The following is a 72,089-nucleotide window of genomic DNA, read 5'->3' on the forward strand; positions in this document are numbered from 1 at the left end:
GCTCACCACAACTATATTAACCATAATCCTTTTAGAAAGCAACTAGGAGGATTCAATTTCTCTCTCCTAGTATTTTTAGCTAGCAATGCTTATTTCTTAAGAAATGATTTCTTCCTCTTTGAACTTCTCCAATGAAGACTGCTCCTGCACCACGGTCTGCTCCTCCCAGAGGTGGTCCTGGAAGTTTCTGCAGGCAGTTTCCATTTCCTTCTTCAGAGGCTTGTGAAAAATGCTCCTTCAATGCATGAATTCTGCAGCACAGTAGTGAAATGATCAAGCTCTGGGAAGCTCCTTGCTTCAGACAGTTCTGACACCACAAACTACTTACAGGACTTCTTCCTCTGGCTCTCACCAGATTGGCGAAATTCACTTCACTTGCACAGGCCCAACAGAGCAGAATGACATTCTGAAGGCTGGGCAGGCTGTCAAGGTTTCAGCACAGCTATACATTGCTCTGTCTCTGAACATTAATGATTTGCTAGGAGTCATTATAAACAGTATGTACTTATAAAAAGATTTGTCAAAATCTATTTAGACATTTTTCATAAAAGAAGAAAGGAACAGCTTTTGCTAGAAATACATTTCACATTACATTGGTCTTAATATTAAATTTTATTTGCAGTCATTAATAAAAGACATTTACAGCTGAATTAAATTGAAAAAACAGAACAGGAACATTTACAACCAAGTAACAGACGAAAAACCAGAAAGACAAAAAAAAAGGAAAAAATGCCAGTTTTGGAAATATTTTTCTGTCTCTTTGAACTCCACAGGTCATCCATAGATGCTAACAATCTAAGAGCATCTAAGGCATTGTAATGCTAAGCATGAACATGTTCCAATATTAGCATCTGCCTAACTTGCTTCCAAATGAAAATCTATTTTAACACAAGGAAGCTACTCCAATGAAAATAATTTAGGGGTCAAAATAACTTTTGTAAGATATCCACCTCGAAGCTCTCAAAACTATTTACAGGAGGAAATCACAATTAATCCTATTCATATTTGCTATCCATCAATCCTGCTTGAAATAGGGATGAACTCTGAACTAAATCCTATTTTTTTTCTTGGAAACACAAAGTAAATGATTTTTTGATGTCCTTGATTTAACATCCAGTGGGACACTTCCTTGAGAAAGGCTTCTAATGAAGTTCATTGGCACAGTCTGTTCTTGCTTCCTGCTCTTCATTTTAACTCCTAGTGAAGAAAAAAATGCTATTAGAAACAGAGAGAAACTCCTTTAATAAACATAAGTAGACAGTAGCTGACATGGATCTCCTTTTCAGAATAGGTCTAGGAGTTTTTACACATTACTTTCCTTTACTGAAAGCCTCATTTTAATATGCAAATATGTAATCACTCTTAGCTGAGTAATGCAGTGTTTTAATTGTCTAGAAAGTCCCATGATTAGATGCTCAACTGACATGAGATGCTATTAAAAAAGCACCTTGGTCTATCAAAATATGTAGAAATACAAAAAAATGTTATTAATCCTTCTTATTATAGAATAGCATTGAAAAATAAACACTATGTTATTATAGAAAGTTTGGTCTTTTTAATCTGAAAACAACCCTTTCTCTTTGGTATTTGGTTAAGGTTTATTCTGCTCTTGTAATGCATGCTCTCAAAAATCACATCTATTTCATATTCAGTTCAATGCTGAATAATCAAAGTTTTATTCTCATTTCAAAATGTGCTTCTGCACTCCATAGCTCCTTAATTCCAGAGTTGGGATTGAAGAGTGGAACCTTCCTAACCTGGCCTGCTGGAGCAGACATTGGTACTGATATAACCCTGTCTGCAATCTACCTAATAAGTCACTTAGTTAGACAGAGCTTAGACTCAGATATTCAGTTTCCAGAAAGCTTGTTGTAACACAACCTCAACACTTCCACTGAATACAGAGTAAGACCTTTTCCCTCACATTCCCTCAGCAATTTTTACTTAAAAACATGTATGTGCTGTAAAAGCAGTGTATTGCTCATAGCATGGGAAAAAGCTATACAATGGAAATGTTTTCTCACATTGCTTTTCTATTTCATAAGAAAAGCAGACTAAAATTTAAAAACTAATATTGGATTTCCCCTAGATAGCCCATGGAGATTGTCAAGTGTATCTCTGAAGACAGAAATTTAGTACAGATTTAGCATATTAAAATCTGCGTCATATGCCAAGCAACTTGATGCCATGCACTAGAAAAGGCAGAGGTTTTTATAGAATTGTGAAGACATTTGTGAATATTGGCTGAAAAAATTATTCTAACTGATTTTATCACAGAAAAGATTTATGCACCTCATAGAGAAGCCATATAATTGACCAAACTCTCACACAACAGAACTTGCTAATATTATTATCAGCAGTATGTTAAAAGCAAAATAATTTTGCCTCTGTTATTGTTTCTGCCCAAAATAGCCCCAAATTTTAAGACCAATAAATCTCTGAAAATACATTTTAACTGTTAAAACAAATCAGTTTGGTGTTGTAAAATAAAGCAAAGAACTGAAAACTGGTATGGAAATTATTAGACAATTTTATTTCTTGATAAGCCACACTTGGGCAAAGACATAATTAGTAATAAAAATTTCTCAACAAGTTAATAAACTATTCTGATGGAAGACCTTGACACCTGGGAAAAAGCGTTTCCCAACAACCTTGCAATAATACTGAATTGAATTCTGATTACACTATCTGTATAACTGACATTCTGACTCTTTTTTTAAACAAAAAAGGATATGCTACTCAAACCAAAGGCTTAGTACACTGTTATAGCAACACGTGCTATTAAAGTGACAAAATGAATTGAGAGGCAAGTGCAAAATTAATTAACTTGTGCAAAATTAATTAACTTGTGCAATCACTGTTACCAAGGTGATGCCTGTCCCAGAAACTGACACCTTGTGCAGGCTGCCCTGGAGCAGAGGCTGGACAGAGCTACAGAATAAAGCAGGGATTGATTCAAAGCATCTCCTCCATGGATCCACCTTGGGCAGCACCAGAGCCCAGCCAGGGCTGCACCCAAGATGACCCAAAATGGCCCCAAAATGCACGAGCGCTCCCGGGCTCTCTCCCTGGGATCAGTTCTGCTCCATTTGCACCTTGCAGTTCATTGTCCCATTCCAGCTTTAGCCCAGGCACTCCCACCCTGCTTGTTTTTCTCTCTGCAGCCCACGGGGTTTGTGCTCTGGGGCTGAGATTGGGATCATTTGTCCTTGGTGCCCAGCTGGAGCAGGAATTGTTTTGTCTCCCTGCTCTGTGCACAGAGCTCACCATCCCTGAATGTGGAGCCCAGACCCACACACTGAAGCAGTACAGGATGTGAAAAACACCAAAGCCAAGGGCTGAGGCAGCCAAGGCAGTGTCCCCAGGCCAGCCCTGACACTCACCAGCCCCCTGGGGCACTCTCAGGGCTGCGTGGCTCAGCAGCACGTCCTGCCGAGAGCGCTTGGCAGCCACTGGCACCTGCAGGCTGCCCAGCACCGCGTTCGAGCTGGAGCTGCAAAAGAGCCACAAAGAGTTTGCCTTCAGTACAGCCACTGCTCACAGGGCTTCTGGCTTGCAATGTAGAAATACTTTAAATATTATCCAGTGTTTGCAGAATCATAACAGAACGCAAGGAATAAACTAATTTATTATGTATATCTATGGATACTTTGCCCTTTCTCCTTTTTAAAAATTTACAAGAATGCTTCAGCTGTGAAAATAAGAACTAATGTTGGCACTTGTATTCAAAGGCAGGACAATATGTCACAGTTTTGTTTGAAACCATAGAAGCCAGTTTGATGGCTATCACATACAAATTATACTAAGAAATAATCTTAAGGCATGTTACAAAATCCTTGAAATGACCAAGCTGTGTTTATTGAACAAATCACATTTTTTTATTGCTACAATAACTTTTCTACATCCTCCAACACAGTTGGAGGGGGTGGCTTCATAGCAGACAATACTTTTTAACTAAGCTACAAGAAAACTGTTACAGCTTCATATTCATTAAAACAAAACCTCTATATTTTATCCACAGCACTTTATGTGATGGACTTAAGGTCTACAGTGAAAATTATGAACCTATCTGATCTCACCCTTCTGCAATTGCCTCACAAACCTCCTCAGTTCCACTCTGCCAGACAGCCTCGTAAACAAGCTAATGGTATTTATGTCCCAAGTTCCTTGGCTTTTCCTATTCCTGTAATAAATATTGTATTATTTCCACTTTAGAGTCCCCTAACTCACACTTTCTTAATAATAATTTTCTGCCTAAATGAAAATATATAGCAAGGAGCAAAGACTAAGACTTTCCTTGTGCCAGTCCTAAAAATCTACTCATGCATGCCTCTTTCATGAGAACTTATGCCAATAAGAATATACCATTATTTGGTAAAATAGTCTCTTATGACTGACTTGCCCCTAATCCCTTGTCCTGAAAATACAACTGTTTCAAATTATACTCATAATGCAGACCATATGACTGAAATTTATATTTTTATTCTAGCATTAGTAGGAGATGAATGACTGGATTGAGCCACTTCAATTAGGGAAAGCATGGGGGAGAAAAGAGGGAAAAAGTAAAGAAGAGAAAGGAATGAAGGCACTCTGAAAAGTAAGAGCATACTCCTTTTCTCCTTCAGAAATGTGTTTTTATTCCTTCTCTTCATCACCAACTGCTAGACAAAACCAGAAAAAAATTAATTCTACAGGCAAGTTACTGAGGCACGACAATCTCTATAAAAGGAACAGAAGTTGTGGGATTTTTCTGTAGTGTACTGGGAAATAAGTTTGAGACACAGAAGAAACAAGGTGAACAGAAACAGCTACTCTTTTGGGAAGAAATAAGCATATATATAAATGCTTTAAAATTATTGCACAGTTATTACAAAAAAAAAAGTACCTCAAAAGCCTGTCTGAGAACTTTTACCTTAGGACTAGACAAATCAGGCTTCAAAAATTCCCTCACCTTTCCTTAGAGAGAAAGTAGAAAAAACTAGCTTGCCTTCAGAGAAGAGCTGATTCATTTTGCTAAATTCATAATCAGCTATTTGAAAAAGTGAGCAGCGCCTCCCTTCTCATTCTAGAGCAAAAGAATTTATTCCTCCTCCTAACAAGACAGTTTAGAACAGTAATTGATAACAATCACAACAGTTACATGAAACTAGACCAGATGACTGATCTTTGAGGATAATTCTCTATTTTAAAAGTGCTAATAAACAAAAAAGGCACTAAAGCTTCTTCCATGTCCTGTGATCTGTCTATAGCCTTGTCCCAACAGTCTAGAGATATTCTTTATAAGACCTGTGCAGTGGTAGCTCCACTCATGTCTAGCAACAGGTCATTTGTAACATGATTTTAAAAATGGTTGTATCAATTTCTGCTTTTGGAAATAGGAAAAAAAAGACCAGCTGTTTCACAGCTGATCAGGTTTAAATACAGTAAAAAAAACCCCAAAACCAATGAAGTACATACACAAAAAAATTACAATTCAACTTAATGTCTATTCAGTTTCAGCTTTTCTGGTGTTCCTGCTAATAAATCTCTTTTAGGGTCATAAACAAAAGTTCTTCCTAGAGCAGACTGCAAAAAATAAGTTGCAATATGAGACTGAAAATGAATTATCAGAAAATCAAAGTTGATCACCTAAGTATTGCCATGTATATTTTTTCCCCTGCTTTCTATTTTGGTAGTTTCTAATGTGCTCCAGCAAAGGTAGAACATTCTCAAAAAACTTAGATTTTTAATTGATGACAACATTTTTCTTTTCAGAATTATGTGCCATCTTTCTATTTTGAGCAGACAGCAGCTACACAAGACATGATATTAGTTTGTAATTATTAAAACAGAAGTTCTTAAACTAAGACTAAAGAAAAAAAAAAATCAACAGAAGTTACCCAGAAAAGGAACAAAAACATTCAATTGAATTCAAGCATATTTGAATCAGAACATGTCATATGCAGGTTCAAATGACTTTTATTAGAGGTTTTCAGATTTGAAATAGTAGAATGAAACTGAAATAAGAACATTAGAAATGAAAATTCATTTTGTATAAGATTTTGTATAGGATTTTTTTAAGGATTAATTTAATCTTACCTCAGTATCTTTCTTTTTCTCTGAGCAGATGAAGTCATTGCCATATATGAGGGCTTCTCAAATACTGGAGCAGAATTTTTGCTTCTTAGGGAAGAAAGATCAAGTCTGAAATAAAAGAATTCTAGTTTTGTAAAACATATCTCGGTAAAAGTCAAGTAAATTTGTTCTTAACTGTAAACATATATACGGTAAATTGAAAACTGAAACTGGAAATTAATTTCATTAATGTTATTTGAAGAAGCTTTGAAGACTGAGTTCTTTTCAAGAACTCGGCAGCTTTAAGCATGGCATTTCACAATGTGGAGAGGTTAAGTATCCATTTTACAAACAGAAAACATAAGGCTTAGAGAAAGTAACTTGCCTAAGGCATCACAATCAATTTAGAAAGTGCGTTTTTTTTTTTTTTGGTACGTATCTTCTAAAACAGGATAAGCTTTTGACCTCATTTGTTGTCACTAACATACTACTCTTTTAAAAATAATGGCAGAATTGAATTTGATGTTGATCAAAACTGAGGGTTTGATTTTCAAAATGTTAGGTGTATTTATAAAATGGATAGAAATGGAAAAACCCAGCTGTAAAGACAGGCAGGATTAAATGACTTGATAATGTTTCTCACCCATAAAAAAGGAAAATACCTTTGCACAATGCTATTGCTGCATGGCTGAGACTCCTTCACAGATGAGTAAGCAGACATTTCAGCTGTTTCATCTGTACCTTCATAGAGAATGATAGTGGAGTTCATGAGAGCTTGGTGGCTCTCTGGGATCACGTCACACGTGATGTCCATGATGCTGCCCTTCCTGGCAGCCACATCTGCACTGCAGGCACTGACTGTCCCCAGGCCTGCCAGGTGCAAAGTCTCCTGCAGCACAGCCTGAGCACAGAAGCTGTGCCCTGGCTTTTTGCAGGAGTCTGGAGTATCCACCAGAGGGTACACCTCCTTGGCCAGAGAATCCTCCAGGTGCTGCAAGCTGCACTGGCTGGAGGCAGGAGGGCTTGGAGCTACCACTGGAGAGTCAATGAGCTTCCTCCTCGTTCTCTTCTGTGGTGGTTCTGTGCATGCTGACACCTGTTGGGTACTGTTACTCATTTCTTGTGATGGTGTACCTAAAGAGGTGCCTGTAAAACATGAGTAATGATGGTTAGCACATCTAACTGCACATACAACTCACAGCTGGCTTTTCCCCTCCCCTCCCCTTCCCTAGTGAGACATTAGCAGAAATTATTACAAATACTGTTTATTTCATATACATATCAACTTGATCATGTAAGTGAAATTATTTCTATTGCAGCATTGTCTAAGATGGCATTTGCTGTGACACTCTGTTGCCATATTTCTCTTCACAGAGAAAAGCAAGGCACAATTCTTCCCAAAGATTTCTGAGATTCACATTCTCTGAACCTCAGAGAAAGGGAAAACACAATTCTTATCACTTGCTGTGCTTGTGTTGTGCCAAAGTAGAATGCAATATGGAGACTGTACACCCAAAGTGAGGATGTTTTGTTTCCTTGGCCTGTCAGGGCCAGCTGTGTGTGTGTGGGGGGACTGTCAGCTCACAGTCACGAGATTCTGGGCAGTGTGAGCAGGTGAGTGCAGAGTGACTGCTTGGCACATTCAGTTTAGAGGAAACGTATATAGTACAGGATAATAAAGTAATTAATTAGCTTTCTGATATCCACAGAGTCCTCTTCATCATTCTCTCCCCTTTGTTGGAGTCACCTTTGATTTACAATAAAACTCAAAATATTACAAACGTGCATAGGTTGGCATAGTTAACCCCAGAGGTTATAGAAATAATCACAACTCAGATGTGACACATGACAAGAGGGAATGCAAGAGTAAGAGTATTGAAAATTATTGTACCACCATGACAAAACTCCTACTTTAAGGTGGTACAATCACAATAACCTAGAGCTGACTCCTGACCACAGCAGTTTTTCCCCCAGCAAGTACCATGCAGAATAACGAGAAACTGTTGAAAAAGGAATGACACAGAACCATCTAGAAGGACAAAATCTTCTGACACTGCAAATGAGAAAGCAGTAAGGAGGCAAACAAAGAAGTTAAAGTTACTAGGATTCTGTCACCCTGCTGAATCAACTGTGGGGAGCAAGGCTCTTGACTAACAACTTCCCCCACCCTCAAAAATAAAGCAAGCAATACAGTGCAATTGGCCATTCTCATTCATCCTGATTTCAACTACTTTTCTTGAAGTGTCATAATGGTTTTATTTTCAAGTAAGTGGTAATAAAAGCAATGTCCAAAGCAAGACAGAAAAGGCCTTTCTCTTTCTCAAGCTTTCAGTGAAGGAGGATCATTTTAAGACACAGCTCACTGTTCAAATGGTGACTTAAACAGTTATAATACCAAAAAGCTGTGGAGTTGTTTTAAACAAATCAAGAGCGGGAGAGGACTGTCAAAACCCCAAGTGCTTCTATATTTAACTTCCAGTGTAAATTTAAGAAATGAAGCCTAGTATCCTTAAAATGCCTATGGATTGGATCCCCTTCAGCTGGCAGCCAGACTCATACTCCTCTTTTCTGCATTGCCTACTTCAAGCCTATGAGCAATTCAACTGCAAAAGAACTCCTGCTTCTTAAATTGATGCAAGTTACTCAGGAATTAGCTACAGTATTCCTACAACAGTGTTGATAAATATTTATTTCTTCTAAATTTCATTCTGTTTTTGCCTCAGACTAAGAAAGCTAGTTTGAACTCCTCAATCTGAATGCTTCTATAGTTCTCTGTCATGTGTTAACACTTAGGGCATTTTAACTGTTCCAAAAACATACTTTGAACACGACAAAGATTGATTAAGAACATGTATGCATGTTCTTAATGTATTACTTCACCTCCACAAGCTTGATTTGTTACAGAAATCAAGGCTTAAATAGTTGTAGCTTTTTCTCAGGCCCCATTTAATGTTGACCTCATTGCCCAGTTGCATCCAAACTTGCCAAGAGGCTTTACAAAAGCTGATTCCCCAAGCACAGAAATCTTGGGAAAAGGCCCAAGCAAGGTCCTCATGCAGAAAAGCCAAGGAGGGTTGAGCCCAACACTGGTTTTGGTACACACCTTGGAACCAGACATGCCATATGATGGGATACTCAGCTATGTGAGATGATGCCCAGTCAGAAGACAGAAAACAGAGCTGTAAAGGACAGCCAAGGATTTAACAACCACAGTGAGACGTAGACCTGTGCCAAGAGGATACAACAGGTAGTATCAAAGTATCTACAAGTACCAAGGAAATTGATACAGGCCACAAGTCTTTTTATGTTGTCACAACTTAATTCAATAATGAAACCATTGAAAAAACAAAGCAAACATTAATTCCTCACTCAGGGGCTCAGTGTCAGAATGAGAAATGTTTAAACTGCTCATGGGAAAAGCAGTGTGGACAATTACATGAACAATTCCAATTCCATGACATTGCCTGGAGCTTTGAAGAAAGCTTCCACATACATGGAAAACTTGGGCCTGAGAGGACTACCCGGCATGAAATAACTGAATTGTGAATTTGTCTAGGTGTGCTCTTATGAACGGCTCACTTAATGTATGTAAAGGACCTTTTCTTAGTTAAAATACAAAACATATTGTTATCTTTTACCACATCTAATCCACAGCCAGCTTTCACCAGGTGAAATGCAGCAGGTTGCTGAAATGCTGACTGTAATCTAAACATTAAACTAATTCAGGGCCTGAGTGTTCCCCAAATAATCTTCACTTCCACCCAAAATAAAGAAGGCCCACTGTGATAAAGACATACTTCTCCAAGACTTGGTTGGATTTAGCAACAAACAAGAAACTTATTTATGAACAATTTAGAACATCTACTCTCTGTCACTATCAACAATGTTTATTATGTATGTACTAACAACAAACTTTATTATGTACTTGCTCTTTAATTTTGTTTTAATAAGTAGAATATATATCTCAGTGTAATAGACTGAAACATCTTAAAAAAAATTCTAGTCATCACAACCAAAAATTGAATCCAAATCTTTTTTAAAAAGACTTAACATCTTATATTCTTAAATACAAGAATAAGGTTGATATAATCTAGTGTTTGACATAACTATCCATTAAATGACTCAGGACACATTTAAAATATTCATTTATTAGTTTTTACTCCTATTTATATGCATCTGAATGTCTCTTTCAGGAAAAATAATGGTTAGAATTCTATTAGTCCATTGCTACATTAGGACAGGGAGGTTTCAGTTTCACAAAGTTTGCTTACTGTAAGACACTGAGGTTTTGCTAATGTCCTAAAGTTACTAGAAGGAAGTCTGATGGAGAAACATTTTGGTGGGAGTGCCAAGGTTTAGAAGCTTCTACAGGCCTAAATATTGGAAGCATTTTCAAATTAACTGTAAATACCAGCATTTAAATCATTAACTAAATACATAAAGAACACAAAAGTACTGCCAACATAAATAATTTGATGAATTCCATCATACTGGAGAGCATTTTTACGGTAATACAAGTAAACTAATAATGATAGTTGCAGGAATTCTATAAAAGGCAAATATAAGCTATTAGTAAAAACAAAGACCTATTTTAAAATCTATTTATTTCTGGAATAAAACTCACTGTTAAACGAATTTAAAACACAACAAGCTTTTCTTGTCATAAAAGTGTTGGAAATAATACAAGATATTTAAGAAGTGTTCCTTCCCACAGCTTTTTGTGAGGATATTAGATTGCTCCTAACACCATAAACATGTAAACAAACCAGCAATATTGTATTTAACCTTCACTAAACAACATAAACCAAATATGATGTGACAAAAACAACTCCAAAATCCTAATTCCACTTTGGCTTCTTGTTCTACTGCATTAAGCTCCAATCAGTTATGACCTCAGGTAAATAAACATACAGCAAGAAAAACACTGAGATCCACAAAAGAAAGAATTGCCACTGTTGCTATTTCCACCTTACTGAGGAAGCAAGATACTGAAGCTAATTGATAACTTTTTGGCAAGTGCTTTTAATAGCTACTATGGAGTAGTTTATGCAAAAGGGACTCGGACAACAGAAGTTGCTACAGAAACTCTACTACTTCCATACATTCTTAAATACCTGGTACTGAGGACAATGCAGTGGAGAACCAAGTAGGGCTATTTATATTTCCTTAAAGTTCCTGAATGGATGGCTAATGGTAATCATTAAATATTGCCATTTTTTTCCTACTGAAAGATAAACAACATGCTCCAACCATAAAAAAAATAATTTCAAACATGTTCCATAATAAGGCAGGGATATTATGTTTATAGACTATATTTGCTTCATGTTTTATAGCTACTTCAATCTTTTGCATCAATATCATCATAGTACAGTAATATTTTTTATTTCATGTACAAAAATTAATCACTTATATGCTTTACAGAACAGCCACAGTTAACTTGATGAAGTAGCTTAAAAGAAAAACATGGAACTTTTATTTCCTTAACTAGTACTTTCACAGCTACAATGTATCACTTTAAAAACAAACATTATTCCAAATATATTTTAAAGAAGAGATCACATATTAGCTGATCCTTAATTTCAGGCTGATGTTTATAAAAGATAATTATCAAAATTCTTGAAGATACTATTTAAGAGATTCACTCAGAAATTAAACATAACAGCCATCACCCACTGATCAACCATCCCCACCCAGTGACATGAGGGGGTGTTGGTCCTGAGTCTGCTGTATCATTTGTCCCAAAAGACTACTCAGAAGTACTCATTTATCTGACAAGAAACAGCAATAGCAGATATTTACAGCCCTGGGCACTAATATCAGAAGCAGAATGCACTATGTGTGAAACATGAGTCACAGGAAAAGTGAGCAGAGCTCATGGCAACACAGCTCTGATGAATTGAGTTAGTTCTAATTGACATTAGGGACAAAATAATGGCCAAGACTTGTCTTCTTCTGCAACTCATGCTAATGCATGCAGAAGGGGATTATTTCTGGAAACTGTGCTAAATTAAGTCTAGCAGGTTGTTCTGCTAAAGTGAAATTAAATATTAATGTATTCATTTCAATAAACATTTCTGGGCTACCACTGATTGATCAAATTACAATTCTAATCATACATTTTCATTCCTTTAACAACTGACTCATGGAATTCCAAACTGCAAATGACGTCTAGTCAATGCATTTCAATTATTTCATATTCCTGTGACCCAAAGGCATCATCACTGTGATGGCAAGTTTCACAACAGGTTCACAAACAACAGCTGTGAACTGAAAAAGGCTCAAATCCAAGCTGCATTCTTGCAAGTCCCAGTGATCAGGTGTACTGCTTTACACAGCATGAGAAAAAACACTCAGAAGTCACCTAAGACAGTATGGAAGAGTTGCTTAGAGAAATCTTTCCTGTTCAAGGCACATGCTTTTCCTACTTTTTATTAAAATCTTTTACTATGTGCAACTATACCTCAATTTTTCCTGCCATACAAAATAAAAAATTGACTCTTCAGATCAGAACGTTTGTGACAAGGGGAGGCAATGGATTCCTTTTATTTTTTCCTATGCATCAATTGCATCCTCTCAGTGGTAATGTACAGTAAGGCTTCTGGAAATGGGATGCTTGAAACAATGCCAAGAACTTCCCCATTCAAAGAAATACTTGCAAATACCAGTCAGAGCTCTCCACCCATCAGGCTGAACTCTGAATACTCTATGGCTCCCCATGAATGAGCACTTAAGGCAGGGTTCCCAAATACATTCTTAAATGGACTTGTTTCCACAGCCTGTGCTTTCTTTGAGACAAACAGTTAAATTGTGCATGACATTGCATGCTTACAGTTACAATAAGCATACACACGCTTCACCTAAATTTTTAATCTATGTGGCAAAAAAAAGAGGATATTGGAAAGCCAGCATTTTCTGTAAAAAGCAACAAATCTAACTTCTAATTAAGGTCAGAATTTTACAAAAGGTGTTTAAAGATTTCAAAGGCTAAAGGAAAAAGAAGATAGAAGGAGGTCAAGTCCTGTAGTGAAGCCTTCCATGTGCTTTGGCAAAGCACATGAACTTTAATTAGCTTTCACTAGAAATCAAGAGCTGATTCACAAGAATTGACCACCTTGATAATTTGAACATAGAAACAGACATTGAATAAATGGACAGAAAACATCTTTATCTTTTCCTCCCATACTATGACTTTAATACTATTTAATATATGAGAGACCCTTTCCAAGGAAGTCATCTTCATTACAAACAAAGACTTGGGCATTACTGCAAATCAGCTGAAATTCTTTGCTATTTTGAAACTCCTGATTGGAAGAAGGATCTTACAACAAGATAATATCAAAATCAATTAATATAATAAAGTAAAAAATATTTAGAATTATATTCCAAGAACTTATCTCTAAAGAAGACTTTTAACAGAACTAGAATAAATCCCACCACCCTTTCACCTTTGCCATTCTTTTCTTTGCAATTTTCAGATTCTTTTCCCATGTCAATTACTAGGTTTGACTTTGCTCTTCAGGATCAGTTAAACAAATGTAATCAATTCCAAAGAAACACACAAGACTTTAAAGTCCTGCTTGCATAGTTTTACCCATTCTGCAGAAATTATGTAGCTGCTTTGACCTTTTGGAGAGTCAAAGTGCTTGTAATCAGAAAAGTTATTTGACTTAAAAGACCATAATTTTTAGGTAAACATAAAATTTTTATGAACATCTAATTTTTATGAAAGCATCCAATAACAATTAGCTTGCATTTGAATATTGTCATGGTTCTCTCAAAGAACCACAGGCAAAAGTTTATGTCATTAATAAAGTTTCTGCAATAATTACTGCAACACAAAGAATTCACATTGTCTAAATACTGATGGTTTCTTGCATCCCTTCCAATTTAAACACACAGTAACTAAAGAGGGACCTGTAGTTTGTTCATGACTGAAATTTCCAAATTGGATAAGGGGTGGATACTGCACACATCCCTAGATACTTCTGAGTATCACAAGTGATACAATTATTTATTCTGTAAGCCTACACTGAAGAGAAATGACCATTTTTCTCATAAAGCTTCGTGTTTTATACATTAGTGCTGTAATGTATAAAACACAATGCTACAATTTTTCAAAAAAACTGTCTTTCAAATGTGTTAACATAGGTTCAAAGCAACACCTGAGATTTGTTACTAGCAGACCTAGTACGCTGTCTTCCTCAATCTAAATGCTCCAGACTTACATTTCATAGCAAGGAATCATTGCATTCCCATCAAACAAACAGTTGAAGAGGAGCAATTTGGTTGTGTTTGTGCTGAACAGGAAAAAAATCCTCAAGCATTAGCAAGTGGGCCACTTTTTTCCTCCCCACTGGTATTGAAGTGATTGTATCAACACCATTAGTATTTTAGGTAACCTTTCCCTAAAGGTTGCAAAATTTGGAGAACAGTTGTTTCTACCATGTTATGATAGGGGGAAAAGAGTAACAGGAATGCCTCCTATTTCCTCTTCCAAAGAGCAAAAAGCAAATAAAAATACCACAAAAGTTTTTGTGATAATCTTCAGGCAAAGACAATTTACAACTGAAAAAAGTCTGTCTTAGCTGAAAACTGAAAATCATTTACCTACTTGAACATAAAGTTCAAGAACTTTAGGATAATAGAATAATTGGAAAACCTACACAGAAGGTTTTCAAGAAAACTCCTTAAATAGTGTCAAATGACTTAAATATAGTAAAATGTTAATGTTTTAATAGTGGAATTTAAATAAGAGTGGAATTTAAACAAGTATAATTTTAGTATTGATTTCACTAAGAACTGATGAGGCCTCTTCCTTTACAAAACTTCAAGAAAGGTACAAAAGAAGTAGATTAATCAAGAACTCTAACACAGCTTACTATCATCAGAAACTAAAATTCACAAGAATGGCAACCTACATATGACAAGACAGAATCATTACAATCAATATTTCCTTACAAAGGATATTACAGAGCTTCTGGATTAGTGTTCCTAGATATTCTGTCAGAAAAAAGAGTACCTGTACCCCAAAACCCCAGTATCTAAAACCATAAGCCTATGATTTAAACTGAATACCAGCTTTCACCCTTGCTGAATGAATCCCTGACTGACATGGGCAGAACAAGAAGTGTAAGCATGCAAATCTGCTAACTTTCTTTTCCTCCTCTCTGTGGCAAAAGAAGTAAGCACACATTAAAAAGAAAAACCAACTCAAACTAAAATCAAACCAATGCCACTCAGGAGTAAAACCCCTGAAACAACCAAAACACAAACAAAGCAAACCAAACAACTCCAACACAGTCTGAATTTGACACTGCAGACAGTGAAACACTGTGTATCAACTATTTGGTACCATCAACAGCAACAGAAACACGTGCCAAAAATCACAGATGCTCCCTATGAGGAGAGGGGCAATACATGGTTTTGATAAAATAATTCTCAAGCTACAGAGAAGAAGAAAGCTCCCAAAAGGAGGGAACTCATTTCACTCTTCACCAGGAGTCAATGCTCTTTTTGGGACTACCAGCTTTTGAGAAGCTGAAGTATTTTTGCAGCAGTATTTATCTCTTTTTGCCTAGTTACCTAGGGATGTCTGTCAGTTATGGATTACTGGCAGTAATGAGAAAGCCTCAGGGTGTTGAGTGCTCCCTGTCCACAGCACAAAACACAAGCATGGGCCCCACAGCAGTTGCACCATCAGGATGAAATTTGGCATGTAATCCATCAGAACAGTACCATCTAGAAGGATTCTTCATCCCTTTTTACCCAGACTATGCTCCACAGCAACTCCCTTCACAGCTAAAGAAGAAAAGCCAGCAATATAGAATTATGGGGAAAAATTGGGGCCATCAGGATATAGGACAAGTCAGTTCCATGGCAGATATGGTGAATCCTTTGATTCTTTGAAACAGAAACTCCTGAAATATTGTAGTAAATTGCTTCCAAGTGAACCTGTAATTAATAGTAAATCTCATCTCCCCCAAGGCTATTAGAAACTACAGAAAACTGTACCTGCTTAATGTTTCAAGTCACTTTAACAGAATTATAACCAACTAACACTGATTCCTTTCCCATCAATGTCACATGAAAGATTGAAATGCAATTTTTAATAGCACTCACAGGATCTATGAACATTGATACATGGGATACATTATAATAAGAAGAGGATGAATTCATCTGTTGCAGTGTGTGTCTAGTCATTGAAAAAGTAAATTACTTTCCCATATCCAATTAAGAATGGTGCAAAATTTATAGAAAGTAGGTCTGAGAATCAATTTTACATTTGGCTACAGTGTCTGCAGAAGTGCAATCTGTGTTTATAAATGATATCTGACTGTTGCAGGAGATATTTATAAGTACTTCCAACAAAGAAAAAATTAATGATGTACTTACTGCATGGGGTGTTTGGTCTGCTCACAAGCTGTGGGAATGAAAAGATAGCTGACATTTCTACTTCATGGTTTTGATTTTGATCCTTTTCTTCAGTCTGGTCAGCCCAAGCTACTGATTTTTGTCTTTGAATCAGCTGCTCAACCTCTACATATTCAGTCTCACTTAAGTCATTTGTCAGCCCAGCTTCTTTCAGCATCAGGTGCTGCTTGCGAAGCACTGGAAGTGCCGTATTTAGTACTCTGAAACAGCAAGAGGCAAGACAAGCTCCCTTGAGAAAACACAATTTTAACCCAGAAAACAAAAAGTTTGAGAAGAACCTTGCTTCTGTTTCAATTAAAACTAAATTCTCTAAACAGGTATTGTCAAGTTACAAGTCAGAATGTAAGTCTTATCCCACCTGCCATGAAACCATACTTACTTTTCTGTTTGCTTGTTATACTGATCTTGAAGAGACACCAGAGCCAACATGTGTTCAATCTGGGCTTTAAGGGCCTGAACTTCTAGATTTAAATGGCAATACTGCAGATCTTGACAAAGTTCCTTTAGGAAATTAGGAATAAAAATGAAAATCAAACAGCTGTACATCAAACTGGTAGAAAGAAACTAAAAATTCAACTAAAAATAATTAGATCAGTAAAGATGGAGTGGAGCTATATTATTATAATAATGTTTTACAGTAGAAAAGTATTAATTATTTGATTTTTATTTCCATGCATAAATATGAATTTGTAGATTCCTTTGACCAACAGTGTGTGTGTTCTGCAATCAGCATTAAAAGTCCAACAGGCCCACATGGATGCTTATCTATGCATGCCCAAACACGTTTGCCTCTTTCTGTAACCTCTTCCCATATACTTCATTTTATTTCAATTATTAAGCTGTTCCTAACTGAGAGGTTTTACCCTTTTTCCAGTTCTCCCCATCCCCAAGCATGACAAAGGGAAAGGTGTTTTACGTTTGGGATGCTCCCATCTGGACCCAGGAGGCGCATTTCATTCTCCACACGGTGCAGCCACTTGGTGTTCTCCTCAAAGAGATTGCTCTGCTCTTCCTTCTTCTTCTGCATGCGGACATAGTGGCTGTTCAGTGCTGAAAGCCTCAGATCCCGCTTGCAAGTGGCCTGAAAAAAAATCCCACCCCCCAAACCATCAGCATTTAAGGTGGAAACTTTCAAAGTATGTTCACCAAATTCTCTTTATATATAAAGACTTTTTTTTCCTTACTTTGATATAACATAACCAAATAATTCCTACTAAGTCGAGTATGTCCTACAAAAAGCCTACTAAAGGATAAAGCACTGAGTAAAAAGGAAAATCCTGTATGTTCAAATATCAAACTCTTCTGATGTTTGCACTGTTTCTGAAATATGCCAACTAGAAGGCACAAACCCAGCAAGAGCAAGCTGGATATAAGCAAGGCAGTGTCCTAACCAGGCAGAGGGTTCCCTTTTCTATTTAGAAAAGGACAATCATACTCTGCTCTTGACCTCAAAAATGAGATCATTACATCAACAGTCACAGAGGAGTGATAATCTGTGTTTCCCATTTGAAAGAAATATTTATGGATTAATTAATTACACAGTTACTTAAGAAAAATTAACACAATTATAACAAAATGAAGAGATGATACCCTGCACTACATTACAGAAAACTCACCTTTTCTACTCTTTCTTCAGAGCATATCAGTTGAATTTGTTCATGACATTGATTCTGATAATATTTCTTCAGTGTATTTTCTTTCAGTTTCTTTTCCACCTTGAGGTACTCTTTTCTGATTTCCTCACGATTTGTAAAAACATTTTTAAGTATTTCTTTGTACCTAAAACCAAAGCATAATAATTAATTATTTACTGAAGACTTTTTATGATCATCTCTTTGGTAAGGGAATTTTTAAATCTAAATTAATAAAACCAAAAAATGAAAAGGAAATGAGTAAAGCCTAATATAGATAGGCACTAAATAAAATGTCAGTACATCAGTAAGAATTTTATGTATTTGACCTGAAAATGGGATGGGAAATTTGGAAGGAGTCACTGAAAATAAATCCTGTTATAATTATGAAGACAACACGGGGATTTAAAAGGCTTATGTGAAGGAGTTTTAGATGCCTTTCTCTAACTCCAGAAGATACTAAATACCTATGTTCTCTACTTCAAACATCTATTTATTAAACAGATAAGACTACTGTTGCCATAGACACACATGGTGCTCAAAACCCCACAAGCTATCCTCAAAGAAAAAGAGAGCCACAAAGGTCTTTGGATGCTCACTTTCCCTCAAGGAGCTGTACAATTTCCATCACTTATGGAGGACAAAAATCAGAACATTCACCATGTTTTAACACCAGGAGGAAAACCAAACTGTGGAGGATGGTACTCGAGGAGTTATTGAGTAACCACTTCTCTGGGTACCCCTAGTCTGCCACACAAGCCAGAGTAACAAGAACAACTCCTGGAAGCATTGCCATACTGCCATGTAACTTTCACTGGTGGCACCTCTTCACTCCTGAATACTGAAAATGAACAGTACAGAATGGCCAAAAAGATACTGTACATATCAATAATTACCAACCACATACACAAAGTATTTCATTGTATCCTATCTTGTTAGAACTTTACACAAAAATCAAAGTTTAACATGCAAGTGTTCTAAAGACATGCAACATTTGAGGTTATGCAATTTTTAGTATTAAAAAGCCTCATAAAATTAGAGCTGTAAAAATGGTAAAAAAACCCATGTTCAACTCCAGAACAAGCTGAAGAGACATTCTTGTCATGCAATTGACTTCTTGCCAGTGTTTCAGAAGCAGCAATTCTATTTCACAGTCTAAAGTTTGAATAACTAAGTCTTTTATTCTATTCTGAGTGTTTTATCACTCACCTTTTAAAAAGAAACAGAATTAAGAAAATAATTCTTCTCCACAGATTTAGCAATACAAGAGCTTTTCACTGAGTGTCTAGAGGATGCTATCATATCTAGGTAAAAAAAAAGTGTACTAAAACACTCACAGAATTCATAAGAGCCATTTCTTTAAGGAACAATAACAGGTTAATGGTTGGAGTATATGATGTTTGAGGTCTTTTCTAACCTAAAAGATTCTATAATAATGCAACAGCCAGCTGCAGAGTATCAGAGCTTTACCCTACACTGCTCCTATCTATACAGCTTTACTACTGATTATACTGCCTGCAGAATTTTTGTCCTCCACAGAAACATGCTTCCTCCCAGCTGCTAGGCAAACACAGCAATAAGGGATCAAAGTGAATCCTCCCAGTTTCCATCACAGTAGAAAGTCGGGCATAATTCAGGTGAGGATGGAGATTCTGCTTCTTTTTACCCTCCTTATGGGGGGCCTCTGCTGTAAAACCAACCTTTTGTGTACTTCTATTCACCAGTGTTCCCAATACAACATCAAGTACAGAAGCCTTTGTGGATTCAGTCTTTCAATGAGCACATTCCTGTTCTTATGGAGTTACCTTTACCCTCTGGTGTGCACTGTAAAAATGACAAAGTCACCCTGTAGGCACACTGAGGGTATGAGCCCCCCTACACTACCTGGTGTCCAAGAGCTCAAAGACCTGCTGGTTGTAGTTATGGAGCCAGTGCCCACTGTCTACCCTAAGAGGCTCACGACTTGAAGGGCTGGCACACAACCCACCTCCAAGTTTTAGCAGAAGGATGAATGACTTTTAGGTTTGAAGAAGCAAGTGATGCTTCTTCAGTGATGCAAAAACCACGGGTGGATGGACCTAAACACCAGATCATGGACAAGGCTCTCTTCTCTGTCCCCACTAAAAGGGAGAAGGCAGCACAATACCTTCAAAAGCTGTAAATGAATGGGAGAAATCAATTCATTACCCACACCACAACAGTATGGTGAGCCTGGCAGGATACTCATGAGAAGGAAGAGAATGACACAGGCACATAATTCCTGACATCCAGAGGGACTGGGACAGGTCTACATTTGGCCCTTTGGATTTTCCATAACAAATATTCTCTGACCAGCAAACCTTGGCATAGAATACATCCGGCCTTTTGAAAGGATATTTTAGAGACCTTGCCCTTGACTGACTCTTCCCACACACAAAGAATGAAATAAAGGGCAAATCACAGGAAATAAATCAATCTTAAAGACATACAGTGCAAAAATATGCAGGAAAACTGTCAGAACTATCAACATGACTTAGAAGCCCACACTTCTTTTGAAAATTTAATTTAAATAACCTGAATGAAAGGGTTTATTGAAATGTCTGCAATGCCACTAAAATAAAATGCAGAGAATATCTTGCTTCGAATGAGTTCTTACTATACCTCAGAAAGCTTTCCAGGTTAAAAACCAGCATATTCAAAGGGCCAAATAAAAAAAAAAAAAAGTTAGCTGAATCAACTTAGGTGAGTAATTGTCAGAAAGATGAGATATGCAGAGACCATCCAGAAAGTCTTTCACTACAAAACCTACCCTCTTCATGGAATACAACGATTTCTGCAACAAATTGCTACTTCACATTTTAGTTTGTTACACTTTGTGTTCTCTCATGAGGCTGTCACAAGAGAAAAGATAGACAGGAACACTACCAAGAAGAAAAAGAGGCCAAGAAATATTAAAGCAATAGAAAATAAGGAATCTACAAACATAAAGTGATCCCTTTGTAGAAAAACTTCCAGGTTTTGTCTCTCTCAAGCCTTGCAGCAAAGATCCCACTTGAGCTAGTGCCTGCCAAGAGTGGCAGAGCTGCTGTCACTTATGCAAACGACATTCTGCCTACCCACAAACACAACCTGTTCAGGAGCTGTGCTGGGAGCCAGCACTCAGATGCTCCTTCCTGTCACATGGCATTTCCTACGTCCTCCCCTTTCGTTTTAAAACCACCAACAAGTTGTTCTGAACAGAAACAACACGTTGGGCAAAGCCATACCTAGATCTAAGTAAAGCAATGTTAAAATGGGAAAACCAATACTGGAAAGAGTAGGTTTGTTTTACAAATGCTTTTACAATTTAGACAAACTCCAGCTTGGAGGCAAATGTGATTCATTTACCTTTCTATTTCTATTTGCTGGTTGTTTGAAAGTTCTGCAGTATTATGATTTTCAGGAATGCTTGCTTGCTTTTCTTCGTATTCTCTCAGCTTCTCCTTCAACATTAGGATCTAAACCAAAAGAAGCACCCTTTAATAGAAATATGGTTTTTGGTTTATTTCCCAAAGTTGTCATTCTGTGCTGATATTGAACAGCCTTACAAATGGCAGCAGGTGATATTCCTCTTAGAAGACAAAATTTTCTTACTTCAAAATACATTAGACCCTTATAAATTTAATCCCATTAATTATTTTTTTATATTCAAAGTTAACAGTTAACCTTTTAACCTCTTAACAACAGATTTTTTATGTACCTCTTTCTTTTGTTCATTGCAAATTTTAGCATACTGGCTTATGTGACTGTCCAAACTCACAACGTTGCTCTTCAACTGGAAAGAAACAAATCAGAATTTAAAGGCAGCTCCTCAACGTTTTCATGCATAATAAGCACAGTGTGTATACGTAGCACATAGTTACACATTCACTATGTTGTGAGGAAAGAGATTAATACAATTCTGACTTGCACAATGAGAAAATGACTGTCAGCTTTTGCTGTCATCTGTTGCACACCCATGGCCAGGACATTTCCCTCAACAAACCAAGAATAATTACATTTACATACGCAAGCACATTTTGCATTTTTTCAGATTAGTTTAACTGCTTAAATGTCTGTCTTGTGCATTTTATTATAAAAGCTACCTTTAAGTACACAACAAATGGAAACTACCGTGAACCCTGTATTACATAAAAAGAATTAGGAGCTGCAGCAAAAAAGATAATGAAAAATAAAGTTAAACAATAGAGAGCAGAAAAGGACATCCTAGCTTTTCATTTATCAAGACAATCTCACTGAGCTTCTTGACTCCAGCTGAATTCTACCTGTACAATCCTAGACTGGCTCTTGTACAACTGGTCAGAAATTTCTTTAATGTACATTACAGCTCTCTGAGAAAGTAAGAGCAAAACAGTAAAAAAGGATGTGAATTCTACTGGCTGAGAATTATTCTAAATCTCATGCTCACAAAACAAACTGTTTCAAACTGGCAGCATCATATCACTAACACAGCTATGGTGCTTTTGGGTTAGATCTACTTTGTATCTGCTACACCTACCAGTCAGATAAGAAAGAGTTGACCATAGAGAAAGAAGATGTAACAGAACAAATTTTTGAGTCAGAAGGGAAGGAAAATATAATATTCCAAAAGAAATAATTTTTCTTGTAATAGTAGATTATTGTACTTCGACAAGAGAACAGTAAAAGCAATATACTCACAGAAGACTTGATATCCTTTGCTCGGTTTGCATACTTCAGAGTGTTGTAGGTATCATCATAAAACAAAGAGGAGGGGCTAATAGCAGCTATCATGATTGTTCTGCAATTTCCTCCAAGAGAATCCTTCAGTAAACGAGTCAGCTTGCTGTTTCGATAAGGAATGTGCTTCTTGCTCTAAGAAGAGTGAGAGATATTGGTAAGGTTTATTTAACTGTACTTCAAATAAAAGTCTGCTTGGAATTTCAACGGTAACACAAACCATGAGAAACAGCCATGAAAATTTTCTTTGACACAAGTAATTTTCCTTTGAAGTATCTGTACATCTTAAACAGTTTAAGTCTCTTGGAACTGTTCAACACCTTTGCAACACACATATTAGCTAGGTTATTTCCTGATGCCTGGATATGTAACTCCTACTTCTGTGATAGAGCAGCTAACAAAAAAAGTAAACTACATTAAATTACACTGAGTTTACAAAATCATCCAGATTGTGAAGGACCTCTAAAATCCCTCTAGTTCAATCCTTCTGCTCAAATCAGGGTCAGCTAGAGTAAGATGGCAAGGACTATGCCCAGTAGGGTTTTGATTACCTCCAAGGATGGAGATTTCACACGTTTCCAGGCAACACATACTCTGCTTTGTGAAGCTACAGAATTTTCATCTCATTATACCAAGTTTGGTCACTAGGAACCCAATCCCTTATCAAGTAAATCAATGTGATTTTTCCATGTGTCTGTGGCACAGACTTTAAACTCCACCCTCCCCTCCAACAAGATGGTGACAAGGACATGCAGCATCAGGAAGGGAAATTAAACCTGATTTTCTCCTGGCATATTTGAAGGAGGAATTTGCTAGTTGAGCAGAAGGACAAAAAGAGTGTTATGGTAGACAGTGGACTTCACTTATGCAAAAATTCAGGAGGTTTTATCATTCTGCTACACAACTGTACCTCTTCCTTGCCTTGAGCTGGTGAGCCAGATCAGGAGATTGACTCATTGCTCTGAGCAGGGATGTGTGTGTGTATGGATGTATGTGAGATCCCAAAAGAACAACTTGGAAGACATACTGTTTTATCCTACAAAAGCTGCTCCTCCCCCAAGATTAAAGGTTAATTGTAAGGTTATTCATGTACTCATGCAATCTTCTCTACATATGCTTGATTTTGAACATAAGAAAAGCAGGTACCATTCATCTTTGATACTATCCTTAGGCAGCTGCACATAACTTTTGAGAATTTTCTCTCACTGGGACTGTCTTTTAGCTATCACAGATATGATGGTAGAAACCCTTAAGACAATCTTACATGAGAATGATGATGTGAGTAGCACCAACAATGTAAACCACATTATTCCATCAGCTGAGCACTTTTTAAAATGGTTTCTGAACTGCATGGGAAAGCAGCACCTACCTTAGGATCTGCCAGAGCATTAATGACATTTCCAAGAGCAAGCAGGGACCTGTTAATGTTTGTTCCCTCCACAAAGCGAGCCCCCTTGGCACTGGTGGCTTTGGCTCGCTCAGACCCTGCCAGGTCAATCAGAGACATTTTGGCAATACGAATATTCTGATTAATACTGGCTGTTTTATCTTGCTGCCGTAGGTAAATCTACAATAAAAAAAAAAAAAAAAAAAAGAAGAAAACAATTAAAAAGTAACAACTAACTAATCTAAGTAGTAAATTAATTTCATAGCATAACAACTGGTTTAAGACATTTGTATTGGATGTCCTGCCACTTTGCCTTCACTTAACTGAATCACAAGGTACCTCCTTTTCTTGCTCCTGATTCTCTCTCCCTTCCTGCTGCAGAGGATTAAGTGACCAACTGGCCCAGGCTCACAAAGCAGCAAAGATAAGTGAGGTTTTTTACAGGAAAAATGAATTTCACAGCTCTTCTTGTGCACCACAAATGCATACTACACTCCTGAACTTGAAATTGAAAGAGGTGTTCCTTTTTCAAATGCACATTTAGGAGTACACCATAAAGAAATGCATAGGGATAAACCAGGAAAAGGCTGACCCTACAGTGATTTAGATTTAATTGTATCTTCCATGAATAGGAAACAATATCCATTTACTGCTGTGAAAATATACTTCAGGATCTTTTCAAATGTGATGCCTCCTGAAGCCACTTGCTTCATCCCATTTGTCCTGAAATTTCACAGTACCAAGATGGACAAAGAACTAAAAGCTTCTGGTGGTGAAGGTATTCTTTCTTCAGGTTTATAAGGAGGCAAGCAAAGCATGAATATACAGTCAGTAAGAAGAAACAAAGTTATCCTTAGATGGCTTTCTACTTTATACAGTATTTATTTTATCTTCTCTTGTGTTGAGTGCCCTGCCATTTGTTAATATAATTAATAATGGTTAGTGACACTTTAATGAATGCCCTTCTGGACAGTGAATTAGAAAGGAGCTGCCATCAGCACAAGGTGACTGACTAGTAAAGACTCGCCACTGCTGTGGCTTTAAGCTCTGTGCATGAGAAATGAAGCCTTCACAATAAGGCTTCATCATAAGTTTCTAACAGAAAACAGATTGACAAGCACTGTGAAAGAATAAAATAAAATTCCTATGACTTGCCATGAAATGTAAATCTATTTCAAACAGATATGTTTCTATATCAAACAGTATAACTAAGTTCAGTTGCACTGTTTCCAGTATAATAGACAAAAAAAAAAAAAAAAAAGAACCTCAGGCTGGGAACAGGCTACCAGAACAACACAATAACTATCATTAATGAAGGAGGGAAAGGTAGAGTGACAGCCAAACTCTGTTGTATGACTCAAGCCTTTGTAAAAATTCAAAAGATACAGGAAATGCCCCAAAGCAGAACACTCTCAACAGAACAGTGTAGCAATTCAGATTTTTCTCTCAGATGCAGTAATTGCCTGACCCAGATAGATATTTCAAACTTAAGACATATGGTACAGTAAAGCAAAACTTGCATCTTTAAAATCAGCTCAAAATGTCCTGGGCCAAGACTTACCAACTTCTGAGTCAGTTTCAGAAAATATCCTGATCCCACGTTAACAAGAAAAGCCAAAAATAACCTATCTCTACAAAAAAGCAACTCTTAAAATAATAGAAACTTTAAAAATAAAGAGCAATCATGACAGCACTGGGGATTTCTCACCACTTACATCTCTGCAAACAAAGACACAATTTCATTATGCAGAATGTCACAGATTTGTGGAAATATATGAGGAACTGAAGTGATTTATTCAATTGCTTGCCACTTGTAGAAATGCACTGAGAAAAAGCCTGCCAGATAATAAAATGCAGAGCTTTTTCCCAAGAGGTGAGGGAGAGAAGAGATCCCAGCAGCAGGTAAACAAGCAGAAAGCAGCAGTTCCCTCTGGTCTGTGTGCAACTCTGCACCTGGAGCCTTCCTGAAGGCAGCACACATCCATGACAGGGCAGCTCTCAAGCCAAACCACTTCAAAAGAACTCTTTGTGCAGCCCTGTACAGCACACAACAAGGGCAGGCCCTGGGGGAAATTCAAAACAGGAAGGGCAATTGCTAGCATAAGTTTAAGGTATATAGGAAAACAGAAGCTTTTAGAGTGGTAATGGCTTTTGCTCTGTTCCATACATAGAAGATGTTTTTTAAAACTTTGTTATAGTTATTTAGTATTGACTAAGTCTGTAGGTACTGTTAAAAACTTCTCAACACTTAAGTGCTCTAATGCAAGGACCAGAATCAAATGTGTTTCAATATTTTTCAATCCAGAGTGAAACACATAAGTCATTCAAGGTATTGCTTTGCACTGTGTAACAGCAAACAGGACAAAAAAAAAAAGACATTGTTGATAACAGGACTAGTTTCTAAATATCACAGGCTGTATTTAAAAAGAGAAGACAGGAGAATAAGGCAGTGTAGCCAACCCCAAAAACCTTGGGAGAAGTCTTAAGTTTTTGCATATTTGCACAACTCATTCAAAACTCATTTCTGAAAACTAAGAAGCATCATTTCAGTTTTCTAAAACTTGATCCATAGCAGGATATTAGGAAATCACTTTATTGTAGAAATTAACATTAACCAAGTAAAATAAGAAAGTACTACTTGAGATTCTTAGTTTACTAAGATATTTACATATTTACATAGTTTACATTCTGTAAATTATTTTTCTCAAAGAAATGCTAAGCAACATCATGATACCAGAAAGCTTTACAAATACCCCACCAATACCTTTCAGTTTATAAAATTACAATATGGAAGTCTATTAAAGCTTTAAATTACGATTTTACATGAGTTATTTCTTCAAAGGAATATAAGTTAAGAAGGTATAAGTACATATTTTATACATATAAGCTCAAACAATTGGAATTAGAGATCTTTGCACTGAATTAATTTCTTCCAACATAAATACTAACAACCATTACATCCTTCCAAGGACTAAGGAGTAACAAGAAGAGTAAACTGAAAATCTTCAACCCCCCCTTACCCAAACTGAGGTTCAGCACAGTTTAAAAGCTTCCCTTCTGTCCATCTTTAAGCAAAACCTGCAGCTGCAGTAATGGCCACAGATCTGGCTGTACCACCTCACCTGAAAGACAGCATGGGACCGGGAAGAGGAGGCATTCACATCTGTGGGATGCTGGGTCCTGTTTTTGTTCCCATAATCCAACATCTGAAGGATTTCCTCTGCTGATTTAGGCTTTAGGAATAGAGCACATGACAAATACAGGATTCTTTTCATTTCCAACAACTATAGTAACACACTGATTCTAAAATACATTTGCTTTAACATTCACCTCCAAAAAAAGGCACTTCAAATAAATATTCTCAGCTGAAAAGCAGTAAGGTATGACAAGTAAGCACTTAATTCCAGCAACATAAATCAGCAAATATTTTTAGTTTAGAATTTAAACAAATATGAAAGATTCTCCATAGTTAGAATCAGCCTCTTTTAACAATGTCTGGACTTAAATTAGTATATCACTATTGAATGCATTAGTACAAGAAAAGGTTTTTCCTCACAGAACTCAAGGTTTGGGAAGAAGGATGTTCAGAGGTTAGAATACAAACTAAGAATATTGTTTCCTGTCACAGCATGTAAATACACAAGGAAGCTGCAAGAAAATAGGTCCACAGGAATGGATATTCAGATTGGAAAACTAAGTTCTATCACTGACCTTACCTAAGAATTGCTGTGCTGGCCTGGAAAAGTAATTTACCACGGACTTCTTCAAATATAGTTATTTACAAACAAAAACAACCTTTAGCCTTCACAGCTGTGTAGGTGGTGATGAAGGCAATGCCAAGATATTTTAGCCCAAAAAGAAATCTTCCAAAATCTGCTGGATGAGCATCCAGCCAACTGTACCCTTTTACAACAAGGACTGAATGCTCCTATATTTGCATTCAATGAGACTAGCAGGTTTTTTCCACAATGTGCTTTTAACTAATTAATTAGATTTTCAAGTTACTGGTGCTTATGGCCAGAAAAAAACCCACTAGGAAATGACCAAATTCCATACAGCTTTCAGAACAATGGGAATGTTTCTCAAATATCTCAAGCACATTTAAGTTTCTAGAGATATTTACATACCTGATGCAGTGTCAGACCTTGAACTATCACCCCTTGCTGGCCATCCTCACGAACAGCCAGAGGTCCAGAGTTGACCAGCAGATCACGAATCTGTTCATTGTAAACCTTTGAGAGGGAATTGACAAGATTTTGTTAAGATATCCTCCCATAGCTGACAGAATTAAATAAGCAGAAATCAGCAGTCTTTTTTATACTCCTTTAAGACAAAGTAGTGAATTCATGCTATAAATTTTTGACATTTTTCATATACCAAGCTTAAAGTATTCAATTAATATTATTTCTTTTTAGATTTTAGAAGTAATTATTTTTAGTAAATAATCTTCATTCTTTATTGAAAAAGAACTTTTTTTTTTACAAAAAACAGTTTGGCAACAAGCATGAATGCAAAGCATTTCTTTTTTCTCCACGGTACATCACGATCCACACTTCTGCAACACTTCTTAGTTCAAAGCTACCTCTGTTAAAATTTTTAAATGTCTTGTTTCTTGGTCTGTGAAAACATATGGCAATGCACACTTTCCCCTCCCAAGTACCACCTAGGATCCATGAAGACTTTGAGGAAGCTAAAAAGATAACCATTTTACTAGCACCATTCAGCAGTGGTGCCAAAACATTTCCCTGTAAAATCACAACATCATTTTGTTGTGCTTTTCCAGTGTTATAGGATGTTACTGTGAGTCCTAAAACATTACCCTGAAAAGAAATTTCCTTGTACACATTAACAGATGCTGAGAGGCACGTAATTGGTCAGCAAGACACAAATCATGAACAATCAGTAAATATATCAGAAGTGGAGGTTGTTTGTGGGCAGCCTTCTGTAAATCAGCCCAGGAACACCAAGTTTGCAGAGCACAACAGAGTTTCACTCGTGTAAGGACACACTTTGGCAAGCCCCAGAAGGGACCAGAGGAGAGTAAAACCAGCTTCTTTTTATTTATAAAATATGACTTATTAAAAGCAACATAGCAAATGCAGGAACTCACCTCTAAATAAGAGACAGCAACATCACATGTTTTATCATCTTTGATTTGATCCATGCGTTTATAAAGTGTCATCATGGTTAAATACATGACTCCAGGGTCTTCAGGAGAACCCAACATTGTATGAGTCTTTCCAGCTCCTGTTGCACCATATGCAAGCACTGAATTTTCCCCAAAAGACAGCAAAGCAAAAACATGTAATTTATTTGTAAGCTAATCAGGAAGACCAAAGTAAAATGAACATTTACAGACCTCTGTCATTCTGCACAACTGTTTCATAAATGGATAAAGTTTCTTACTTAGGCTATACCTTTCAGATCTATAATTAGAGCAAGATGTTTCCAAATAACATCTTTGAATTTTCAGTTCAAAATTCATTCAGTGATACATCTCATGAAAATATTATTTACTGACTCTCATAACCCTAAGCCATCAACTTACTGCTGATAAGTATTTAATTTCCTCACCGCATTGCAGCAGCCAATTAGAAAACCCCAAGATCTTCAAGAGTTCATAAAGCAGTTATGTCACACACTCTGTGACACAACTGCTTCTGCTTGAATAACTCTAGATGACTCCCATATATTTCAGATAAATTTCCCAAGTCTATTATAACCTTAACACAAACTTATTCTTAAAATAGAGTAGAGCTATCCTAACTTCCACATGCTAAAAAGTCAGCCTTTCATAGCTATGAATTAAACCACAATGTTTCATTTCTATCTCAGGCTTTTTTAACAGCTCTGCAGCCACTGGACAGAACAGTAGAAACTTTGAGAAATTCCCTTAAGTTTTTTTTTAACTAAAGAGGATGAAGAACAAAGTTACCTGTACAGTTATATCCATTTAGGAAGCCATCAATTAGATTTTTGGTAGTATGCTCAAAAACCTCCAACTGGGATGAGTTGTCATCAAATATGGCATCAAACATGAACTTAAGATCCTTCCTTTGCCTTTTGTTAATATCCCTGTGGGTCACTCTCCTCCTATTGAAGAAGCTGACTTCCTCCTCCTTAGGATCAAAGACCAGCACGTGCTGGTCGATGACACGGATCACCCTGCTGAAGCTGCCCTGCTTTTCCTTCTGGCTCTCTGGGCGCACTCGCACCACCACTTTGACATGGCTGCACACATCTTCTTCCTTGGCAGGAGCCATCCCTGCTGCCCCCCAGCTCCGCTCCCAGCGCTCTTTCAGGTCCAGCAGCCGAATCCTTTCTGCAGCAGACAAGAGAGGTTTTATTTGCAATAGGAGCCGTTCACTCCTCCCAGCAGTTCCCACGTTTGCTCAGGCCCCCGTGCTGGGCCCAAGGGCCGCCCCAAGGAGACTTTGGGAACTCTGCGATGCACCGAAAGGTGCCTGAACTCAGCGCCGCTTCCAGAAAGGAACCAACCAGCACTGCCCCAGGGAATTCTCGAGTTTATTTCAGAATGTAAACTGGCTTACAGGCTTTCCTTCATACAGACCAAGCTTTCAGAGGAGACACAGCATTTCTGCGGACCAAGGCGAGCAGTCTTTTTGTCCTTCAGCACAAAGAGGAGCTGAGCTGCCCGTGTCGCCCTCCCCGGACTGAGCCAGGCACGTCGCGCGTACATTTAAAGAGAGTTAAAGCGGGATTTGCGTTACCGTGCCCCGCAGGGGATGCAGTAACCGGCCCCAAAGCGGAATTCCCTTCAAACAGCCCATTGCTGCTGTTGGCAGCGCGCTGCCGGCTCACCCCTGGAGGGTACACGAGCAGGGCTGCCAGCGCCGCCGCTGCCGCTCCAGGGCCGGCTCGTCTCCCTCAGCCGAGCCCCTCTCGGCCCCTCCCGGCTGTCCCGGCCCCTCCTCACCCACCGCAAGGCGGCTCTTCCTGGGGGCACAGCGCCAGGCTGGGCCCTGCGGCCGGAGATTCCCCCGTACCGCCCGTTCACCCTGCCCGGCACTCGCTCACTCTGCGGGCCGGGCCTTTCCCTCCCCGGGCTCACCCCCGGCACTCACCCTGCGGGCGGGCCCGTGCCCGGTGTCACCCCCGGGCCGTGCCCTCGGCCGTCCCCGGTCTCTCTCTCTCTCTCTGTCAGCCCCGGGCCGTACCCGCACCGCCCCGGGCTCCGTCTCTCGGTCCCTGTTCCGCACCAACCTCCATCCACCGGCCGCGCAATTCAAACACGGGCAGGCCGCGCTCCTCGCCTTCTCATTGGCTGTGCGCCGTGACGTCAGCAGAGCGCCGTGCGCGGGGTCCGCGGGGAGGCCGGGAGGGAAGGGAGCGCGGAGGGAATGAGGGCGGCCGCGAGGGAAGGGCGGCGCTCCCGGGGCTGCCGAGGAGCGGCCGCCTGTGGCTCCGCGTGTCCGGCTCCAGCCCCCCGGGCTCTCCTCGCGGCGCTGCTCCGGCCGCCTCCGATCCAAAGCGCTTCGGGCTGGGGTTTCTGTCCCCGCCGCCTTTGGTTCTGCTCCAGCGCCGGTGCCGGCCCGAGGTGGCGGCCTGCAGCCGTGCCCCTCAGGCTGCCCCTGGGGGCGTGCGCTGTGTGAAATGAAATAAAACACGAACTGTGCTCTCGCCGTGAGGAGGAGATGCCCGGGGTGCAGAAGGAGGGGGCTCTCTGTGGGCAGCGTCCCTCGCGTTTCCCCAGGGCAGGGCAGGGCAGGGATGGGGGCACGGCCGGGGCTCAGCCGCTCCTCGCCCTCAGCAGAGCGGCCGGGACGGCAGGGTGTGAAAATCGCCAATCATTTGTTTTTAAAATGGAAAAGTTTAATAGTAATAGAATGGTTATAAAAATAGCAATATAATTAGAGTAACAAAAACTTTGGACAATTTGAATTAGGACAACATGAGACAATAAATCAAAGAGTTATGGACGTCTGGGTAGCTTTTTTCTGGGCAGCATAAGCCCGAAAAAGGACACCCGTTAACAGAGGATTAAAAACAACAGCCTGTTGCATATTCATACACGATACATGATGTGTAAATTCCATTCAAACACAGGATTCTGTCTGGTCAGTGTCAACTTCCGCTGAATCCTGATGGCGTTTTCATGGCTGAGCAAAGCGGGAGGAAGTTCATTTCTTCTAATAATGGAACAATAAATTTGTTTTCTCTGAAAGATTGAGAGGTGTCCCGTGGCTGCTATCTCTGCGAGTCCTTCCTTTAAAAAAGTATCTTACATAGCATAGTTTCTATTTTAACATTGTGTTATAACCTAAAACCATATTTAACACACTACTAAAGAAAATTAATACAGCATAACTTTCTAACATAACACATATAATATTAATTTCAATATTTGCAAAAAGCCAATCATAATCCACACATTTTTCACAATGGGAAGGGACAGGAGGCACAAACTCAGCGGTGCCATGGAGAGAATTCAGCAGGAGAGTCAGAAGCTGTGCGGACAAGCAGGGCAGAGCAAGGAAAGCCTTCCCGTAGGCTCAGCCATCTCCGGAGAGAATGGCCCATCTCAGGTGATAATTAATGGTCACCATGGTTGGGAACACCGGTGCCACCACCCCGATCCTGCTCTGCCCCTGTAAGAGCCTGAATGAGAGATGTGGGACTCCAGGGGCTCTCCAAAATGCAGTTCATTCCATCCAAGAGTTACAGCAGTCCAGGGTGGTGGGTGACAGAGCTGTGCCCACAGCTGTCAGCTCCAGCTGCAGGCAGGCCTGAGACCCTTTGGTTTTGGTTACACTGCATTATATACTTTTCTTTAGGTTACAATGCATTACACACTTTTCTTTAGGTTACAATGCATTATATCCTTTTCTTTGCTGAGCATCTTCATACAGTAGAACCAATCTATACCTTAACTATTATCTATAACCTATCATAACTACTGTAATTACCATATTCATGTTACTATTCTCCAATCACTAAAAGTACATTACAGTTTAAGCTAGAAATTGTTTTTCAGTTTTCTTGCAGTGGAAAATTCTGAGACATTTGTTCTACTTGCACCATCGGCAGGCTTGTTTGCCTGTGCTGTCTTTCTGCTTGGTAAAAACGTCTTCTTGTTTGGGGCGGGTTCATCCTTTTCTCTAAGCCATAAAAACCCCTTCTAACTAACACACCCTCAGCCTCCTTGGTTATCCAGTGAGATTGGCTCGGCAATTCTTTTCTTCTATATCAAAACTTGCTTCCATCTCTATCCCTTCATCAGACTCTACATTTAAAAATCTTTCTGCTAAGCACACATATCTGTGAGACTTTCTTGTCAAACTTCCATCCTTCCCAACATGCCCCTTTCTGTCTGGAGCACGGTGTCCTTTGCTCTGGGGAATCCCTTCAGTCCCCTGGGTCGCTGCCCCAGCTGTGTCTCCTCGCTGCTGTGCCCAGCAGGAACCCAAAGCAGCCCCAGCTCAGCCCCTGGGGAGGGAATGAACTGCAGCCCAGCCAGAGCCAGCAGAGCACACCGTGGTAATGCCCGTGTTTTCTACACGTTTTCTGTAGGCACACCAGGGAGTGTTGCAAAGCACACATCTGTGTGTCTGCTCAAAGTTAGCCATGTGCACTTTCAAATTTAAGATGGGGGAATTACTGCCCTGTCCCTGTAGTACTCCTGTCTTTGAAGCAAAGACTACAAAATTAGATTTTACCAATCTACCTCACTTCTCAATGAAAAGTCTGTGCACTAAGTCCACACATAAAGAAAACACGTGGAATGCATAATTAAAATAAAAATACAATAGGGAAGGAAAAAAAAGGGATGTTTTTCATTCCAACTCCAGCAACATCAAGTATGGTTCTTAAAATCCCCTTCTTATGCACAGAACTGGATAAACAAGAGAAAGAATGGCCTTGGATTCTTGCCCTTTATTTGCCTTGAACATCACTCAGAGAACAAAGATAATAGACTTCTTCACCTTGTCCCCTTCTTTTGTGAGAAAGGACATCTGCAACATATTTATAGAAAAAAAAGATGCACTATATAATGAAAAAAACTCTTGATGTATGTGCATGGTAGATAAAGTAATTTGTGGGCTGAAGTTAACACTGGAAAAGTTAACTCAGCTCTTCAGAAAGGTTGATCTGTTGTTTGCTATGTGTGTGTCCTGGCATAGGTTCTGGCCAGGACAGGGTTAATTTTTGCAGTGGCCAGAACCCAGAGGGTATTTTCCACCACCTGATGTGATTTTGTGGGCATGGGGAAGTGTGGGGGCACTCAGGTACTGTTGAGCACCCTGCGGGACCATGGTGAGAATTCCCGTGGGGATCCCTTGCCTCCCTTGGGCAATTTGGCTGTTAATTTATTGGTTACTTTTTATTTTCTTATCCCATTGCCAGTTCCTGTAAATTGTTCTTACCTCAACCCATGGTCTTTGCCTCTCAGTGCCACGCAGGCAGTGGAGTGAGGCAGGGAATGGAACAAGCAGTGCATGTTTTGGGGTGGTTCCAGTGGGAACGCCAAATTCAGGAGTGCCATTCCTATACCACAACAGCCCTGTCTGGTGCCCAGTGTGGGTCATGCTGGGTTGAGATGACAGCAGACCTGCCCAGAGCAGGCTGGAAGCAGGTTTGATTTGCTGTGTTGGGTTGGTGCCCCTGCTCCCTGTGTTGCTGGGTCTGTTGGTGTGGCCGTGGCCCCTGACCCTGTGCATCTTTCCATCCCTGCACTCTGTGCCCACCTCGTGCTCCTTGTCCAGGCAGGGACAGGGGTCAGGATTGCTGTGCTGTGGCATATCAGTGTGTGGCATGGTGACATCAGGGGCAATGAAGGTGTTTTGGGATGTGGGTGCAGTGCTGCTCTCCTGCCCTTACCTCAGATATGGTAGTGTTTTTGGGTCCCCAAGATGAGGGAAGAGATGAGAATCTTGACTCCATGTTTCAGGAGGCTGATTTATTATATTATGTTATATATTATATTAAAAATGCCATACTAAAGAAAGAGAAAGGAGACATCAGAAGGCTAGCAAAGAATGCATAATAAAATCATGTGACTGACCAGAGTCTGACACAGCTGGACCTGTGAATGGTCATCAAGTAGAAACAATTCACGTGAGACCAATCAAAGATGCAGCTGCCACATTCCACAGCAGCAGATAATAATTGTTTTCGTTTCTGAGGCCTCTCAGCTTCTCAGGAGAAAAACCTTGGCGAAAGGATTTTTCAGAAAATATGTCTGTGACACTCAGGCACGACCTTTGGGAGTCCATTAATAATCATATCCAGCATGTGGGTCCAGGGGAGGGTGATTTTCCCCAGCCTTTTACCTCCTTTTCCTTCTGTTACAACGGCTTTTGAGACTTGAATTCCCTTTGGATGCTAAGGAGAGCATATTCTTGTTCCTAAGTCTTCCAGGTCTCCTCAGTGGGGCCCACACCACGTTTGGAGTCATGAAAGAGATTTCTAGGGAGATGTGCCCCAAGAGTGGATAGAGATGAGTGGCATGGAATGTGCGAGAAAATGGGTCATCTTCTGAAGGATTGTTCTGCTCCAGTGGTTTGGAAGTTCACCCCTAAACAACGACAAGACTCTGATAAAGTGGCAGAATATTTGAAAAAAAAAAAATGCTCTGGCAGTTCCATAGAGGCATAGAGAATACCACTCCTAAGGCATGACAGACTGGTTTATTTAGTCCACTCCTTCACAATCTTTGATATATATGTACATATTAAAGAGTTCTTGATGTACATGTAGAAAAGTATGAATTACTTGAACCTCACTGGCATGGGAAGGTGTAAAAGGTTTCTCTGCTGTCTCTAAAACTTCCAACAGCCTTTGACCAGTTAAAGCACCTTGACCTCCTGGCAAAAATGTTTACTCATCCACACTGTGAACCAAAGTGGGGAACTGATCTCACTGACAGGTGTCCAGCAGAGAAAATAATAGGATTGAGCTGGTTGAAGTCCCCAGCTGCACAGCTAGCTGTCCCAGCACACTGAAAGGGAATGAGAGGAATTAGCAGCTGGAGGTGGAGCCTGGTGCAGCCTGATTAAACCAGCACTGCTCCTGAAGCGTTGGACATCCCAGGGCAGCCTCAGGCCTCCTGAATGTTGATGACATGTTAGACAATACCACAGTGCTGCAGCTTACTTTGCTTATTTTTTAGCAGCTAGCTCCCCTCCAATATAAATCTTTTGACACAATTTTTAGATTGTGGACAGCGAGGAAGTTGTAATTTTTACAATGTTCAGGTGTGTGCCACAGGATTATACTTGCCTTACTTAAACTAACAGTTTAGATATGAATGTTTTAACAGGCACATTATTCCTAGGACTGCATGTTTTAAACACATCTGGGTTGCTTTCAGGTTTTTTTTTTTCTGTGCAGCTGTTGAGTAAATTGAGAAAGCGAAACTAAAAGGAGCGTACTAAACAGGCACCCAAAGCCCGGGCATTCCTTTGATGACATGTGGAACTGATAACTGCACTGAGAACAAAGCTGGGAGCGCCTCAGGATGCAGTAAGATGAGCCAAAAAAGTGAAATACATAATCCTTGTGAAAAAAAGTCCTAACAAGAATACACAGTGCTATAAGGAAACTGACATTTGCAGGGGTTTAAGAAGAAACCCATAAGAACTCTTTTCCCTGATAGTGCTGGGACTTGTGATACTTTCATGAAACTTCATGTATTTTACAACATGAAATGCCTTGACTCAGACTTACTACATTTTTTAATCTTTTCCCTTACAACTCAAAGGCAAGATGCAATAAATCTTCCAGACTACTTTTCAAAAAAATGAGATGTGTGTGTGCCTGAACCAAGAGGCACAACTTTATTAATTCGGGGTAGCAAGTAATTAACTATTAACTACTGAGTAAGGGCACACATTCTTCCTTCCCTGACCCCTTATTTGTCTTTAAGACATCTGCCTAAAAGGAAGTTTAAATGTTCAGCTGCTCATCTTTTTTGCTTTGTGCATGTTTATTGAAAATAATATTATGCTTCTGTATAATTTTGTAACAGACATTTTTATAAAACCTACCAACACTGCAACCTTCTACTCTATGTAAAGTTAAAATGAATATTGTCATTTTCTATTGTAATACTTATGGCAGGGTAAGCTGCTGCAACATGGGATCTTACACAAACCTCAGGTTATATAGATAATTAGAGGCTGACAGGACTCCACCATGTGACCCTTCAGGGCACAAACAAGAACAGCTGTGCTAACCTCTAAACTGCCCCTTGGAAAAGTTGCTCTCTCTCCACTGACTGCTCTGAGAAGTGAGGGAGATTTATCCTGTGCCAGAATTAGCTGGTGTGCATTCCTGCTCTGTACCAATGCAGAGATGTCCATCAACATCAGTCAAATTTCTACTCCATCTTCAGCTACTACAGTGCCATTTGTGAAAATATCTCACATTAAGAATTCTGCTATATCGCCTGCTAGACAGAAAAAAAAGAGATTCATAGCCTCAATTCATAATTCCCATTTAAAATTTAATTTTTAATATTAAATATGTAAATCTGCTACCCATAAATAATTCCCAAATGTTAGTGGAATAATTTTGCACACTGCTTTCATGTAGCTAGTGTGATTCTTGGAGTAGTCCTGTGCAGGACCAAGAGCTGGACATCAGTGATCCTTGGGGATCCCTTCCAACTCAGGATGTTCTGTGCTTCTATTATTTTAATTTAAACTTCAAAGTAAAACAGAGAAATAAAATGTGCTCATATATGGTTTTGGAGGGTAAAATCCTTTTGAATACCCACAGTATCCATATATAAAACTATATCATTACAATTACTATTATCAATCAGCCTGGAAAAATACAGGCTGCTTAGTAATAGTAATAGTAGATAGAAAAATACATAATTGGTCACCATGTAGTACTGAAACAAAAAGAAAAACATTTAGGTGGCATTCTTGAAACCAAAATAAATTTTTTGGGAAACTTAAAACAACGTTCTTGTTGTGCCTGAAACATCTGACCAAAAAACCCCAATACACATAAATGGATTAAAGCATAGTCTAAAATGTTTCATATAGAGCAAAAGAAAGCAGTGCAAGTATCTAAATCTGAAAAGAAGATCTTAAGAGCTCTTGGAAAAGATTAAAGCATAGTCTAAAATGTTTCACATAGAGCAAAACAAAGCAGTGCAAGTATCTAAATCTGAAAAGGAAATCTTAAGAACTCTTGGAAAACCAGGTGAGAGGATTAAAGCACAGTCTAAAATGTTTCATGTAAAGCCAAACAAGGCAGTGCAAGTATCTAAATCTGAAAAGGAAATCTCAGGAGCTCTTGGAACAGCAGGTGAGATAAGAAACCAGAAGTGAGCGCTGCCTGTCAAACAAACAAGGCAGAGCCTGTGTGTGGCAGAAGCCCTGGGCTGGACTTCAGGCCAAACCTTTCTCTCTGGACACTGTTCAGGCTGGGCTGGGAAGAGGCAAGCCCGTCCTGGCAAGGGCAGTTTTGGGATCCTGCTTCCATGGACACTCCTCCCAGTCCAGCACCATCTTTTCCAGCTTTCTCCTCTCCCCTTTTTGCCCACCACGGTTACCCTCCAGCTGCTGCTTGTGAAATCATGTCAGCTCCATCAATTTGGCCTGAAAATGAGCCTTGGAAAATAACTGCACAGGACAGGAATGAACTGCTGACACCATGGCAAGACCAGCCTCACCTGGCACTCCTGATGAGAGAAGCAGATGTAATAATGTTGTCATAAATGAGAAAATGATTGTTGATTGTGATTTTACAAGGGCTCAGTTCTCAAAAAACGGGTTCTACACAAAGCAAACAGAAAGAACAATTTTATTTAGTTTTCTTGGAAGAGATCTCATTGATTGGACTAAAAACGTGGTGTTTACTTACACCTTGTGTTCTAAAAGAGGAAATACAGGGTTTGTGCCAATATTGTATGTTTCCTGCTTTTTTTAATGGGGAAACTAATGCAATTTTTTATATTTGACTCTGACCTTTCTAGCCTGTAATAAGCTGGGTTGGCACAAACCAAAAAGTTGAAATGGGTGAATACTTTCTTCTGAGCTAAATCTGAATTCTGATAGAAACAAAACATGTTAATTTTGGTAGGTAAATTCCACGCATAATAGCTCTTTGACCCTGGGGGAAAACCAGGGAGAAAATACAATGCAAATTATTCAGCTTTAAAGGCTGATTCTCAAACTCTGTAGAAACTTGTCTTTTAACCTACCCTGTGGCAATGAATGTCTGAGGAGTAAGCACAAGTGAAGAAGATCAATAAGCTCCACAGGTTCTCTGGACAGACACCAGAAGAGTTTGTATTTACCTGAAAAGGGTCTGTCATTCATAAAGATGGAGTTCAAAATGTCCTGTCACTGAACATTTTTTCCTGTCTCCCCCAGGTGACTCAAATATTTTGTCTTCACACAAGACATCTGAGTATCAGGGGAAGGGGGACAAAAAGAAATGAGGCAAATTTCTGTTAGATTTATGTTTTCTTATGCATTTAAAATAATTTTTGTTAAATACTTTCTCATATACTAAGCTGATCATGTCTTAAAGAACTACCTAGATTTATCATTATTCAGTGCCTTACATTGCAGTGATAACTAAAACCCCAGTGTTGAAGAGCTTTTCTTTTTTCCAACCAACATTCCTTTTTCTCTAAACATGTAAGTACATACTTATCTGAGTTTCCAGATTTATGCATTCCAAAGTTATGTGAATGCATTTCCATAAAACTAAGCTACAGCTAAGAAAAAGAATTTTTAGACTGCCTTAGCAGTGTATTCAGGCAGAAGAAATAAACAAACAAAATTATTCAATTAATGGCAGCACTTGAGAGCCCAGTCCATGATTTGAAGGCTGGGGACAAGAGCACAAATCTTATGTCTAAAACTTTTCAGGATTTTTGTCATCCTTTATGCAAAGGGTAAGACAAACAAGACATGACAACCCTGCTCCTGCTTAGCCTGAGGCAATACTGCTGCCAAACAGGGACTACCCAAAAGAGCTTTATACAGCAGGGCTGCACACAGAGCAGAGCCCAGCAACACCTTTTATGTCAAGTTCCCTGCAGCATCATGCTACATGTTTCTTTCCCAGGCACACATATTGATAGGCACAGCCAGGAGAACCCTGTGGTGGCTGGTCCCTTGTCACAGTGCTGCTGTGGGGACAGAGACCTCTTTTCCAATGATGGAATTCACACACCAGGCTGACTCTCCAATGCCAAAAGTCAGTTTCTTTACCAGCTCCTGCAGCTGAGCAGAACATCAGTGAAAGCTGGGAATACACAAAAAGGCCTCAATGGAACATGGTGAGACAAGCAGCAGCTCTGTGTGATGCCCTGTGTGCATGCATCCTTCCCTCATGGAAAGGGAAAGGCAGCAGGAAACTGGGCACTAACACCTCAGCAGAATTGGGTTGGAGGTCCTCTGTCCTGTGCCAGTCTCAGCTCCAATCCTGCCCATTTGCACCATCCTGAAAAGCTGGCACCTGAGTCAAAATGCTGCCCTTTCAGGAGGTTATCACCATGGGAACCGCGTTGCTAAATGATTAGAGTGAAAATAATAACTTTGTATTTTGATAAGTGTATTAATTATCAAGTAAAAAAAAATATCTGAGAAAACAATGTTTTTCTCAGGAGCTACTGTACACTGGTTTGTGAGTGTGAGAGGATACAGGCAGCACTGTATGATCTTATTTTTTTAAGTGACACAAATCCAAGGAGATGCATGCCAGTAACCACAGAGGAGATACATCTTTGCACTTTATTTGGGACAGGACTCAGATTACCAAAGGAAATCGCAACTACAGCAATTTATAGGAGCTATCTCATAAAGCAGGCTACACCCTGGGCACACAGGATGAAAATCTCACCTACTGCTTCTGGAAAACAGGCTCATCCATCTGCAGGTTCCTCCCTTGTAGCACAGCCATTCCCCTGTGACACAAGGACAGAAATTCTGCTCCATTTCCATTTCTGGGGTGATGCTTGTCAGGAGCTTCTCCTGCTCCCCCTATTTATGCCACTGAGCTGACCCACCCTCTCCCCATTGTGGAAACCCAGGGCACTGGGAATATTTCTCTCTCTGCTCTGGGGTGCCCTGACCCCCAGGGCAGCACTGACTTTGACCCTCATTCATGGAGAAAGTTTCCCAGACTTCAAGATAGACTGGAATTCACAAAAGTGTGAAATAGATTATAGAGAGCAGTGTAGGTGTATCACTGGGTGAGAAATACAGGTTTGGGGATTTGTAGTATATTGTGAATGGAAGCAAGATGGAGGGCACAGGGTGCTGTCCTGGGTTTCTCCTTCATGCTTCTTCTTCCTCCTTCTTTATGGGTTTGGGTGGCATTTGGTAATTGGGCAGAAAAGTCTACAATGGGGGCTCTTTGGGATCAGTTATTGGGTTAAAAGGGAAAATAATCCTGGTGTCAGTTCTTAATTGGATAGTTTAGTCTTAAAATATCTTGTACCAAGAGATTGTTGGCCATTTTGTGCCTTCTAATGAAAAGCTGCTGAACTGACAGTAGTGAGACTGTTTTACTGATAAGGAATAATAAACACCTGAGTCTGAACATGAACTATGTCTCAAGTGCCTTCAATCCTGACCCAGAGAAACCCACAACTGGAACCCCCACATCCAGCAGACATCCAGGAGTGGATGTTTTACATATGACTTTAACAAAGGGGTTTCCATCAAATGCCAAGTGGCCAGCAGAGGAACAGCTCGTGTAGAGCAATGCTCACATCTGCCGTCATCCCAGACCACTGGGGCTTTGCTCTCATGGTTACCATGATATCATCACCTCCCTCAGAGTGTGCACTGCCTTCTGCCTCAGCACACTGTCAATTATTAATGCTGCTCATCAGAACAGCACATCATCCAGAAAGGCATCTTCTGTATCCCAGCGTATCTTCAATAAAAAAAAAAAATCCCCTCTCGTGATTTCTAATATGAAAGCATGCATCAAAAAAAGAAGTGTTTGCAGATGTCCTGAAGAATTTGCCTCTCCTGGATTAACGGGTCTGCTAATTACCCACAACAAGAGGAGTGAGTATTTGTCACTGGAGGAGAGATAAGCAAGGCAGGTGGGAAATGTTTACACAGGCCAGATAACTGAATGTTCCTGGTGCCAAAACAAACAGGTGTGGGTTTTATTGAGGCAACAAACAAGGAAACAAAACCAAACAAATACACAGTTGATGGGGAATATTTCTGTTCCACAAAAACAGTACCTGCAAAGTAAAACAAAAGATGTTCTCTCTCCTGGTGGCAACACTTTCAAAGCTGGAACTTCTCCTCGACCTTCTGAATTTCAACACGAAGGATTACAGCCAGGGGATTTCAAGAAACTTGTCCCAGAACAATTCCAAGGGAATAACTGATTCCATTGCACCCAGAATCACACATCAAACTGAAACCCTGATGCAGATGCAGCCTGGGAGCTTTGAAGTCTGTGAAGTGAATAATTTCTACCGTGCCCATGTAACCAATGTGGTTCACCAACATTAGGGTGTGCAGAGTAGAACTAAACCAGAAGATGCACACAGCTTCTAGTGGTGTTCTGCCCATAAAACCAGCACAGAGGTCATCTAGAACATATTCACCACCCTCAAAAATATACACCACGAGCTCTGGATCATCTGCACCCACTGTTCTACTCAAGAAACTCAATTTATTAAGTAATAACTCTTACTAACCCCGCTGGGAAAATCTAACCTCAATTTTTACCATCTACTTTGGACCAAATTAATTTTTTTCTTCTTTTCACTGCTTTCAAGCAACCGAGACGAGCAATTTACCTTCCTGCTGAACTGTTTTATACACACAAATGTAAAACATTTGTTTGTTAAGCTTTGTTTTTAAGAACAAAATACAGATAAGAGAAATCAGATCAGTGATGGCTGTATGGTAAAACATGCATACTAACAAATAAGAGCTGCAATAAAGTCCACTGTTAAGACTGTACAAAGACCTGAGCTGCTTTCTAAAAGAAGATGTTTGATATGTCTCATCAGAGCAGAAATGGCTGCGAAGGTGCCTACAAAAATCATTGAGTAACATTCCATGCTCAAGCCTCATGCATGTTTTACAAAGTCTTGTAAGGCTAAAAGATGGATTTCAGCAATTCTTCTGGCTGAAAACCTGAGCTGGAGGGAGATGGGCAGCTGTTTCACACTTGAATGATGATGAGATGTGACAGGGTGGTGTCAGTTCTGTGGAGCTGGAGGTTGTGGTATTCCTCTGTAAATTACTGCATTTCCTGCCCAAAGACAGGCATGAGGTTATCCCACATATCCAGCCTCAGAGCTTCTGCTCCCCCCTGTCACTTTGATTTTTAAAAATTTTCTAAGTCTTCTCATGTTTACATTCTTGTAACAAACTTTCTCACTTTCTGTAAGTAACTCATTGTTTTGCATTCCTTTATAGAAGGAGAAAAATTTGATAGACTGTTGGTTTGTCCAGTGTCACTGGAGAGATGGCACTTTCACCCTCCAATCCACTGTCACTTTTAGAAAACTATAAATGTTAAAGTCAGAAAATAAACTTCCCCTTTTTCTTCACCTGGGGAGCAGCAGTGTGAGCAATCGTGTTGTTTCGTGTCCTATAACAACACCCCCCCTCCTGATGAGAGCACTAGTAAATAATTCTGCAGGCAGCTGAAGCAATGCCTTCTCATACCCCTGTGACCACCTGGTCATTACCATATCACAGCAGATGTGCTTCACTTCCCCAGTCTGGAACCCAGGGATGCCCAGAGTGAACAAACTGGGGAAACCTGCTTACCCTGCTGTGGGGTTTTGGGAACCCCCTCAGTGAGGCCCTTTGCAGAGCTTGGCTATACAGAACCTTAGGTGGGACAAACAACTTCAATTTCTGTTAGAGTAGAGGCATGCCACTGACCTTGAAATAGCAGAACCAGCTTGGAAAGCAGCCAAAGCTCCCTCATGGATCTCTTTCTCAAAAGCATATGGCTGTGGATGAAACAGGGGGCTGTGGATGAAATAGGATAGCTACTGCAGTGTATTTTAACTCCCTAGCTGCCTGTGTACCCCATTCTGCAACTATTGAAATCATTGTAATCATTGAAATCATTACCTGGACTGTGAGATGCTCTTTGTTTCCCATCTCCCTTCTTCCTTTTCCCCAGGAAGGTTTCCCATCTCCCTTCTGCCCAGGAAGGTTTCCCATCTCCCTTTTCCCCAGGAAGGTTTCCCATCTCCTTTCTGCCCAAGAAGGTTTCCCATCTCCCTTTTCCCCAGGAAGGTTTCCCATCTCCTTTCTGCCCAAGAAGGTTTCCCATCTCCCTTTTCCCCAGGAAGGTTTCCCATCTCCTTTCTGCCCAAGAAGGTTTCCCATCTCCCTTTTCCCCAGGAAGGTTTCCCATCTCCCTTTTCCCCAGGAAGGTTTCCCATCTCCCTTTTCCCCAGGAAGGTTTCCCAGCCCTAGAGAAGGGAGGACAGAAAAAAGAACAATGCAAGAACTAATGCTTCACTGAACAAGATCAGGTTCTGAAGTGTGGGAATTTAGGGTTTCCCATGGAACAGAATCACCTTGCTGTGGAGCACCCCATCAAAAGGCAGCTGCTGCTCACTCCCAGGATGTCCCTGTGGTGGGCCCTCAGCCTCCTATAAACCTGATTTTCTCCTGACAGCACTTCCCAGTGAAGGAGAGGAATGTATTCTGCAGAAAAACTGACATGTCCAGTGCAGCCGGTAACCACTGCAACATGGCCAAATTTCAGTATTTGAAATATTGAACACTGGATAGGACCATCTCTATAAACACTTGATGGTCTCAGCTCTCAATGGAAGTTGAGACATATATGTTAGTTTAGATTTTTGTCTCTGAATATATTCATATACTTGCAGTTGTCCTTTTTCATCTTTACTGCTCCTTTATTGTTGTCATTTTTTGCTAGAAATACCGGAAAATTTATCAGGAATTATTTGCTTATTATTTTTAAAAATTTGATAAGGTTTTGCTGATTTGAGAAGTAGCAAATCAATCGTTTATTTAGTGACCTTAATGACAACTATTTTTTAGAGCTTTGACATGCAAAGTTAATGGATTATTTTTTCAAGAAATCTTGCTTAAATCTGAGTCTTAGCCACCATACCCTATCAACATGAACCATTTTCTAAGTTATTCAAATAGAATTCTGTATTTTCTTCTCCCTTTTCTATGTAACTGTTGCCTGTAAACGAAATACTTTCCAAAACCATTCCCAGCTGCTGTTTCTTGCTCCTGTCTCAGTGGTCCATTTTAGTGATTAGTACATGACATTTTTTACTGTGCTAGTAACCTGTGTGGACTCAGACTGTTCAGATTCTTTACTGTAATTGCTCATTTCCTACCTTTTTGAGCAACAACCTAAAAACAAAAATGACAAATCCATATTTCAGAGCACGCGATCACTATGTACCTGTAGCCTTGCAAGAGTCAGATCCTCAGCCACTAAGTAGAAAATTATTATATTAAAATGAAAACCAGAATATTTATACAAAACATACCACATTTCTTCGCACCAGCCAGCTGCTTTTCTTATCACTAGTGCTTGGAAAATGTTTAATTATGGCACCTCTCATTTCTTTCCACAAAACAGAAAATCTGTAGCTCTGTGAACATTTCCTTCAGACTGCTGTAACTACTATAGAAGGAATCCCCTTCTTCTCTGGTGACAACTAGTGACTATGACAATGGTTGTTAATTAAAGAACAGAAATTGTCAAATTAACTAAAGAATTTGTCAACATATGAGCGTATAGAATAACAATTTATAACTTCTTAGGAAAAAATTTTGCTGAAGTTAATCCACAGAAAGCTCACGGATATCTGAACTACTGTTGGAAACAAAAGGCATCACTCACTCATTTGTTAAACTGTCAGGAGCAATCAGGCTGATCTTTCTATTGTGAAATAACTTAAATACATATCTTGAAAATGAAAAATTCAAAACCTAATCTTTATATTATATACATACATATAAAAGATGCATTATATTATACAGATAAAAACATTATATATAATATATATTATATAATAAATATTTTATATATTTATATATTATAAATATTTAAATACAGACGTTACACTTATTTATTTATATATTAGAAAAAAATATATATATATGTACCTGCACAATGAGCCAAAAGTCTTCCTAATTCTTCAATTCCCAGCCTGAAGGATCTGAGCTATTTACCTCGAGCCCTGGTTGTGTCTGCTGCAGCTTTGAAGGCACCTTGCAGCACAGCAGAACCTCAGTGTTTTCACATCAAAGGATGAACTGGCACACAGGGCATACACACACTTATTTGTTGACACACGTGGTAGCAGGAGATAGCAATTATTTTTAAATTTTTTGTTTAGCATTTAAAGCTTTGCCATTTAACATTTTGGCCGTATACCAGGGAGTATTATGGTAAGACTAGTTCTTTGAAACAATAATCAACGTGTTAAAAAATTTGCAAATAATTGCTATGAATTTGAAATGATGAAAAAATAAACACAGAGCTTCAACAAAACTATTAAGTTCAGTTTATGTAACCAAATTTGATTCTTGGTAAGTATTTCAGATTTGGATAGAATTAAGAATAGAGAATCATAATAGCACACATGGAGGATTTTTGTTGGTAGCAGCAACTTTTATGAGAAATATTTACAAACTGGACATGGCTATGAACTCTCGTGCTATCACTGAGCTCTCCTAACAGGACAAACTTGCATGGATAAAATTTATAGGAGTACATTTCTAAAGGAGACACTGGCCTCCCTGTATTTCTGAAACCAAGAAGATCAAGGTCTGGCAGCACTGAAAATTTCAGTGGAATATAATTGAAATCATCAAATAGAAAACCAATAATCTGGTGATCATACCCAGACTGGAATGGATATAATGTTTTTTATTCACATTGTGAATATTTTTACTTCTCTACTTCACAGAACTTGAAATAGTCTTCTACTTCTATTTCTTAATTAAAGAAAGGATGACTTTTAAATATCTCAGTTTTAAATATAAATATATAAAAAATATTAGCTTTTGAATACATCAGTTTTCAAAATATATCTTAATTTCTTCTATAGTCAACCCTTTGTCACAGGATATTCCCAGCAGCAAACATTATCTGACGTCAAATAAAGCCATTTAGAAAACCTGATTTATTTTGTGTCTTTGTGTCCTAAGTTTTCCAGCAGCTCTGCATTTATCTTTTGACAAGCTGGAAGGGAAGAATATATTTGGGCTTTTATCTTCTTCAAAAATATGTAGACACTGAATTTTTAACCACTATCTAGAGCAGGAACATCTCAGTTGCTAGGAAAAGTTGTGTTCATGTATTGTATCACAACAATTGTGGACATTTTTGTTACCAAGGTATTTCCTAGAAAAAGTTTCTGACATTTATAGAATACAACACATTTGATAAGGTCTTCAGTCTATTTACATTTTTTTCCCATAGATTTGTCTTCTTTTCTATTTCTTCTATCATTTTCATACTGGTTTAGAGAAAGATTCCAGCTGCAACTTTATATCACTTTTGCTGCAGTTTTAGGTTTGTGTGGCCAGCATAATTTGAGATATATACATGCAAATAATATAAATATAAATCCATAAATATATAAATATATAAATATACAATCCGCAAATATAACTATATAAATATAAAAATACAAAATATAAAATATATGAATATAAGTATGAATACACAAATATATAAATATATAAATATAAGTATAAATATTTAAATATAAGTATAGATATATAAATATAAAGTGTATAAATAGAAGTATAAACATATAAATATAAAATATAAACCATATAAATATATACATATAAATCTTACAAATATAAGTATAAATATAAGAAAATAAAACTTATAAATATAAAATACAAAATACAAAAATTAGAGCTATAGATATAAATAGCATGTATTTTCCCCTGAATTTCTAGGTGTCCCTAAGTATATTTCACTATATAAATATAAGAATAAATATATGAATATAAATATAAACACCATAAATCTAAATCTAAATCTAAATCTAAATCTAAATCTAATATGTTTTCCGCTGAATTTCTAGGTGTTCCTAAGTATATTTCACTGTTTCAAAGTAAGGCTGCATCAGGCTCTGTATATTTCTCTGCATTGTTCCATTCAGTGAGAAGCTGACATTGGCCCCGACCAGTGCCAGTTTATAGCATTGACTTTTCTGCAGTGCTTTAATTAATTAAGGTGTGCCTTGCAAACTCTGATCCTGTGCAAGAGCAGTGCCTAAGAGCCAGCCCTGGCTGCCACCCCCATTTCCTGCCAAGGGGGAGGCAAAGTGCCTCTCCTAACACAAGGCACAGGTGAATTACTGAATGTTGGTAAACTCAAGCTCTGCACCTAGAAGGAATCACAGCTGGCTGTGCTACAGACACAAAGAGCCAAATCAGACTTATGTTCCAAGTTAGCTGGTCTTGCATATAAACTCAAGTCTTACCTTTGGAGAGGGGAGCAGAACTGAACCAAATCAAGTTTAGAATAGCGATTTCCACAAGTTCAGGGTAACTAACATTTGGTCTAAGTTCTGTTCTCAGTCCTGGAGAGCAGCCAGAAGAATAGCCAGTTTAACAATAAAGCCAAAAGAACACACAGCTTCCCCCAGAATCTTCCCCTGCAAAATATCTGCCAGTCAGATCCACTGACGTGAGAGTAGAACAGAGAAATCTGTGGGTGATGAAATTACTTTTCTGCGGAGCTGATGGCTTCAGAAGAGAGCCAAACCTATAGATTTTACAGTGTTCCCCAGTCACTGTGACAAGCTTTTCCACATAAAGGTCAAATGTGTTCCACAGGATTCCTCTCACCAACTGTGGAGCAGACAGTGGGATTGTGAACATGACCCTCGAGGCTGCTGAGTAGGATGGCTCAGAAAAAATGGAATGGAATCTGTTTTGGAACCAAATCCCCAATATACATATGGTAAGGACGTGTTTGCTAGCTCACAGTGCAAGGCCATCTATTTCCTTATTCCTCTACTTCCATTTGCACCCATCTTCTATTTCTATTTCCATTTCCATCCATTCCCTCTATTTTCACTGTCCTTTGGCACAAAGCTGCTGAGAGGGAAGGAGGCAATTACTGTGGGATGAAAGTAATCTGAACGAGGAGACAACTGGTGTGGCCCCCCTGTATGTTTTTGGAAAGTTCCTGAAGGCTTCACACTGAGACAGCTCAGCTCCACCACAACAAAACAGATATGTCTTATAGCTAAACATAATGAGGGAAAAGTTTGATTTTCTTTGGAGCCTTTTAGAAATTCTCTCAGTTGTCTGCACTCCCCCAGTCCATGCAGATAAGAGGAGTGTGTGGGGGCAGAAGAGAACCCACTTGCTGGAAGCTGCCTAGAGTGAGAGCAAAATCAAAAAATACCAATTACAATGCAATTACTCCTCAGGCATGACTGTACTGCTACCCACTCACCAACTGCCCATGTCTGTGGGTTGTCTCTAGCTTAGTTTTACTACAGTTAAGGAAATATTGTATCACTTGTCGTTCAGATGGATGCCATGGATTTAACTACTGTACTGCTTTCTCCTTGTTATTTTAAAAGACGTGTTGCTTTTCAAGGGGTTTTTTTTTGGTTTGTTTTTTTTTTTTTTTTTTTTTTTTTGCTTGGAAGACAGACAAGTACAGCTACTTTGACAGCACAAGGCAGATTTACCACTCTAGACCCATTTGCTTTGTTATTTTTATACCTAAGTAGTGGTGGAGATAATTCCAACATGGATAATGTGTTATTTACAAAGCACGTTATAGTATGCCAAAATTAATCCAGAACTTCCTCCCACCTCCAATTCTGTTTATTAAGACCTGAGTTATTTTAATTGGAATAAGGTCAGCCTATCTGAAAGAGCTTTGCAGAATAAGATTTAAATTTGTTACAGAGTACAGTAGAAGCCAAAGGGTCACTCTTAGGCAACTGAGCTGGATTTTGAACTAAGAAACATAGGGATTACTCTGATATTGGGGAGCACAAGACCACAAGAATAGCAGAGACAAAATTAAAGACCATAAACTTTTTCAGCCACAGAGACAAAAAAGAGACTGTTAAACACAAGCAAACGAACAAACAGAAAGAAGATCACAGTGAAAAGAGAGGAGTGGCAGGTCACTTACCTCCAGGAGCAGAGAAAGACAGGAAAATACAATTCTCATTTGTGATCATTGCCATGGTTTAACTCCAGGTGGCAACTAAGAACCATGCAGCTTCTTGATCTCCACCCTCACCTCTGGCCCCTGCCCAGCCCCACACTGGCATGGGGAGGAGACCTGGGGAAAAACCTAAAACCTGTGGGCTGAGATAAGGACAATTTAACAACTGAAACAAAGCTTAATTTAATAATACTAATGATTGCAATGGAAAAGGAAACAATGACATGAGAGGGAGAATAAAACCAAGAGGAACAAAGGCTGCACAGGGACAGCATTGCTCAGCAGCCATGCCAGCCCATCCCCAGCCAGGCAGTTGGGACTCCTGGCCAACTCCCCACTTTCCCTACTGGATGTGACCCTCCATGGATGGAAATCCTTTTGGCCACCTTGGGTCACCTGTCCCAGCCCTGCTCCCTCTCAGCCCCTTGTGCACCTGCCCCTGGCAGGGCTTGGGACACTGAAAAGTGCTGGATTTAGGGTGAGCCCTGCTGAGCAACAACGAAACACTAGTGTGGAATCAATGTTCCATCAGTTATTCCCATAATGAACCCAAACCACAGCTCTGCACCAGCTACTGGGGAGAAAAATAACTAATCATTCTGAAACCAGGACAGTAATTCATGCATCACCATGGTTTTATGGGAACAGCACCCCTTCCTTCCTCTACAGTTTTTACTCCAGAAATCCTGTGGAATTTTTCTTTCTTCATATCCTATATTGTTTCATAAGAAGAAGTTATACTGGGCTTCCAGAAAACCTGGAAAAGATGTTTCTACCCTAGTAATACTCAGTGTTTTACAAGGTGCTTATAAAAATGAAAGGGCAGCATCTACTAGACGACAATGTAATCTGCTTAGAGGTGTGAGGATTAAAAAAATCAGTGTGCCACAAACATAATGAGCAGGCAGTCATTTCAGTAGAGCCCAGTGATGTCAGATATGGTCTTTTGAAGGTCAGCAGTTAAGATGATCTGCATTATTACAAGTTTAGAAAAGGACTAAAAGTTCTTTGATCTGCATAAAATGTCCTACAAATTATTTTTGGTAACCTTTGCAAATAATTAATTTTAAAATGTAATGTGTTTTGGTGATCTACCTCAAGGAGAGAGAGGTCCATGGTTCAGCAGGAGGATGCAGCCATTATTCCCTGTGTTCTAATTATTTCTAATTATAGATCCACAGTGAAATCTCTTGTTTTCACACAGGCTGTTCAAGCAGATATTTAATAATTTCCTTAAAAGATGGATTTCTGATATACCTATGTATAGACTCATAGAATAGTTGGAGCAGAAAAGGACATTAAAACCTATCTGGTTCCAAGCCCCTGCCATGGGCACTGGATCCTTTCACTGGATCAGGTTGCTCAGAACTCTATCCAGCCTGGTCTTGGGCACTTCCAGGGATCCAGGGGCAGCCACAGCTTCTCTGGGCAGCCTGTGCCAGTCCCTCAGCACCCTCACAGTAGGAATTTCTCCCTGATGTCTAATCCAAACCTGTTCAGTTTGCAGCCATTCTCCCCTATCCTGCCACTCCTCCCCTTTATGAGAAGCCCCTCTCCACCTCTCTTGTAGGTTCCCTTCGGGTCCTGCAGGGCCACAGGGAGGTCCCCTGCTCCTCTCCAGGCTGAACGACCCCAATTCTCAGCCCAATTCTTCAGTGCTCCAGCCCTCTGAGCCCCTCATGGCCTCCCCTGCATTCAGTCCAGCAGGTCTGTGCCCTTTTATTGCTGGGGAGCCCAGGGGTGGATGCAGAGCTCCAGCTGGGATCCCCAGAGCAGAGAAGAGGGGCAGGATCCCCTCCTCATCCTCTGCTCACCCTGCTCTGGCTGCAGCCCAGGGCACATTTCTAGGCTGAGAATTGGGGTCGTTCAGCCTGGAGAGGAGCAGGGGACCTCCCTGTGGCCCTGCAGGACCCGAAAGGAACCTACAAGAGAGGTGGTGAGGGGCTTCTCATAAAGGGGAGGAGTGGCAGGATAGGGGAGAATGGCTGCAAACTGAACAGGTTTGGATTTCAGGGAGAAATTCCTACTGTGAGGGTGCTGAGGGACTGGCACAGGCTGCCCAGAGAAGCTGTGGCTGCCCCTGGGTCCTGGAAGTGCCCAAGGCCAGGCTGGATAGAGTTCTGAGCAACCTGATCCAGTGAAAGGATCCAGTGCCCATGGCCATCTCAGGTCCAGCCTCTCACCTACCAGCAATCTGTGTCTGCTTTTTTATACAAATGTTTCCACCTTTAAAGATCAGGCAATGCTATGATTTTTTTTTTTTAATCAAGCTTTTTTCCAACCAGCTAGTTCTAAGATTGGGGAATGTTATGATGACAGACACATTTTGAGATTTTTATCTTTTAGCATAACAAGCAGACATGATGCAAAATAGGTTTGGAGCAGAGACTCTGTAACAAACCCAGAAATTAACATGAAATCTTTGAGGATTTGTAGATCTGGAGGAGATACATTTTAAATTTCTCCAAAGAGCAAGGAGAAGACCAGTCAAATGGTGAGGAAAAAAAAAAAAAAGAGAGAAATTGCAAAATGTCTGTATACATTAATAGGAAATAAAACCAGGAAGTATAAAGGGAAGATGTTACAAAAAGAACTAAAAAATAAGGAAGTACATAATTTTGTGAAGAGAGGAAAATATGTTCAAAAAGAAGAACAAAAGAGAAAAATGTCACAGTTGGTGGACTTGATTCCCTCTTAATCAATAAACTGAAATCAGCCTTGCAGCTGACCAGAGGAGAGATTTAGCACAAGTAAAGCTTATCTTAAAGGCAAAACTAAATAACTTTTGTTTCCACTTAATTATGTATATATATATTAAAAAAAAAAGGAAGGAAAAAAAAGAAAGGAAAAAAAAAAAAGATAAAAAAAATTTAAAAGTGGATGCCATGACAGAATTCAGAGCAAGCAAGAGGAAGGAGTTATACCAGTATATCAGTGTGTCTAGTTCACACAGCTAAAAGGTTCTGTTTTGGTACTGACACTTATTCCTCAATGCTCTTTGCACCATTTGAGCTCTATCAGTGACATAGATCTATTTTTTCAAAGTTCTAGAATCATATTAAAAAATGACCACATCTAAAAGATCCTCCTACCTATTGATGAGGATGTTCAGACAGGATTCATGTCCTGGTTAGGACATGAGAGTTATTAAGTCATGTGGTTAAAAGCAACTCAAAGCACATGAAAGTTTATTCAAAAGCTTGAAGTTAAACTTGTTTAACTTCAGGGGTTGAAGCCTGAACCCCTATGTATTTCTCATCCTCACCTCACTCTGTTTGTGCACACTGCAGAGCACCAGCCACTTTGCTACTGATATTTTAAATATTGGATGTGACCCATTGGGTCCTTTGTTGGCCCTGCTCCTTTGTCCTGTGAATTTAGGGGAATAATTTTGATTTGCACTCATGCTAGCCCATACTCTAGAGGAAGGCAGCAAACAAGGGTTGGGCAGGAAATCCCAAAGGCTGCTCCTCAGGGCAGGCAGCAGGAGCCTGTAGCATTCACATTTTCTGAAACATCCCTTGGGCCAGGATTTTTCTCCTGGGAAGCTGTAAAGCCTCAGAGAAAAAGGAAAACAATAATTATCTCATTTGCTTCTCCTGTGTTTTGCCGCTTTGGAATGTGTTTGGAGATTGTTTACCCACAGGTGATTGTTTCATTGGTTTCATGTGAATTGTTTTGACTCTTTGGCCAATCAGGGCCAAGCTGTGTTGGGACTCTGGAGAGAGTCAGGAGTTTTCATTCTTATCTCTTTAGCATTCTCTAAGTATACTTTCTGTATTCTTTAGTATAGTTTAGTATAGCATTCTTTAATATACTAGAATATCATAAAATAATAAATTAGCCTTCTGAGAACATGGAGTCAGATCCATCATTCCTTCCTCTGTCTGGCAACCCCACAAATACAATGGAGCCCAGCATCTCCTTTGGGCAGAGCAGTGCTTGGGAGCCACAGGTCCTGTGTGACACCCTCAGGTGTCAGAGCTACACCCAGGCAAGGACAGACCTGCAGTTCCAGTGGCTCTGCAACCCTTCATCTTCTGTGCCTCCCTGAGACCAACAGCAGGTACCCACCTGCATGTGTGATTGCTGAGATTGAAATTTAAATCTGGGCAGTAACTGCAGCCAAGCTCTTGTTAGCAGAGAAAAACAATGATGAAACAGAGCCTTCCCTATTATTCATTGATATTGAATTAAAAAAAAATATAAATCAATATCCCTTTTGAGTTGTACTAACCAGCATAAAATAAAAGAATCACATTTCCTGATGAGCATGGTTTGCTGCCCAGAGGCTGATACTCTGAGTAAATCTCAAAGTCCTCTAGTTATTTTCTGAAAGAGTTGATTTATGAACAGTGAACTGCAATGGGCAAAAATTTCATCAGTTTTCATCATTTACTGTACCAATGAGCTTTAAAACGATGCAATTATGCACATTGTAGTAGTTACTCTGTATATACATATAGATGTATAAATGGAAAATGAGATTTTTGTTATCTACAGATAATCTTATAATTCATAAGTATAAAAGATGGTGTGTTGTTTTTTTCTTATCACATGGGGCTTTAAGGTTTAAAATAATTTAATAAAGGTTTCTGATGAAGCTGGAATAGTTGGTGACTCATAGGTCATCAGTGGGTGGCAGGTGAGAGAAGGGAAAGCCTAAAGCAGTTAAGGTTTTAATGAGACTCAAAGCTAGTTTTCAATTCAGAACATTCTTATTATTTTTTCCTGTTATTTTAACCACTACACAATGTTAAATATATTCTCTTTTCTCAACTTTTATTTAGTCTAATTTGTTCTTTCCCTTTTCTCCTGGGTGTTTCTAAAAAACAAGATTCTATCAGAGTTTTAAAAAGTTGAAGGATCAGTAAATACAATTATGTTTTAGCCATAACATCATTCAGTTATGAGTTTTATTTTTTAAGACTCCATAAGTTTTAACTAAAAAAACCTACTAATAAAATATTATAACTTTAGTGCTGCATCTTAACTCATTCAGCATGTATTTATTTACAATTTAACTTGTGAAGAGGAGCCAGAATTTGACAAGCTTCCACAATTTCCCAACTAAATTTGACTGAATGTATGAACCATTTCATGTGTCAGCTGTGCTGAGATCTCATGACAGGAACCCAGCTTCTGGATGCTGTATGTTAACACACCAGACTGTTCTACCTAAATTCCCCCAGTGCCTGCTCAACTGAATTGCTGAGGCTGATCCTCTCACTGCCATGTAGCTCCTCTCCCTCTCCCTCTCCCTCTCCTCTCCATTAAATTTAACTCAGAGATAAAATTTAGAGATATTTTGTATTTTGACTACATGAACTTCCTTGAACAGCTTCTGGTCTTTACTTTTCACAGGTTTGTGTTCTTCCATGGGGAAGAAAAGCCTGGTTTCATGTATTTTTTTCCCCCCCTCAAAACACCCATCACCACTGCACACAGGCAGATTCATTTGCTGCTCATTATAAAACAGAAAGAATGTAGTTCTGGTATGCTCCATTCTTCTTCCACTCCTTTTAGCCTCTCCAGTCTATTCTGTTGTTCTTCACCAAAGACTTCAAGGAGCAAACATGAACTCTCCACACACAGGAGCAACAGGACTGGAGAACAAATAATTTCTCTGGCTCACAGCTTGCCAAAACCCAAACAACTTCACAGAGCTGTTCATTATCACATAAACAAAGTGACAAGGCAAAAGGAAGTCTGAAGGTCTGTCCTCACGCACCTCTGCACCCCTTTTATTTTGGCAAAACAAAGCAGGTGCTGAGGTTGGAGTCTCTGTGGGTCAGCTCTCTGCCTGCCTGTGTGGAAAGACAGGGTTCTCTCCCTCTGCAGATGCACAGGACCGTGAGCTGCCTGAAATCCTCAGCATCTGTCCACCTCTAGAAGACAGATGGTTTCTTAGAGGTGCTCTCAGTAAGAGAATAAATAGCATTTCTTACTATGATGAAAGAAATAAAGCAATGAACTGCCAGCCCAGCAGCAGCACAGAACACTGCTACTCTCTCTGAAGCTTTTTGAGCAGGACTGACAGCAGAATATGCACAAATTTCTTACTGTGTTCCAAACAACTCCAAAGGGAACACCGTGATCCTGCAGCAAAATGATTTGATACTGAACTCTCCTGCAGCTTTAACTCATCTTCAAGAACCTCCACAGCATGTTGAGTACCAGCCCCAAACTGAACAGAGCTAGAGGATTACTACAACCCACAAGAGTAATCTAATGACTGAATCTAAATCAAATCTTTAGAAAACCCCCTAGGATTTAAAATTATTGGATCATAATTCTTATTCTGAGACTAACAGCCACATGTGGGTTCTGTTCCAGTGGCCACACCATGACTGTGTGCTGTCCTGTTGGGGCATTGAAACAAATAAACCCATTAGATTGTAACCAAAGAGAAGAATATCCATCCTCCTTGAGCTCCCACATTAGCATCCCTGGTGTCTGAAAGCAAACATTAACCAGCTTCATGTTTTAAACCCTCTAATGTGAAAGCTGCCCTTGATCTATTAGAATGACCCCAAGGCTCTACCTGCTATCCACATCACTTTAGTAATCTCTGTGCACAATATTTCTAAAGACCTTAAGCAGTAGAAAAAGTGATTTTGTGTTTCTTGATTTTATTTTCTTCTTCTGCAGAGCTCACGTTCAATCATTTTAAAGAATATGTTTTCCACACAGCTGCTTCTATGAATGTACAAGTGTCTTATGAAGGAAAAAAACCAAAACTGTCCTTTAACACAATAAACTAGGGATTGCTTTGACATGGATTTCATTAACCAAACCTACAAAGAATTCAATGACTAATAGTATGGATTTTTAAAAATCTTATTAACCAATGATTTCCTGTTCTTCCTGTCACTGTACTAGGCCAGAAAAGGAAGACAGCATTTTGCTAGGTAGTGTACACAGCAAGACAGAGAGCTCCTTCCCTTTTAAAAAATAAATTATTTAAAATTTTGAAAAGAAGCAAAGGAATTAAACAGGAGAAAAGGATGGGGTCAAGAGTGAAACAAAGCAATTCAGCCTGACAAGTGGCTGTCTTGGCACTTCATGGACTTTCTTTTTCTATGCATGACAGTGGAGAAGCCCATTCAATCACAAAGACTTGCCATGATTTTATGTGAGATTAGAGGAGGCCCTCCAAAAAATATGCATGTTCTTCAATTTCTGGTAGAGAGTGACAAGGAGGCAGTTTTGTATGCAAAGACAACCAATTCGTAGTCCAGCTAAGATCAAAAGCAAAAACCCTACTGAAGAAAAGCAAAACAGCCAACTATAATCTAGAAAGTGGTTTTTGGACAAAACAGATGTAGTTTTATCTGTAAGACTACAGTGATAAAATTAAAAACAACCAGAAAATGTTGCTGTGAAATTATCAGTTGCAGCAAATTTAGGGTTAATTTGTAATAGAAACTAACATTGTTTTAACTTTTAATACCTTTAGTTTGCAAACACAAAATTTCCAGAGAGCCTTTTACTATGAAAGTTGATATAATACTTTCATGGTCTTGTATATAATGATGTACAAACATCAAAAGAAAGACTAATACAAACTGTGAAGGTAATTTTAAAGCATCAATTAATTATATGCCCTCTAGAACTGAATTTTGTTCATTTGTTTTAAAGTATCTAGAATCTACGCACATTAATTTTCTCATTATGTTGCCACTGCACTTTTAACTCAACATTATTTTTCTTTTACTAGAAAACACAACTTTTGCCTCTCTCCTTCACCCTTACCCTGTTGTGGTGGTAAACCCCCCACTACCAGCACTCCTGAATTACCTGAATGTGCTTTTACTGGCTGTGGGCTCTGATCTGGGCAATCACAGCTTGGTTTACTTAACTCTGCTTTCGCTCAGATCCGAGCTGAACTCCAGGGAAAGGTCAAGGGGTCTCCCTGGGTCATGGTGAGGAGGTCTCAGCAAAGAGACCCAGCCAGGGCTGCACCCAAGATGACCCAAAATGGCCCCAAAATGCACGAGCGCTCCCGGGCTCTCTCCCTGGGATCAGTTCTGCTCCATTTGCACCTTGCAGTTCATTGTCCCATTCCAGCTTTAGCCCAGGCACTCCCACCCCGCTTGTTTTTCTCTCTGCAGCCCACGGGGTTTGTGCTCTTGGGCACTTGCTTGAAAAGTTTATTTCAACTTCTCTGGCATGAGAACTTTTGGCGACTCATTTGATATTCGTGGTAGAAAGTTAAAGCACCCTGTAGCCTCTCTGGCCAGGTAATAGTGACTAGTTTTTATTTTGGTGAATAATTTTGTATTTTGTACACTTGCATTACACACTAGGTCTACAAATTCATCAATTTAGCACCTAGGAAAACAGTTCAAACATTGCTATTTTTTGCACAATTTCAGGAAGTGAACAAGGCCATTTTTTACCTCTGTGAAAAATCTTGTTATACCGAGATCTAGGAAATGTACATGAAGAGATGTTTTGAGGCTCAAGAGAAGTGGCAGCAGGAATATTGAATAGTGGAGGAGGAAGAAATATCAGATTTCTGGTGGGTTGGTGAAACCCAAGGGGTTCAAGCCACTTGATCATCACTACAACAATATCCCCAAAATGGATTGCACCAAAATTGCTCTTTTGTGGTAGGACATATAATCCTACACTTCTTCTAGAGAAAGAAACAATCCTGATATTAGTTCCTTTGGAAGAATCTATTGAGTAAATTTAAAAATAAACCTGAATGTCAAGAGCATTTAGGAGGGAAGTGCAGAGTTCTCCCTTCTGCCAAATAAAAGCAGAAGAGAAATGTTCATATTCTAGTAAAGTTTTCTGAATAGCCTCTGTTGTACTTGACAATTTCCTTATTTTTCTTTGGACTTTGTTCAATTTCTAAATTTCTCATTAAAAAAATTATATACTTGTATTGATTTGTAATATCAACTAGGCCAATACAAGACCAAATTTCATTGCAATTTGACTGTAAATGATTCACTGTTTACTGGAGAACAGTGTCCCAGGTTTCATCGTTAAATTCTTAATTGCTTCAAATTTGTGCTGCCTTGAAATAGATTTCTATAAATTTCAGATTCCTATTGTTTGAGGAGTACCTTCAAAATAATATAATATGGTGCACTGAGCTTAAACCAGCAGCTAAACCCTGAATTTTCTGATTTTTAAAGTCCTCTGCTCAGGTAACATGCATCTGCTGTCTGTTGAACCTTCTGAATAAGTGGAATTAATAGCAACTTAAGTAAGGTATAAAACCATATTTTCTTTTCCTGTTCCTCTTGGGAGATGCCTACAGTGACCTCTAACTTCAGGGAATCTTCCTTGTAATTTTATCTTCACACATGAGAGAGGGGAAAGTGGGATTTATCCAAACCAAAATGCTTGCCCCCCACACTCAGATCTTTGCAGCTTTCAGATCCAGACCTGGCATTAAAGACTCAATATTCTGCTGCTCTGCAGCAAGAAGAGAAGGGGGGAAAACATCTCACAACTCTCTGATCTTTTCTCTTGACTTTACTGTGTGGCTCCAAGGTTTTACTGATTGCCATGTAAGAAAGATTCTGCTTGTTGAGAAGAATCCTGAAACAATTGCTCCATCTTCTCTCTTCCCTGGCTGTTTTCTAGCATATTTCTGCCTCCAGTTTTCAGTACAGATGTAACAGCTCCAACTTTTATTACAGGTATAACAGGTCTGGGCAGCAAAGCAGCTACAGGAGTCAAAGTACTATCCCAGGTACTGTCTGGTCCATGTTGGTGTTTTATGATGTCCTAGGAACTCGGGAAGAGTATTTTTTCCCCTTTACTTTGTTTCTGTGCAGAGTATCAGGGGAACAAGTGACCTTAATGAAGTGGCAGAGTCAGATCCTGAGACTGTGTGAATCAGTCTGCAGCTCACAGCAGTGAATGAACCAAGAGAAGGATGCAGTCCTCCAAATTTTATATTGCTTCAGATATTGCTCTACTGATTTCGCTGCTCGTAAAGATAGGAAATCTAATAAAAGAATATTTTAAAAGGGTATTCTAAAGCTAATAGGTACCTTGTGGGCTGCAATCTTTTTCCAGGCTCACTTAGTTCTGTAAAACCACTGCAGAAATCTCAACCTTAGGTTGTTTTTCTTTTCAGCGAGTTTCCTCTTCCCCCTTTCCTGGCCTTCTCACAAAAACAAGTCCAAATTGAGACTTCCAGACTTCCTTCTCATTCCTTCTGATGGAGCTGACTGAGCTGGTGATAAGATTATCACATAGAGCTGGAGCTGCATTTTCTAGTTCTGAATCATACTACTAGGCTTTACAGCAACAATTATAGCCTCTTTCCCTCTCACTAGAAAAAGGATGTGATTTAAACATCTTGAATTTACCCCATTTCCAAGAAATTGACATCACACTGAAGTTTCTACCATAGTAAGTCTCTCCATGTCTGTTGCCAAAACTTCAGCGTTTGCTTGCACATTTCTCTTAAGCTGGAAATGAATCCTGGGCATGCAGCATCACCTAAAAATGTTTCTGAGGTGTGGGAGGAATTTCAAGATCTGAAAATGAACAAACCATAGAAAATGTCTTGAAGCCAAAATACGATGGTAGAATGACATAGTGACTGCATCATGATTTTTTTTTTCTGGTTGGAGCTGCCAGCATTCACTCTTCTAGAGATTTGATTTGTGTTAAATAGACCCAAACCATAAAGCTTCAGTAAAGTTTTATAAAGAATGTAAATGTCTCTTAAGAATTAATTATTCACTTTTTACCTTGAAATAAACCCGATTTTGATACAAAGGACAGGTATAGAAAAATTCTTTCTGTCCTAACTTTCATTAGTCCTAAGAAAATTTATTCCAAATGGACTACTTTTACTTCTGCTCTTGGCAAGATGGAAATTAGAGTAAAATTGCAAGCTTCATGATTATAGGAGATTAGCTCCAGTCAGCAGTTAGACCCACATCCACTCACTTCCCTCAACTAGAAGAGGGAAAGAAATTGGAAGAGCAAAACAAAGAAAAACTTTTGGGTCTGTTGACCCTCAAATAAGTGAAAAAGGAGTAAAAAACTCAACCCATCATGAGTGACATGAAGGAAATCCCTCACCACATGCTGATAACCAGATAGTCCCTGGGTGAAAATTGGAGATATTGCTGCCAGCTCTTATTGCCCAGCAATAAACAAACCCTGCTGTGCCACCAACACTGCTTTGGTCACTAATCTGAGCCCCAGCACCATCCAGGCTCCTAGAAAGGTAATTAACTACACCCAAGCTAAACCCACCACAATGCTTAAATCACCACAAGGATTGAGGGTGATTTCTTAAATTCTGGCAGGTTTTTTCCTATATTTTCAGAGCATTTGTCTAACAGCAACAAACTACAAAACATTCCTAAAACTACATTACATTCCTGTAGTGTTTTCCTGTATTTTCAGTGCAGATGTCTAACAACAACAAACTACCAAACCATCTGTGCTTATCTATACCATTTTTGCCCTTCTGAATCATTACCTTTTATCTGTTGACAAAATCACTACACTTGGAAATTGCATATCTGGTATAACTACTGCTCACCTAAGGGCTTCTCATTACAGCCACTCCTTGATGAGCAGAGAGGTGACAATCTCAGCAGCCATTTGTGACACCAGGATGGTTAGGCCAGGCTTGTGCTCCATTGCAGCCACTCCTTGATGAGCAGAAAGGTGACAATCTCAGCAGTCATTTGTGACACCAGGATGGTTAGGCCAGGCTTGTGCTCCATTGCAGCCACTCCTTGATGAGCAGAGAGGTGACAATCTCAGCAGCCATTTACAACCTCATGAAGGTTAGGCCAGGCTTGTCCACCAGGACTTGGTGAAGGCCATTCAGGGTGTTCACTCTGAGGTGTCAACCCTGACTCAGTGCAGCTTTTCAGTAGGGCTCATTCCAGAACCACATTAAGTGTTCAGAAGTGTTTCACTTGCAGGTAAAATTTCACCAGGTCTCACCATGAGTTCCTGTAAAATCTTCCTGGCCTAAGTCACAGAATTGGGGAGGCAGGATCTGAGGAAGGGACTTCAGCCACCACCTAGTCCCAAAGGTGGACAGAGACACCTCCTGACAGACCTGGCTGCTCAAGGCTTTGTCCAGCATGGCCCTGAACTCCTCCAGGGATGGGAAAAGCTGCTGCCATGGCTCACCCCTCTCAGAATTTCTTACAGTAAAGAATTCCTTAAGGTAAAGAATTTCTTCCCAATATCTCTAACCTAAATTTCCCCTTTTAATTTTCACCCCTCACTGCTTCCCCTGTCCCTACAGCTTGTGAAAAAGCATCCCTCCCTGTGCTCCCTGCAGAATCCCTTCAGACACTGGAGGGTTGCTACGAGGTCTCCACGCATTTCTCACTTTAACCTTAATTTTCCTGTATCATTCATTAGCATTCACAGTGTGGTAAGTGTTGTCTACATGCTTCACTTTCCCACTCAAAAGCAGCCTGCCTGTTCAAGCAGCAGAGCTTCAGACAGCAGCATAAATTGCCTGTAAAAAATGTATTTATATATTTGCAAAGAAAAATCTAGACATTTCATGGCTTTGGATTTTGCGAACAAACTAGGAAACATGTAGGTGAAAAATCACTAGTCTGTCACCACACAACATTGGTACTGTATCAGTAGAAACTGACATTAAATCTATTGATTTTAAGACTACTTTTCTGATTTTATTTCCTTAATACTACTTTTGGGTTAATGCAAAAGTACTGTAGGATGGGGAAAGGAAAAGAAAAAGGAAAAAAAAAAGAGAAAAAGAAAGTTAAAAAGACAACTCTTTCAGCCAGCCAGAGTGTCACATTCATATTCTCTGGAAAAATCCTTTTGCTCAGGATTTTTCTCCTGGGAAGCTGAGAAGCCTTAAAGAAAAATGAAAACAAATATTATCTCATTTGCTTCTCCTGTGTTTTGCTCCTTTGGAATGTGTTTGGAGATTGTTTATCCAACAGGTGATTGCTTTATTGGTTTCTGGTGTAAGTTGTTTTGACTCATTGCCAATCAGTGCCAGGATGTGTTGAGAATCTGGAGAGAGTCACGAGTTTTCACGATTATCTTTTTTTAGCCTTCTGCCTGCATCCTTTCTGTATTCTTTAGTATAGTGTAGCTTAGTATTCTTTAATATAATATGGTATCATAAAATAATAAATTAGCCTTGTGAAAACACAGAGTCAGATTCATCATTCCTTCCTACCACAAGAGTCCACAAAAATACAGTACCAGAGAGTGCACAGTATCCAAGCACAGGACAAAGTGTCTAAACCCTGGAATAACTGATGGGCACACAATGCCCACCAAGCTGAGGAGAGCAAGGATGCACCAGGACACTGCTCACCTGCAGCTGAAGTGGGGGAAGAACCAAAGCCCTTGGAGCAATGTTCAGCACTGCATGTCTGTGCTCCTGGGGTGACTTTTACTCCACACATTGCTGTTGGCATAAGTCGGTGGTAAATCATTTTTCACTCTTTTGTGTGAATAAGCAGCCATCTGTAAGAACAAAACTGAGCATTTTTGGTTGCTCTCCTCTTTTTTCTTTCCAAGTAATCGAGTTTCTAAATTTCAGGAGAACTTCTTGCTTCAACAAGGGTCTCAGAATTTAGTCATATCCAGACCTCAGGTAAGTTGGGACTTTACATATTGGCTATGGGAGAAATGGATACTTAGCAATACTTACAGGGCTGTGCTGGGCATCTTTTTAATGGAGAGAAAAAAAAAAAAGTATTTTGTTCCTAAAAGTGAGGCAGTGGTCTTTCAAAATCTCTTCCTGAACTAACACTTAGAAATCTGAGGTGAGAAGTCTCTATACCTGGGTTTCATCACATCCCTCTCAATTTTGGATTTTCTTGCCTCCTTTTCTTCCTCTTGTCTCAGATTTTCTGTCTGCTGGCTATTGCCACATTTTTTGGGCTCAGATCCCCATTGCAGGAGATAAAAACACAAGTGCAACTCAAAGCATTAATTCAGAGTCTGACAGATTATTGACAGCCCCTAGCTAGCCCTGATGGATTAACACTCAAACTAATATATAAACAGGCACAGAAAAAGATAATAAAACCATGGCCTACAATATAATCTTGTGTTGAAGACTAATAAAGCTTATGTAAGTCCAACAAAAGTTGTGAGCATCTGCAAACATGGAAAACAGAATAATGTAACATAATATAACATAATAAAACATAACATAACATAATATAACATAGCATAATATAATGTGACATAATATATTATAATTATATCTCTATGTAATATATACTAATTACATACTTATATATATTGATATTTTATATCAATATATATTATATATCTAACTGTTTTTGCATCAACTGCTGATCAACAGCAAAACAAGACAAAATAATGAGGGATGGGAGAGAGTGAAATTTTTGGTTAAAAATGACCTTGCCAAAGCAATCACTTCAAAGATCTCTTTGAACCAAATCATTTAATCATTGATCCTTGTTACCTGAATGGTTTTCTAAACCACTGTCACAAGCTGAGGGGAAGTAGAAGATTATTAGGTGAAAGCAAGTTACAAGCAGCTAATAGATGGAGTCTGTAAAACTGAAAAGAACCCCAATTTCAGTCAAACCCCTTACACTGTGGCACTACATTCAGAACACTAACTTCTTGGAGACTATCCTGTCTTCAGAGAAAAGGAATTACAGTAAACAAAAAACAATTATTAAAGTTATTTTTTAATAGTTAAACATTAAACACTGCTACACCCTATAAATATTAATATCCAACAAACATTAATTTTCATACTAAATGAAGTCAAGCATCATAAAAAGGATCCATTAAAAAACCGTTAAAAATCTCCTAACTACATTCTTTTGCTAAAAGGGAAATTGTTTTTAAAGATGAAGTTTATGTTTTTCTTTTAATATAGATTTTTTTTTTATTAGAAAAAATAGAGACCTTTTTCATGATTCAGAATAAAATTTAATCAGGCTCTTATATGTTTTTCTCCATCGTTTTCTGAAAGCTCACTATATATTTGTATGTGCAGTATGGCAGGAGAGGGGGAAACTCAAGAGTTCTTTCCCATGATACTTTACTAGACACCCTCTTTCTATATCTTAAAAACGAATTAAAATACCTTGTCCTCTGGGAAAAGGACTAATTGGACTTATCTGCCCTCACTGTGCCATGTCACAAAGTGAAAAATCCACACTAATGATTCCTGAAACACCAATCTGAGATAGGTGGCATTAGATGATTCACAGAAAACAAGCATCTCTGTAGATTAATCACTTTTATTTTGTTCAGATTTGCTGATTTATTTTGAACTAGTCATGGGGTAGTTAATAAATGTCATTCAGTTCATTAAAAAAAAAGTTCTCATTTGCTGTAAATAGTAATCAAATTATTTGTAAGAAAGCAAAAAATATCCTGCTATAATGCCCTCTGCTTAGTATTAAAAACCACCCCTAGGAGATTAAGGTTTAAAACTAATTTTAAAAGGAATTATGCCAAGGTTCACTTTCCTGATAAATGGAAAACTTGCATTCCTAGCAGAAAATAACAATAATGAAAAACCTCCTAACCTTGATTCTGATGTGCCAGGGGACAGCAGCAAACAGCAGAGATGGGCAGCAGAAATGGGCTCTCACCACTGCCAGCCGAGGACTGAGACAGGAATAGGCAGAAGAATTATTACTCTGGGAATAAATAAATAAATAAAATAAAATAAAATAAAACAATTATAAAATATAATATAGAATAATATAATATAGAACAATAGAGAATAATATAACAGAGAATAATATAATAGAGAATAATATAATATGATAGAGAATAATGTAATGTAATAGAATGTAATGCAATGTAATGCAATATAATTAATATAATATAATATAATATAATATAATATAATATAATATAATATAATATAATATAATATAATATAATATAATATAATATAATATAATATAATATAATATAATATTTACTAATTAATATATAAAATAATAAATAATTATTCCTCTGGGAACCACAGCCCGGCTCAGGCACAGGGCTACACAGGAAGCCACGTGCTTTTGCTGACACAGCATCCAGTGGGTTTGGGGTGAGGAAAAAGAACCCAGGGCACTTTCCTGGCAGGTGGTGTAGCTCAGCAGCAGCAGAGAGCTGGCAGGAATCTCATGTTCCATCTGGACACTGCCTCCCCTTTCCAGCCCTCTGGAACACTGATCACAGAGCTGGGCCTGGCAGGAACTGAGGGCCCAACAGAGCAGAAGTCATGTGGAAAACAGAATCACACTGAGCTAGTCACACTCCTGGGCTTTGTTTGATGGTTTTCCTGCAAAAGACAATTCCACAATACACAGCTTTAGAAGCTGAACTGAACTCAGGAATTTTCATTTCTCCTATCCTCACAATCTCACTAATTAAATAATGCAATTATATCCCCACAAACAGTTCTGCTTGAGAGCCTTGAGAGGCTGCCCTAGAACCAAGGCTGGACAGAGCTAAAGAATAAAGTTTATTAAAAAGTATTTAAAGGATGCACCTTGGGCAGTACCCAAACACCCAGCACCTTGGGTTACACCCATGATGAACGAAAATGGACTCTGAGTTTTCACTTTTTTTAAGCTTTGGTCCATGCCCATATTGGGGTTAACTGTCCAATTCCATCTCCAGGTGATGCAGTCCCATCCTCCCAGATTGCTCCCCTCAATTCCCTGTTGTTTGCACTTTTTTGGGCCTGAAGCTGCAATGGTGTCCTTAGTTCTGGGGCTGGAAATTGATTGTTTTGTGTGGCTGAGCTGTGAGGAGAACTTGCTAACACTTTACATGAAATGTAGTGTTCCATACTAAAGCACTACATAACCTGGAAAACAGGAAAGTTAAACTTTAGGCATCACTGCCTTCTCCCTTCTACGAAAACAATTCCTTTAGACCACATCATCCACTAGAAACACGTTTGCTTATATATAGAGCTTAAAAAACTACTACTAATGATAGATTTTTAAAGTTTCCTTAAAATTAAACTTCATGTGACTAACTTAGGAGAGAGTGACTATCACACAGCAGATTTTGATTGCTCCAGACTAATCAGGACAGATTAACTTCTCTGTTCAACTCAGAACATTGCCCAAGTTTCATCTAACCCTACTAGAAAGACAGAACCAAGAAAAAATTATTTGTGCTTAGTATTTCTTTGTTGTATTGAAGGAGCTACTTATTAAAAAAAAAAAAATCCACATTTTGATGACTTTCATTCTCTGCATCATAGTTCTGTCTTGCTGTATTTCTTTCTGCTGGATGCAGACCCTGTGCATCCTGAAGGTTCCCAGTCCCACTAAAGGCATTGCTGGCACCTGGAAAGAGGTGAGCCACAGGACATAATTCAGAGTCAGTCTTAATTAATTTCTTATTTTCTCTTAACCCTCATGGGTCAAACGTGCTTTACTGCAACCAAAAGCCAAGGGAAACCACTTGAACCAAATGACTGACCAAATATTTCTAACTCTTATGACTAAAATAAAAGACTTCCCAAAGCAAGGGACACTTCTCAGTTGCATTAGCATAAGTGAAGAGTAAATTACTTGAGAAAGATCATTCTTGTTTTCCTAAGCAGCCTGAGACTGGACAGAGCAGTGGAATTGTCCCCTCATTTTAAATGCAATAGTGGCTGGAGACACTTTCCTTCAGCCTCAGTATAATGAAATTTCCCACCCTGCTTTAGCTTCCCTTTTGGCATTGAAAAATACACTTATGATTATAATGTTTCCTTTTTCATATACATACAATATTCTAATTTTTAAATACAGAATGACATTAGTAATAATAAGTATTATGAAATATGAATAAACTTATTCTTACCTCTTTGCTCAAGGTTGCCCTCCTACCTTAAATGCTCTAAACATAAAGAGAGCAGTTTAACACAACAATAAAACTAAACAATAATAAAAAATGTGACTACTATTTGATGAAAAATTTGCCATAAGGTAAAAGAAAAATAAAGAAGCAAGATTACATTCTTACAGTGGATTTCTATATTGCTGGCTTCGTTTAATGAACTGGAAAATAAAAATTTAATCAATTTACTTTAGATCAATGGTCTCAAAGTGTTAAAACACTAAGCTATGTAGTACAAGAAATAAAATAATCCAGTAGAAAAGCAATGTACTTGCAGCATAACTTTAATAGCCTTAAGAAAGGAATCTTAATACTGACATCTTCTGCTTAACATCTGACATGTTCTGCTTAACATCTCAGGATTTACAGGTAGCCAGCTTACACAGAACAATTACCAAGTCTAGATATTAAATTAGAAAGAAACAAAAATCTTGTAAAAAGTGAGCACAAGATTAGCAGTATTTGTGTGCTGTCTTTGGGAGGAGTCTCCATCATCTAACCTGCAATATAAATCTCAATTAATGCAAATATGGCACACAGCTTTCCCCCTACTTTTCTAACCTTAGCAGTAACTCATTTAGTTGAATTCTGCTCTTTTGAAATGCTGCCTCTAAGCTGAAAAGTCAACTGGTTCTTTAGGTTCTCTTATATGATTACTCTTTTTATTATTCTTCTACACTTGAGAGATTTATTTTGTCCTAAGCTAGGCTAAAGCATTATGAAGCATAAGTTACAAACTGTGCATTTCATCAAGACCAAATATAAGAGTCTACCAGCATTCCTAATTCCACCAGTTTTCCTTGCAGGCCCTATTCAATCTCTAGACTATGTGTTTGTACAAAAAGGTTGATTAAATGCTTTTTTAACATAGTATTATAGTCTAATTTTTAATAGAGATACCTATATTTTAAAGTAAATAAACAAAATGAGCTATTGGGAAACATGTTCCTAACTCCTCACCTCCCCCAAGACACTAATCTCAGACTAAACCAAACATGACAAACACCTCAATTTCTCAGGTCTTTATGCCCCCAAGAAGACTTTTAACAGCGTACAAAGGCAAGAAAGGAAACACATTTTGATAGGACTTCCATGCTTTTAGTCCTCAAGGGAAAAAATAAGATTACATACCTAAACAGCAGAATATCTCCCTAGAAGCGCCTCCCTATTTCTTTTACGGATTTACTGGCTGGACGGTGAAGTAAAAATTTATTTATCTTTCAGTTTTTAACCGATAGCCTGGGAAGGGGTGATGCCTTAAGCTGGGGTGGAAACCAAAGGTGTTATAAGAAAACTCCTAAGAGTATGACTCACAACATAAAGGGAATGGGGGATGAGGAAAGAACATGAAGCAAACCCAGGTTCTATAAAAATGCAACTGCTCTCATCTCTTGTTAGCTTCAACAAGAGCTGAGGGGGCTCAGGCCCTAGAGGAGCACCTCAGCTGTCTTTAGGACCTAAAGAACAAAGGAGCACTATAAAAAAGGTAAAAGAGTAAGAAAAAACAAGAAAATAATTCCTTCTCCACAAAAGCAGTCTTGTTTAAAAAAACCCCACACCCAAACAAACACCACAAGACAGATCTATCAAAATAATTTAACAAGTAAGCATATACTGCAAATTGCTGCTATTTGTCAGCCTCTGGGCATCTTTACACATAATGGCCAAAAAAAAAGCTTTTGGGTATTTGTAGATAGACTTGAAAGGTCTCAGAAAAGCTTCAGGATCTTTTTCAGAGTACAAGGATTTTTCTTGGTGTAAATTCATTTGGCTCAATTCCCTGTTGACTGATACCCATATATCATTCACTGAGCAATCAGCTAAGTCCAATTCTCCAGTATTACTGCTGTCTGTGTCAAATGAGCCACTGGACCATCAGACTTGATCTTTTCTATTTTTTGAGACTTAGAGGGCCTACCATGCTTTACAGAGTTCCTCCTTCCTCTGGAGGAATTATCATCTAAGAACAATCAAGTCTCACATTTGACCTATGAAACCACTATCCCAGTATCATGATTCTAAAGATACAAATGTACAACCTCATGATAGATAGCTAGAGCAGTCATTGCTAGCAGATATGCTTACCAGTGAATTCTGTCAATCGTCTGTGTTCCCTTCCTAGACATATAGGAAGGCCAACTCCTTTGTCCTCTCTCATGGAACTTCATTTATGAAAACAAAATATAACTGGCAGGATTATCAAGACACAGATTTCAATTAAGCCTTTTTTTTTTTTTCCCAGGGAAAGCAGAAGTGTGTGTTCATTTGTGACATGTCTTGGTTTTTGCTCATGTACCACACTCTGCTGGTTCATCTCTAAATAAACACAGCAAGGATCGAGCAGCATCTTCAGTTTATTTGTAGGTGTAATTGCAATTAGAGATGGCAGCATTGATATTCAGGGGATAATTCTGGAGAAAAAGGGATACCTTAGAAGCTGTTTTTATGGAAACGTTTCAGTTGTTTCAGATGCCCCAGAACAGCTGAAATACCTGCAAGGAACTCACCTCCAGCAGGGTGTGAGAAGGTATCAGTAACACTCAGGTCAGCAGGACAGGTGTCAGCTTTCTGACACTGGGCATCTTATGGGAGCAAGAGAGGTGACCTCACCTGAACACTGCTGGAGTCAGGCATCTCATGGCTCCTGCTTTCTTATGTTCCATCTGCCAGTGTTCCATTTCAGGTGACAGTTCTTTGACTTGGTTTCATTATATATTAATATCTATATATATAAACGTTTATATAGAACTTCTAGACATACATGCACACATACACAGAAAGACTTAAAAGCAAAATAAACCCAAAAAACCCTACAGCCTAGCCAAAGCTATCTTTCTCTTGGGCGTATACCAAGAAATCTCTGCCAAAAAAAATTATATATATATTCAATGTTAGAGTTAATATAACCAAAGGCAAAATTCCAAGAGTTGCATGCTAACACAGTAGTACAGCAGGTTAAAAAAGAGAGAGTACTATATTTGAAATTATTTTCCATGCTATTCCCTGTAAATGCAACACACTGGCCACACTGCAAAGCCATTTGACATTTAGATTACATGAGACAGATAACCTGGAGAATGAAATGACCCTCTGCTGCAGCCTCTGTTTCATGGGGAAGCCATCACTTTGTAGGTGAGACTTCCCAAGAAATACTGCTGCCCTTCTAGAAAGGAGCAAGTGGAAGACATAAATGCTGAGAGTCTGCAAATGCCAATTATCACATCTGCCATGTCAATACACTTCTTTCAGCATCATTTTATCTCAATTTTATTTCACTGTCCTGTGGAAAACAGTAGGGACTATGACTTTTCCAGCAGCAAAACCGGTGTCCTGAGTAGGAAAAGGGGTGGGCTAGAAACAAAGACTTTCATGACCAAGATCACACAAAAGCTGATGAGCAACGGTAAGTAGGAGCTCAAGGACAAGCTGCATTTGTGCCCATCAGTGCTGCAAGCAACTGAAAACCACAAAAATTGAAATAATGGATTTCATATCGGGTCAACTTTCTCATTTTTTTTTAAACTTAAAACCTTCAGTAGTTCAATAGTTTGGTAATCAAAAGAGTGTTTGGATTACTCCTCCACAGACAGCTTGTCCCTGGTGGAGTAACTGTAATGATACTGAAGTCAAGTATTGCACATTTATTTGAGTTTTAAGGCGAGAAAAGCATTGGTGAGAGGCAACCCCTACTAGTACTTAAGTTCCTGCATCACAGTGATGACATGTGCCCACATTCTCCTAAAACCAAAAGGAGTCAGGAGTTTTTCCTCAGTTTATCTGTTTGCAATACATAGGAAATTAATACAAAATAAAAATTAAACCCAAAGCATGTGAAGAGTATCAATAATATCAACTAGGACTGCTCAGCTTTCATT

At 39.0% G+C, this 72,089-nt stretch overlaps 1 protein-coding gene across 2 annotated transcripts; it reads right to left on the reverse strand.

The window, feature by feature from the left end:
- Nucleotides 1-593: 593 nt before the first annotated feature.
- On the reverse strand, nt 594-31,432 carry KIF18A (kinesin family member 18A). Of its 2 annotated transcripts, XM_063159395.1 has the most exons (17): nt 31,305-31,432; nt 30,155-30,541; nt 29,330-29,487; nt 28,347-28,451; nt 27,342-27,452; nt 24,202-24,399; nt 22,794-22,967; nt 21,835-21,909; nt 21,483-21,592; nt 18,102-18,264; nt 17,402-17,566; nt 16,865-16,986; nt 16,447-16,685; nt 6,717-7,200; nt 6,079-6,183; nt 3,384-3,493; nt 594-1,197 (listed from the first exon to the last, which is right to left on the reverse strand). In XM_063159395.1, the coding sequence occupies exons 2-17, from the start codon at nt 30,480-30,482 to the stop codon at nt 1,049-1,051; spliced, it is 2,796 nt and encodes a 931-aa protein (XP_063015465.1). In that variant the 5' UTR covers nt 30,483-30,541; nt 31,305-31,432; the 3' UTR covers nt 594-1,048. The 2 variants fall into 2 exon arrangements, with proteins under 2 accessions (XP_063015465.1, XP_063015466.1); XM_063159396.1 differs by lacking the exon at nt 31,305-31,432 and having other exon boundaries at nt 30,155-30,585.
- Nucleotides 31,433-72,089: the final 40,657 nt, after the last annotated feature.

The sequence above is a fragment of the Melospiza melodia genome, chromosome 6, assembly GCF_035770615.1.
Source record: "Melospiza melodia melodia isolate bMelMel2 chromosome 6, bMelMel2.pri, whole genome shotgun sequence".
Classification (NCBI taxonomy): Eukaryota; Metazoa; Chordata; class Aves; order Passeriformes; family Passerellidae; genus Melospiza; species Melospiza melodia.

Excerpts from the sequence above, each read along its gene's own strand:
- KIF18A (XM_063159395.1), bottom strand. The coding sequence starts at position 30,482 with ATGGCTCCTGCCAAGGAAGAAGATGTGTGCAGCCATGTCAAAGTGGTG. Across the intron at positions 28,452-29,329 it reads TTGCTGTCTCTTATTTAGAG|GTTTACAATGAACAGATTCG; the intron begins GTGAGTTCCTGC and ends TCCCTCTCAAAG. Across the intron at positions 7,201-16,446 it reads CAGACCAAACACCCCATGCA|GCACCTCTTTAGGTACACCA; the intron begins GTAAGTACATCA and ends CATGTTTTACAG.